This window comes from Rosa rugosa, chromosome 5 (genome assembly GCF_958449725.1).
Source record: "Rosa rugosa chromosome 5, drRosRugo1.1, whole genome shotgun sequence".
NCBI classification, from domain to species: Eukaryota; Viridiplantae; Streptophyta; class Magnoliopsida; order Rosales; family Rosaceae; genus Rosa; species Rosa rugosa.
In genome coordinates this window covers 3,395,278-3,456,225 of record NC_084824.1, presented here as the reverse complement: position 1 = coordinate 3,456,225, position 60,948 = coordinate 3,395,278, and the positions used below count along the sequence as shown (strand labels likewise).

General features: G+C 37.3%; 9 protein-coding genes across 14 annotated transcripts in view; 5 read left to right on the top strand and 4 right to left on the bottom strand.

Moving 5' to 3' along the window:
* The first annotated feature begins 5,605 nt into the window (after window positions 1-5,605).
* On the top strand, window positions 5,606-6,922 carry LOC133712131 (purple acid phosphatase 3-like). Its single transcript, XM_062138223.1, has 6 exons — window positions 5,606-5,762; window positions 5,882-5,977; window positions 6,064-6,191; window positions 6,282-6,410; window positions 6,511-6,578; window positions 6,673-6,922. Exons 1-6 carry the CDS (start codon window positions 5,606-5,608, stop codon window positions 6,920-6,922), a joined length of 828 nt encoding a protein of 275 aa, XP_061994207.1.
* A 23-nt stretch (window positions 6,923-6,945) lies between these two features.
* LOC133712130 (uncharacterized) lies at window positions 6,946-9,415 on the bottom strand. Its single transcript, XM_062138221.1, has 7 exons — window positions 9,066-9,415; window positions 8,889-8,964; window positions 8,568-8,640; window positions 8,367-8,462; window positions 8,103-8,153; window positions 7,453-7,818; window positions 6,946-7,303 (listed from the first exon to the last, which is right to left on the bottom strand). Exons 1-7 carry the CDS (start codon window positions 9,259-9,261, stop codon window positions 6,989-6,991), a joined length of 1,173 nt encoding a protein of 390 aa, XP_061994205.1. The 5' UTR covers window positions 9,262-9,415; the 3' UTR covers window positions 6,946-6,988.
* A 139-nt stretch (window positions 9,416-9,554) lies between these two features.
* On the bottom strand, window positions 9,555-14,994 carry LOC133712129 (RNA demethylase ALKBH10B). 2 transcript variants are annotated; one of them, XM_062138220.1, is made up of 9 exons: window positions 13,807-14,994; window positions 13,128-13,253; window positions 12,912-13,009; window positions 12,699-12,816; window positions 11,512-11,631; window positions 11,281-11,393; window positions 11,046-11,200; window positions 10,086-10,546; window positions 9,555-10,004 (listed from the first exon to the last, which is right to left on the bottom strand). In XM_062138220.1, exons 1-9 carry the CDS (start codon window positions 14,390-14,392, stop codon window positions 9,814-9,816), a joined length of 1,968 nt encoding a protein of 655 aa, XP_061994204.1. In that variant the 5' UTR covers window positions 14,393-14,994; the 3' UTR covers window positions 9,555-9,813. The 2 variants fall into 2 exon arrangements, with proteins under 2 accessions (XP_061994204.1, XP_061994203.1); XM_062138219.1 differs by having other exon boundaries at window positions 9,555-10,546.
* Window positions 14,995-18,914: 3,920 nt separating this feature from the next.
* On the top strand, window positions 18,915-25,755 carry LOC133709159 (anthranilate synthase beta subunit 2, chloroplastic-like). 5 transcript variants are annotated; one of them, XM_062134794.1, is made up of 15 exons: window positions 18,915-19,119; window positions 19,205-19,271; window positions 19,359-19,471; window positions 20,138-20,231; window positions 20,797-20,860; window positions 22,213-22,272; window positions 22,504-22,637; window positions 22,750-22,985; window positions 23,066-23,223; window positions 23,930-24,000; window positions 24,157-24,194; window positions 24,492-24,602; window positions 24,771-24,870; window positions 25,189-25,324; window positions 25,454-25,755. In XM_062134794.1, exons 7-15 carry the CDS (start codon window positions 22,576-22,578, stop codon window positions 25,556-25,558), a joined length of 1,017 nt encoding a protein of 338 aa, XP_061990778.1. In that variant the 5' UTR covers window positions 18,915-19,119; window positions 19,205-19,271; window positions 19,359-19,471; window positions 20,138-20,231; window positions 20,797-20,860; window positions 22,213-22,272; window positions 22,504-22,575; the 3' UTR covers window positions 25,559-25,755. The 5 variants fall into 5 exon arrangements, with proteins under 5 accessions (XP_061990778.1, XP_061990777.1, XP_061990782.1 ...); XM_062134793.1 differs by having other exon boundaries at window positions 18,919-19,077; XM_062134798.1 differs by lacking the exon at window positions 22,504-22,637 and adding an exon at window positions 21,434-21,482 and having other exon boundaries at window positions 18,919-19,077.
* A 1,800-nt stretch (window positions 25,756-27,555) lies between these two features.
* Window positions 27,556-31,047, bottom strand: LOC133708764 (probable xyloglucan endotransglucosylase/hydrolase protein 28). The gene is made up of 4 exons (XM_062134287.1): window positions 30,589-31,047; window positions 30,378-30,478; window positions 29,721-29,929; window positions 27,556-28,361 (listed from the first exon to the last, which is right to left on the bottom strand). The coding sequence occupies exons 1-4, from the start codon at window positions 30,773-30,775 to the stop codon at window positions 27,851-27,853; spliced, it is 1,008 nt and encodes a 335-aa protein (XP_061990271.1). The 5' UTR covers window positions 30,776-31,047; the 3' UTR covers window positions 27,556-27,850.
* Window positions 31,048-45,841: 14,794 nt separating this feature from the next.
* LOC133710790 (probable transmembrane ascorbate ferrireductase 3) lies at window positions 45,842-47,239 on the top strand. Its single transcript, XM_062136919.1, has 4 exons — window positions 45,842-46,127; window positions 46,218-46,266; window positions 46,417-46,619; window positions 46,718-47,239. Exons 1-4 carry the CDS (start codon window positions 45,966-45,968, stop codon window positions 46,979-46,981), a joined length of 678 nt encoding a protein of 225 aa, XP_061992903.1. The 5' UTR covers window positions 45,842-45,965; the 3' UTR covers window positions 46,982-47,239.
* A 9,240-nt stretch (window positions 47,240-56,479) lies between these two features.
* LOC133712953 (probable ascorbate-specific transmembrane electron transporter 1) lies at window positions 56,480-58,025 on the top strand. The gene is made up of 4 exons (XM_062139073.1): window positions 56,480-56,817; window positions 56,928-56,976; window positions 57,076-57,275; window positions 57,429-58,025. Exons 1-4 carry the CDS (start codon window positions 56,659-56,661, stop codon window positions 57,675-57,677), a joined length of 657 nt encoding a protein of 218 aa, XP_061995057.1. The 5' UTR covers window positions 56,480-56,658; the 3' UTR covers window positions 57,678-58,025.
* A 338-nt stretch (window positions 58,026-58,363) lies between these two features.
* Window positions 58,364-60,409, top strand: LOC133708695 (protein PELOTA 1-like). The gene has a single exon (XM_062134187.1). The coding sequence runs from the start codon at window positions 58,768-58,770 to the stop codon at window positions 59,905-59,907; it is 1,140 nt and encodes a 379-aa protein (XP_061990171.1). The 5' UTR covers window positions 58,364-58,767; the 3' UTR covers window positions 59,908-60,409.
* A 185-nt stretch (window positions 60,410-60,594) lies between these two features.
* LOC133708694 (protein OBERON 3) overlaps window positions 60,595-60,948 on the bottom strand; it is a 4,019-nt gene continuing 3,665 nt past the window's right edge. Inside the window, exon 2 of the mRNA XM_062134186.1 lies at window positions 60,595-60,948. This exon is cut by the window's right edge and continues 365 nt beyond it. Within this exon, the coding sequence (XP_061990170.1) occupies window positions 60,724-60,948 (225 nt within the window). The 3' untranslated portion in view covers window positions 60,595-60,723.

The window sequence follows — 60,948 nt, the reverse complement described above, 5'->3', positions numbered from 1 at the left end:
CAAACCACTTTACCTTCCATTCTTCCTCACGTGGACTCTTCAATCAAAAAGGTATCTTCATATCCTCATCTGTCTTCTTCCTCATCTCTCTTCTTCCTCATCTATTTTCTCTCATCTTCTTCTACAGTCCAGTGAGTCCACAAATATAACACGCCCAAGGGCCAAGGTGAATGGTGATTTGGTGAATGCGTTCAAAGAGCTGCTGTCTCTATTTCTCCCGTGAGTCCCAGTAAGATCCGCTCTCCGATTTTGATTCTACCAGAGGAGCAGTTCCTTATTGTTTTTGTCCAGATCCGTTCCTACAGCTGTGCAGCAAGCCAGAAAGAAATAAACCCAGAATGATGGTTGAGACTTTGAGTTCGAATGATGTTTTACCCCATTTGAGTTTGAGAAAAAAAAAAAAAGAAAAAAAAAAGCAGTAGCGCCTAATCGCACAGCACCTAGCGCCCAGGAAGACCCGCCCAGGCCGCCTAGGCTCCGCCTAGCCCGACTAGGCGGCCGACTTTCAGTCCGGCGCCCAGCTCGATCGATTAGCCTAAAATCCGAACAGTATGGAGGCGCCCAGCGCCTAGGCGCCGCCTAGCCCGATTTTTAGAACCTTGCTCCTAGAGCAGGATCATGATGATGAGCTCAAATTGAGTTCTCAAAATTAACCATGTTGACAATTGTTAGTATATAGCAAGTAGGGATCGTTCTATCCAGGGATTGAGGGTGCTCCTGTCATTTAAACGTCAAAGAAAAGAATATTAATTACAAGTATATATGATTTACAAAAATTACAAGAAAATGGGTTTTTGAATTGTTTTTATTTCTAAACTAAATTAAACTAATTACATTGATCAATAAAACCATGAATCATAGATAAGATGGACGGCAGAGATGTATGATGAAGTCAAACCATTAACACGAAAACAAGATCACAAATTACAAATTATGAATCAAAACATGCACTTGGACGAAATCAATCAAGAACAATGATGAAAGCATACAAAGTTCTTTTTACTTTCCGTAGTTAAATTAACTAGATGAACGCACCATAATTAACCATATTAAACATGCCATGCTAGTGAATGATCAATCCAATAACAAAACATATTCAATGCATTAAACACTTAGAAAGTTTGATTGATTTAAGAAAAACATACAAGTTAGAACGTACGTTAATCAAGTATGCAATTCTCTTTGTTGATTTACCTAAATAATCATAGGTTTTCCACTTTAATTACTAAGACCTAGAACGCTAGCATCTTAACATGGATTCAATCATGCAATTCGAAACCTAAGTTGGCCATCAAAGAAATCGAAAATCATGAAAGGTGGGATTGAAGAACAAAATCAACACACATTCAAGTTTATATATTGAAATCGCAATTTTATTATCTGAAAATCCTAAAACATTTTCATGCTTCAAGGTTCAAGAAAACTAAACATCAATACACATACTTTATTCTAACAAATAATCGAAACATGCATTCAAACCAAGAACATAGAACGCTATAGAATCTGATTTTTATGTTACAAAACAAAGAAACTGAAAACAAAATATTAAGGTTTATAGTTACACTTTTAAAGAAGCTTCAAGAACGCAAGAAGATCTTCAAAGGTGGTGGATGGCAAGGAGACTCACGGCAAGGCTTGTGGATGGAGGATGGAACTTTACTTCACGGCTTCAAGTCTTGAACAATGGAGAGGTCGAAACTTTGAGAGAAAAAGGGGAGGAATTTCTACTTTGATCCTGGGTTTTGATGATGATTTTCACGTTTCCAAGCCCCCTCCTTATATAGTGCACGACTAGGCTAGGGTTTCCTAGGAATTCTCCTCTTGTTGCATCATTCCACCAATGAGAAAATTTCATGAGAAGTAGAGAGCAAGTAAACTCCTCATTGCCGAATTCACCAATGAACCTAGACCATATTTCGGCCTCCATGTATGTAGAATGGAATCAGGAATCCGAAATTGATATTTATTCTCTTTATTTTCCTTTCCAAATTCCATACGAAATAGATTTTCTCCCAAACTCTCCCAAATTGGGTTTGCCGAAATCTTCTTGAATATTCTTGTATATATTACGGCAAAAACCAAATATTATTGGTTTAGGATTCTCCCAAGATGTCAGGAAGGGTCTAGAAACTCATGTGCTAGTCACATGCTTCAATCTTTGGGTCAGGCTTCTCAATTGGACAATTTCAAAGCCCATTTTTTAATTGCCAACATTCTTATGCATTCTAGAACTTTCTTGAACAATCTTGAGTCATCTTGAAGCCACAACATCACCTAGCCTCACCAGGTCTCCTAGTAGCATCAAGACTCCTAGTGTGGTCAAGTTTCCTAGTCCAACTGGGACTCTTCCATTTCTCATTTCCGAACATCATTTTTCCGAGTTCATTCCTAGTTGACTTAGAATTCCTACTTCAACTGAGATTCCTTTTCCTGGTCGAACTGGGAAAACTTCATTTCTCCATTTCTGTATCATTTCTGCGCCACATTTCTGCCTTGCCTTCATTTCTTTCCTTTCCAGCTCTTCTTAGCTCATTTCCTGCGTCTGGAGCTCAAATATACCTAAATACAACAAAATGAGTTAGAAATGATATTGTTAAAAGAATAAATAAGTAAAATGTAGAGAGAAATGTACTAAAAACATAGGACATATTAGTCTTGTCAGATCAGCAACCCCTTCTCCGCTTGATGATGGAGCTTGTTGTTGCACGCTATTAAGAAAAAGTCTCTGTATTGCTTCACGCTGCTCCATCGATATAGCATTGGATTCCTGCTGCCTCTTCAATATATCATCTAATTTTTTCTCCAATTCACCTTGTCTTTTCTCCATACCACCTTGTCTGTCTTTGGCCTCCCTTGTCAAAGATACAAGCTCGGTCAAGTTCCTCCGTAGCTCCACCTGTAGTGATTCTTTTGCATAATCAAGCTCTATGCAGTTGGAGCAATTACCCCAAATGCGGATGTTCTGCATGCTAAGCTTGGATAACTTCTCCACAAGCACTTTACCCACAATTATTTTTCTTTCAAGATCTTCTTATTGTGTAAGCCCCCCTTAGGATCCTTTGTGTTTTACTACTTAAGCAAAATCAAAAAATAGATGAACTAAAAACATAAACAACACACGGCAGATTTTAGAGTGGTTCAGCCAAAACTTTAGCCTACGTCAACTTCATGATCTCTCTTGAGATATTCAATGACACTGAAGAATTTAGGTGTTTACAAGTACTTATTGCAGATCCCTCAAACCCCTCAGACTAGTTCTTACATAATTCTTGGCATTGCAGACTACTACTTATTCCCATTACATAATTCTTGGAAAAATAAAAGACTATTTAATCAAAATCTGCGGCATCAACATGGTTGTTTTCCTCGCCAGATTTGAAGTCTGTAATGATGAGATTGACGTCATTGTAATTTCCATCATCTCCTTCAGCTGCGAGATGAGCCTCATGCTCTCTCATATCTTTATACACTTGTATTGTGCAGCTTTGTTTTTCCACTCGCATTCTAGTGCTTAAACCAATGCTTTAAAGATCCACATCTATAGCATTACCTCACCCATTAATTGAGATGCACTTTGTGCATTTGGACATCCTCCATGGACGTTGGTGGCGACACCACCACTACCGGCGACATCTGTTTTGCCTCTCCCACGTTGGCCAATGTTGCCACGTGTCCGCTTATCAATCTCGCGGTTTTCCTTCCTTTGTAGGGAGGTTGTATGAACCCACACATCCATTTCGTTGGCCCCTAACTTTTTAGGGTTCCGCTCCTTGCGCCCTTCTTTAGGTGCGCTATTATAATTCACCTCGTGAACGCTCTTAGTTCCAACGGGCCTTTGAATTATAGTTTTTCACGAGTATGTTGTTAGCTTTCTCAGTAACTGACATAAGTTGATGAAACCTCGTAATCCATCTAGCATTGCACACAAGCCTATTGCTTGGCAATCATTAACGCTGAGACGGGGAAGGTTGAGAGGATTTTTCTCAATTAATCTTTAGTCTGTAAGCTCTTCTCCACAGAATCTCATTAGTAGTGAGGTGATTCTTGACGTCATTCACCCATCGGTGATAACAAATGTCATTTGAATCTGGTTTAGTGAAGTCGAGTTTTTGCACGTTTGCATTCGACATTCAAAGACAAAGGAGAATAGATTAGTTTCGGAGTAAAAACTAACACGACAACTAAGATAAGATTTCCGAGCCTTAATGCATGCTACCAAGAAATCGATTTCCAAGAATATTTGGATTAGACCGAACAATGATGTTTAATATGGTCACAATTTGATGCTTGCGGACGCTCGTAGTCCGAGCATTATGAACACTCTTAGTTCGTTAAGCCTGAATCCCCATAATTCCGCTTTATTAAATACTCAAAATCATGTTCATATATTCCAAAATTGTGCAAAAAATAAAAGGAATTTAAAATACAAGAAAGCAGCAACCTTAATTACAAAACTTACGTGTTGAAATTCGGAGCAGATTCTCTTCTGAACAGCTTTCACTTTGATTGTTGTACCAGTCTCAAAATAACTCCGATAAGGCTGAAATTCGGAGGTCAGATGGAAGAGACAGAGACGAACAACTCTGATTAAGAAAGGATTTTGATCTGAGGTTCCAAACTAGGTGTTTCGGAGCCTGTAAGCAGACGGATGTGCACAGGAAAGGAGAAGGATGCAGTCGGTGTGCGTTGGTGCTGCAGGGGCAGCAGGGATGCGTGCGCAGGGGCGCGTAGGTGCTGCAGGGGCAGGTGCGCAGGTGAGGCTAGCGTGGGCTAGGAGCTGGGGCAGTGAGGCTCGAATGTGGCAGTGGCAGGTTTTGAAGAATTTTCTGGTTTGGTTTTTTTTTACTTGTGGTTAGGGCTCGTGCTGATAACGTGTTGTAGAGAATTGGAAACATTGTATATATCTTGTATTCATCTCACCATGAGGTTTATATAGGGTTACATCATGTATACAAAAGGCAATACATAATAGCTATATTAATCAATCGCACATTACAAGTATGTCAATCGCATACATTACGAGTCTGTCAATCGTTCATTACAAGTATGTCAATCGCACACATTACGAGTCTGTCAATCGCATACATTAAGCAATACCTATTGCATGAAGAGTCATTATCATTTACAAAGATCTAAAAAGGAAAAGGAGATGGTGGTATAATTAATGCAGTTCATGCAAATTAGAATCTAGAAGATCTGATCGGATGTGATTTTCTGTCGCTTTTAATAAATGAAAGTTTACTTATAATTCTGGTAAATGTCTAATACTGCAGAGCTATATATTCAGCAAATTCCATCAACCTCATGGCTTCTTTGTACTCTTCTAATTCCAACAGAACCATGCAGCGTTTCTCATTTCCTCAGTTCTTGATCCTCACGGCTTGCCTCTCACTTTGTTTGGTTGCTAAAGCTGATCTTCAACGTTTTCAACAGCAAGCAAATGCAGATGGGTCTCTGAGTTTCTTGGTCGTTGGAGATTGGGGAAGACGAGGACTCTACAACCAATCTAAAGTCGCTACCCAGGTTCAATATTTTTACTTTCACCAACTTCAATGATATACTATGAAGTCAGTAATTTTGAACTAGCTTGCAAATCTAAGTGTAGATGGGAATAATTGGAGAGAAAGCACAGACAAACTTCGTCATCTCCACCGGCGACAATTTCTACGATGATGGCTTGACAGGGCCGGATGATCCAGCCTTCAATGAGTCATTTTCCAACATATACACTGCCCCAAGCTTACAGATACCTTGGTACCTTGGTAATATATACTAATTAATTTAATTACACCATTTTTAATATTAAAATGCAATCTTAATCTTGTTGTTCAAGTCAGTAAACCATGACTGAACGTACTTGAATGGGGTGCATGGCATGCAGTGTTGGGCAACCATGACTATAGGGGTGATGCTTTAGCACAACTAAAAATTGACCGTAGATGGTTTTGCTCCAGGCCATTGTTCATTATATATTCAGGTAACACTACTCACTATCACTATATATGTATTTCACATTAATCAAATTGTTCTTGACAGTTGATTAGTCTCACTTTTTTTATGCAGCAATCGCAGAGTTTTTCTTCGTGGACACAACCCCATTTGTGGATGACTACTTTACAAATCCAAAGGAGCATGTCTATGACTGGAGAGGTGTGCTTCCTCGAGAGGATTACCTTTCAAAACTCCTGAAGGTCTGCAACACTATTACATTTTTTTTAACCAATTTCCAACGACTACGTTATTGTTCTTTTGGGGTATATATAATCATATATATAACATAGGATCTGGATGTAACACTGAAAAATTCCCGTGCAAAATGGAAAATTGTGGTCGGTCACCATACAATTAGAAGTGCAGGACATCATGGTAACACCACTGATCTTGTAACACGCCTTCTCCCAGTCCTTAAGGTAATCCCTTAATTGATCAAAACAAATGTTCCATTACTTAAAAGAATCTTGCAGTTTAGGTCTTACTATTAATGTTCGCTTCTTCTTTCACTCTGTTTAGGCAAACAAAATAGATTTTTATATAAACGGGCATGACCATTGCTTGCAGCACATCAGTGATCCTGACAGGTAAATCTGTGCATAGAATTCTCATATCAAACTATATATGATTATATTCTTCAGTAAATTACACGAATTGATGTGGGTTTGGTTGTTACTGCAGTAAAATTGAGTTTTTTACCAGTGGAGGTGGCTCCAAGGCATGGAGAGGTGATATCAAGTGGTGGGATCCAAAAGAATTGAAACTGTACTATGACGGCCAAGGTTTTATGTCGGTACAAATGACTAAAACCCGTGCTGACATACAATTCTATGATGTCTTTGGCAATGTTTTGCACAAATGGAGCAAAACCAAAGAGCTCAACTCAGTCGGGCATAGGAAAGCTCTGATGTATGAAGGAAGAGTTGTATAACTCATATCTAGTTGGAATGGATATCATAAAACTACTGAATAATTGGGGTTCTCCAGTATAAATGTATTAATTGTCATCAAATGATACATGAAATATAGATTGATGTGTTTTCCAGTGAGGTAAGCACATTACCAGTTCTTTATGTAACCTGTGAGCATAATGTTCCCACATAGCAACTGCAACTGTAAGATGGGCCCAATTGGGATGTTTTGCACTCTCAGCAGAAAATACAGACTCCGCTAGATGAAGATCCTTCAGAAATAAAGACTTGAGGCAGAGAGATTTCTCCCGCTGTGATTGCAATAAGAGTACCACCTTATTGCTATCTTCTACTTTAGTAGATTTCAGATCAGAAGCTTTGCAACAGTAGAATTGCACTACCTGTTGCATATGAAGAGCAAAGCAGGTCAAATAACACGGCGAAAGGTCCCTATTGCTAGAGTTTTAAAACATACTACGCATTATTTCCATTCATCTTTTTATCCTAAACATCGACAGAAAATGTAGTTAGTTGGCATTGGTTACACTACCTGAAGTGCGTGCAAGATGTTGACAAACTCATAGTCAAACAACTCATCTCCCCTTGCTAATCGCAACTTCTCCATCTGTAACTCAGAAATATTCGAACAGGAGATCTTGTCTTCAGAGAATACTACATCATATCCAAGAACATGCAGTCTTGCACAGCATATATCAAATCCCAACTGATCATGAGACGAAGCTTGTTCTGGTGAAAACCAGTACATATTACTCGATGCTGGCAAAGGTAGCCATAATTCAGGACCATTATCTCGTAATGAAGTCTGAGAGAGAAGCGAAATAAGTTTAGCATCTTCATCATGGGCTGCATCACGACTGAACCATAATGCCATTGTGAGCCTTTCCCCATCAGTTATCTGTGTAGTGATAAGAGCATCAGAAACAAAGCATTCACGGACCCTGATACTATCAAAGAAAATATAGTTATGGTCATCCCAGACCGCAAGTTTTGCATGTCAGGACCTCAAAAGACGACAGAACAGAATGAGTTCATCCCAACTTTTCACCAAACATGATGGAAGGCCACCAGGTTTAGTTCAATCAACATACAAAAAGATCAAATTGTTCACTTCATAATGGGAGAATCACATTCTTTGCCCCACTAAAGACACATAAGAAAGAGAGTGAGACCTGAATCTACCTCATCAACAGAATGAGTGTTGCGGCTGTCAGCTGTGTATATCACAACATCCTGATAAACATCCAGTAGTTCATGAGTTCTCATCCAAAGTTGAAATTAACAGGACAGTAAGCCAATTGATAATACACGCCACCCAAATAGTTTTTCTTTCCAAATACATATTTAAACCGGTAGTTAATTTTGCACCTTAGTGAATCTCAATGTTGTTGATTCCAATGCATGCATAAAGAAACTGGAAAACCTTCTTCTAAAAGTTTCACTTACCCCACTTGATGGAACAATAGTTGTTAGATCCCCATCCTGGAAGTGAAAAAGTCCACCTTTGAAATCATCCCCATAATTGTTCAAATAACAAACTGCCTTTTACAACATAGAACGAAAAGTATCAGCTGAAAAACTAGAAAAAACATTACGAACAGATGCAATTGCAACAAAAGGAATATTTTCACAAAATTGTATACACACCGCAAAGTCACGCTGTTTGAGATAGGGCCTGTTGTCATCACTATGCCACCCAATGCTTGATCCTCTACTCCAGCTGATATACGACGAAAATTGAAAAGTATCATCACATAGTGTAGTCGGAACGACACCATTTTGAAGAGACAGTTAAGATGTATTGGCAGCCCAGAAAGTAAGCAATTCATGGAGAAGCTTCATAGTATTGAAAACTACTTTCTTTAACATCAACAATTCAATTAGAAACATAAAACACAAACAATCTGCTTTTCAAGTTCAATTCTTTTCTTAAGATTCTTGATCGCAATTCAATCAGAGAGAGGTTACCTGATCAAACCGGTGAATTCAACAAAGAGTTCATACTCGCAGCCAAAGAATTCCTCTACCTTCTCCTTCAACCTCTCTGTCAGTCAATCGCACACCCATGATCAAAAACCATAAACAATCAGAAAGAAACCCCAAACTTTACAAAGCAGTGGCCTAGTGGGTCTGTTTCAGTTTTACCTCTGATGGGGACGAAGGGCATGATGAGATGGGCACAGTTGGTGGCTATGAGATGTGAAAGAGTAGTTGAGAAGACATTGGGTCTGTAACCCACAGTGCAATTGCTTTTGTGTATATATTCCAGTTCCTTGCATTCCTGGACAGAAAGGAAGTTGTGGAGAAGAAGCCGAGGATGTTCTTCTTCTGGGTATGCCATTAAGGTCAGACAGTGACACAGACTCGAAGTGTGGGTTTACATTTTGCTCTGCTGAGACTCGAGTTTGAAGTGTATACGATTACCATCTTATTTTGAGACTACAATTTATAGGCGGCATGGGCCATTCTCGAACCTGTTGAGTGTTATAGTGGAAAGCTCACACGTACAGTTGAAACTTGGAGCCTTCTATAGTCATCTTGTACGATTGTATTCACAGTGTTCAAGGGTAAGTTCAAGATAGAAATATGTGTTGAATCGAAAGCAAAGAAACATCAAAATTTCCGAACAAGATAGAAGAGCCAAAAGATGGTGATTTAAGAATGTGCTTTTGCACCTAGAGTAAGAGTTTGATATAACAAGACAAGAAAAAAGAAAGAAAAGAGGACAAGGGAATCCAAAGAGAACTCAAAAGTTCCTTTTTCCGCCTGTTCCTCTTGCTAGTATGATCTTTAGGTCTTGAATCTTGCCGCTCTTTACATTTGCTCCCAACTCATTGCAGTTTGCAGCCTACCCTCTCTGTCTCTCTCTCTCTCTGTTTCTCTCACTCTGGTCCTAAACTGCTCCAGCTTGATTGTTTGCTGCCGGATTGTTAGAGTTCTGCTGTTGCTCTTGCTTCACTGTTCCTCTTCCACTGCCAGTTGCATCCACAGTTCCATTGCAGTCTTGCCTTTGAGGTTTCCCATCCAACTTTGCTTTAGGAGAAGCACTTGCATGATTGGATTTTCCAGTCCCATTGTCTTTCTCTGTTGAAGAAGCAGTCTCAACAGTGAGGTTCATTTCTGTTGCAGAACTTGGAAACTGTTGAGGAGGAGCTGATGAACTACCTGACCCTGGGGGAGGAAGGAAAACTCCAGTGCCGGGGAGAGGCATCCGAGGTGGAGGGTGCCTAGGAGCTGCTACCCATCCAGGCGAACCAGGTGGGATGACAACTGGAGCAGGGAAAGGCATGGCTGGTCCAACAGGGGCAGCCACAAACAAAGGCTGGATGCCATTTGGAGGTGGAAGTTGGGGACGATTAGGTGGTGCAGGCAATACACCAGTTGTTGAAACTGCTGCATAGTGCTTGGGACCAACAGGATGGCGGATGTGATTTGGAGATCTACTTGGTGGTGGACTCCAGTAGGGCGACTGGCTGGGACCAGATGAAGGAAGACGCTGACTATCAGTTGGAAAGGATTTCCTTGGTTGAGACTTTGTGAAAGTGACAAGTATACGTTGCTTCCGGATGGAAGGAATTGCATGTTTTGCATAGTCTGCTGATTTTCCTTGCAGCAAAAGGAGGGATCTGCAGTGTCATGAATAAAATGAAGAATTAATTACAGTTGATCTAAAACAAAACTGAGAAGTCTACAAGACAGGATAACGTAATGTGTATAGCCATGTAAATTTTTTATGTTATATTCACTACAATTAACATGTTACTCCAGCTTTTATGGAGGAGAACTCCTTTGAACCCACCATTCACAGATTAAATAACAAAAGAATTCAGGCTTAACTATGTCATGATCTTGAATTATGCAACTCTAAAACTTACAGAAAGCAGAAGCAACAAGGTAAAATACGCTCTGCTGGAATAACTACTGTAATCATTACTAATGTATGTGGTCCCAAACTTCAGAAGAACTCCAAGGGTTATCAAGTGATTTAAAAAGTAACCCTAACATGATACCACTGTTTTTCTAAAACCATAAGAGTATTGCATAAAACGGTGATCCTGGATTTTTTTTTTTTTTTTTGTGTTTTGGGGGGGGTAATTATCAGAAGATAGCAGTCAGAAAAAGTACCCAGGTGTAAGAGAAAGTCTGAGAGAGCCTCGATAATCCCCAGGATGTTCTATTCCTAATACTCTCCCAAAAGTCATGTCACATTCGGTGAGAAACAGGACGCAAACAGGCCTTCCAAACCACGATGGCCACATGTGAGGATGTGAATGATCACCCTACAAACAATCATCACAAAATTTTGATTTCTAAACAAATGGAGCTCTTAATATATCAAAGGGAAATGTACAATATTAACCTCATTAAAGAAATCAATGATACAGGAGTCTGGCTTCACAGTCAAAACTTGCATCCCAACTAGGCGATCGATAACATCCTGCAGCAAGGGGGGGATGGCTTCCATCCTCCGATCTACAGATTTCATTTAAAAAGGAAAAAAAAAATTAGACATGGAACTTATATAGAATGTGAGTTTGTAAAATAGAAGTCCAATTTTTCCATCAAATGATAATTGCAAATTGGAACATGCCTTTGGAGATTCCTGCAGATATTTCATCTTCTTGTGGTGCATCTGCAATAGGGATTCCCAATTGAATCATCTCTCTTCCATGTCCCTTCATGGGCCTCTTTGAGACCACATATGTTTGACCTGCTTCTCATACAAGAAAAAAAGGGCCAACATTATTGAAAATCTTTCACATGTAACAATAAAATTTTCTCAAATGTATTGAAGGGTTCAAATGCCAGAAATAATACTCTTCTAAGAGTTAAAGAATACAAAAATTACCAAACTTTGTTAGACGTTAACACCATACCCTAGCTTGATGTGCCGCATATAGATAACAGAGACCAAAAGTGCCAAAAAAGAAATGTAATGCAAAAAAAGATAAAAGTTATGATGGCATCATTGCTAGTACACTTATTTTCCTCTTTCTTTTTCTTTGCTTAAAAAGTTTCAACGGGAAAAGAACCAAAAATCTTCTAGATCGCATTGAAAAAGGTATATGGAATTTCTAAGAAATAATATAATTTAGGAAACAAGTGCATTAAATTATACAGTACGCGGTTAAATTTGAAAGGCAGATACATCCTCGTAGCCACTACATAAAACTTGGACAAGAAAACTAATGGCCATAATCAAACAGCCAAATATTCAGTCTTGTAAGGATAAAAGGAAATCATAATATATGGAAGTATGAAGTTTTAACTAATTAGAGTGAGATTTAGGTTGCATGAAGTATGAATACATACATGATAAACTACTGGATACACCTATAACCGAAGACTACTTATATTAAAAGGTAAATGACTAAGATACAGACAGAAACTAGCACTAAAAGAAAGACGAAAAGTTTAAAAAACGTACAATTGAATAGCATGTAATGATGATGGTGACGTTAGTAAGATAAAAGAAAATGATATGTTTCCCACAAAAAATCCAGTGACTCTGAACCAACTTCAAGTTAGAAAGATCTTATCCTATGAAGTAACTACCATTTTTTCATCAGATATCTTGTTGCCTACAACAGTTTTTGGAATGAGACAAAGTTTGTGCTTGTCATTCTGAAAGTCGATGGAGTGAGAATCAGGGTCTTTTAAGACAGTAAGTTTCATGACATTTACACAGCTGATTATGTTGAGTACCAGCATCGACCGCTAAATACCATTTCTCCCATCTGTGGTGTATTTATAAACAAAATGGATATGTAAACTTGCCTTGAAATTGTCCTCTTTTTCCCGCAGCCCTCAAATCATTTACCAAAGAAACTAGTTTTGTGACTTCAGTGTCACCAAGCAACTCTTCGTACAATTTCAGTCCATCAACCACATTAACCTAATCAAAAGAAAATTATTAGGATCCCCCAAAAAAGTTCTACTGATTCTGAACCAACTTGAAGTCAGAAAGATGGTATACGATGAAGTAACTACCGTTTTTCCATCAAATGTCTCGTTACCAACAAAAGATTTTGGAATGAGGGAAAGGTTCTGCTTCTCATTCTGAATTTGGGTAGAATGTGATTCATTCTCTGAAAAAATAAAAATAAAATCACATAACCCAGATATTGAATTGAAATCCAAATCATGATAGATGATGTAAAGCACATACTATGACAACAATATGAAGAAAATGGCAAGGTGTATAACCTTTAGAGCTTGAAGTGCATCCTTCATTTACCACCACGTCTTCAGATTCTGAATTGCCAGATATCGTCCCTTGAGAATTCCCTGAACTCCTTGAGCTGATATATTCATGAGGTTTTGTAGGAGCACCTGTCACAGGAACCATAAAGAAGAATATAACAGTAACGCATTAAATAAACATCTTTCTTAATTTCTACAACTCAGAATCAATGATACAGTGCACAACATACATGCATATAATATGAATATGCACGTGTATGCATACATGAAACAGGAAGGTAATAATAGTTCTTTATAGTAGGTTAACCTCCATTAGACTTCTTATCATAATCTAATTTTCAAGTAAAGACCAGGACACATTGAGATACCAAGAAACTGGCTACTACACTAGTACAACTTTCAAGACAGCACATTTACCCTCTGTGAATGCAGACTTCATTCAGAATGGTGGATTATTCTCATCACTTTCCTAGTCCCAAATGAGCCATTTTCAGGTGGCATTACTCTTCCCTTATCAGGGCACACGTTATGAATTTTAAATGTTAAAAACTTCTTAACCTAGTAACCTAGCACATTACCATTTTTATTAAGCTCTAATCTTGACTTCATTACCATCAAACAAGCATACAGTAAACATATAAATGAGCATAACAAGTCACAAATCATAAACCCAAAAGACTACCTTTCTTCTCTGCAGCCGGCGGCACCCCCTTATCATCCACTTTCCCCGCCTCTCCACCAGGTTTAACTTCCTCCCGTATCTCGCTCCCCACTTTCTCCAAACCACTCCCCTCATAACTACGATACTCTACACTAGCATTATGCCATTCCTTGACAGGCTCACTTCTCGGCTTAAACCCCACACCAGAATTCGACCTCTTATACTCCTTGTTCCCCATTTTCACGGGCTCATGGTGGTACCTCTGCTGCTTCCTCCACGCAACCTGCTGCAGCGCATATATCACCTCCGCCACCGAAAAGTACTGCTGCATATGAAGCACCGGGGTCCAATTGCACCTCCTCTGCTGAATACTCCCGATCACCATGTCATACTCACTCGGCTCACTCACTGCACGCAAATGGTGGCAGAGCGAGTCTATTATCGCATTGGCCGCCGCAAACTCACCCCGCAGCCACGAGATGAACCCGTCACGTTCATCCGGGAACCACTGCCGAGGCTGCTGGTGGATCTCGCCGCCGGCGATGGCGGCGCCACTAGGATACTGCATTTTGTCCGATAAAACCACATTCCCCGATGGCATTGTCATTAGAACCCACTACACAAGATTCAGTACTAGCAAATATAAAGCATTCCTCACTATCTTCTACACCCAAAAAACCCAACAACGGCTACGTTATAAATTCAAGCAGATCCCACCAAATAAAACCCAGAATCTAGCAGGAACCGGCTTAAAGACTCAAACTTTCTTCGATTTTACCACATTTACGACAACAAAGAGTGCGAATTTCTAAGAAACGATGCAAAACCTGAAATGGGTTTCTCTTATATTGTTCAAATTCCGCAGCGATCGTGCAAAATTGTGGAAATTTGAAGCTGAATTGGGGTGAAAGCTCGGAGCTTTGGTGGGTTTAGGTCTCAAGTCAGATCTGGAAAAAAAGGGGTTTGTGGGGAATTGAAGAAAGTGAGATCAAAAAAGGGTGAGTCTGCGTTTGAATTCATGTATCCATTTGTTGTTGTTGGGGTTTGAAAGTCTCAGTGGCGTAGAGACTGGGGTGGGTTTTCTTTTCTATATAAGAGAAGAGTGTAAGATCTAGGGTTTGGCAAGAAAATAGTGCTGGGCGCGCGTGTGGAGTGATTTTGTTCTTGTGTAAGGTGAAGAATTGGCTTATTGAGCACGCATTTGGTATTTTGTTTATAGGGGTCTTAAATGGTGGCTGTGAAACCCTTTCTCTCTCTCTCTCTCTCTACTTTCTCTCTCTAACTTAAGGTGAGGGATAGGGGACCAAGATAGCATATTCTTGAATGTGGGGGCGTTTGTGTCTTTTTTGTAATTTAGGGTTTTTTGAGTCAGGGTTTTTGTTGCTGATTTAAAAACCTGAGGAGTTTAGGCCCCGTGGATGAGGGTTTTGGATTTTACACTCATTTGGAAAAAAAGTTACCATAAAGGCATAAACTAGCTTAATTTCCGTCACCCATGCAGAGTCATTAGTGGGAGTCTGCTCTAGGCTTTTCATCACTTTCGTTACGTCCCAACATATTTTTATTTGTAGTCTTGTTTGTGGTTTATGGTTGCAATCAAGGCCAATTCTTAGGTGCGGGTAGCCGCACCACGTGTACGGTGCGGCTGCCCAATCAAATTTAAGAAATTTTTGTCTTTGTTCTGAAATTGTCCCTGATTTTTAAATGTGAAATACCCAAAATACCCCCCTGCTAGGGGAATGATTGGCCTGCCGCACCACGTGGCGGTGCGGCTGCCCCACGCAAGAATCAATACGCATATTAAATCATTATGGACGTAATTAAAGCCTTAGTGGCAAATATACGACCATTTTGTTTTTTTAACTTGAATTGTAGCATGTGCAACAGGCAAAGAAATAAGAGTGGTCGGAAATTGAGCCCCTCAATATAAGGACCATGATGGTAGGGTTAAGTGTTGGAGGTTTATAGGGGTAGGGTACCACTAGGGCTTTGTTGTTCATTAATTTTGGGTTCCCATTTAGTCGAGGATTTGTTTCGAAATTGATTGAAATTGATACATTGATGCTGATTGCATACAAAATATCGAATAAAGAAAATTTTTGTTTTCTCTTTTTGACCACAAGAAAAGAAAATTCATTGATAAAAAATTATAATACATTTAGTAATCAAATTCATTGATAGAGAATTTAGAAACTTGAAAATAGAAGGGAAATAATTTAAAGCTTAAATTTCTACTACTACTATAAAAGGATGCTTAATTTGGGCTAGTTTAAGATTGCTGTGACTTACAGTGAGGAAATGAAAATACCTAGCACTCTGCTAGGGTTGGGAGAGCGTCGTTCTTGGCCTCTCTGTACCTTACTCCATCATCGATAAAGTACCCTTCCGGCACCATGTTCGGCGTCGATACCTTGGCGCACAGCTTCTACCGTGCTTCCTTATCAGTCACAGCAAGCATGCTTCCTGGCGACGACTTTGTGTCCCCAGTCTTGATTTGATTGTGGTTGGTGGGGAGAAGAGAGGGTTGCGCTGCCGAGTGGGATTGGAACGGTGCAGGCTGGTCACCGCCTTCGACCGAGCCGGGCACTTCTGAAATTGGATCTGTTGGTTAGAGTTGGCCTGATGGAGGGGTTGATGGGTTGTTGCTTGACCATGTTCTCAGGTGAAGGGAAAAGGCCAAATTGGTGGCTGAAGAGGCTTGGCTTTGGCGTTCGGTTCCCCGCATTTTTGACCATATGGGGTATGGTCTGGAGTAGAATCTCTTCGGGTCTACGTCGGAACCGCCCCAACACTGGTGGGGAAGGTGGCTACGCCTTGATTCAAGCAGACGTGTCCGGGATGGGCTTTCTCCGGCAAGGATTGGCAGAGCAGCAGCTAGGGTCGAAGGCAAGGCAGGACTAGGTGCCCAGAGTGTTTATTGGTGTCCAACTATGGGCATGGGCTTCTCTATGTTTGGGTTACTCAAGAAGGGCCTTTGCTTGGGCCTTGTCTTCTGTTTGGATTCGTATCTGGGATCCTGGAGATTTTTTATGGATTCTTCTTTCTGCTACAAAATGGAATTGGAATTTCGGTTACTTAGGTAGAAGATTGCTCTCTACTCGACGTATTACTTTGCGTGGAGTGGTCAAAGTCGGTCACACTACTACCGGTTACCTTGATAGAACGTTACCCTATATTTGACACATTTTTTTGCATGGGAGTATGGTTGGCCATATTATTTGTACCGTTTTACATAGCCCGGGGTATGCCCGGTGCCTCATCAAATGCTTTTTAGCATCCCTCAGTATCTTCGTTAGGTTTTATTTCCGATGCCTTGTTGCATCTAGTATTGTTTATGCTATTTTTCATTTTGATGTGATCTCTAGATCTATAAGTTGTAGTATTTCTTCTTATTATTCTCAGTAAAATGGTTGACTATTATTCTAAAAAAAAAAAAAAAAATTGTTGTGACTTAAAAAAAAAACTACTGCTGCTGTGTTGTGAGAATAATCGGTTGTGAATTAAAACAGTTTCGTGTTTGGTAAATAATATTTTTAGAAGTGCTGTCAGTACATAAAACAAATGCAGAACGTGTTTTGATCCACAACAGCTTCTAAAAGCAACATCTGTGCTGCTTCTAAAATTTGATGTCAGTGACCATAACTTTCAATTAAAGTTGTTTTTTATTTATTTACCAAACACAATAAAATCTAAAATTTTAAACATAAGCTGATTTTTTTTAAGAGTGTGTTTGGATGAGAGAAAAAATGATGGAATTTAATTGAAAGTGAGGATTTCATAATTCCTAAAAGCCAATTCACTCGTTTGGCATTATCATATTGGAAATTTTAAATTTCTCTGTGGAAAAAAACGAAGGAATTCGTTATTTAAATTCCTCACTTCAATTTCCATCAAAATAGGTGTCATTTACGAATTTCTTTGCAGTATTCAATTTTTATTTTCAAAACAAGACTTTTTTCTATTTTATCTTTTTATTTGTTTTAAACTTTCTTAATTTATTACACATTTCAAATCCTAAATAGATGCAACCAAACAATAGAAATTGCAATTAATGGAATTTTAGATTGATGGAGTTAAAGATTCCATCATTTATAAATTCCTACAGATTTTATAATTTTCTCATCCAAACGCACCGTAAAAGCGAAACAATTCCAAACAAGGCCTTTGAGTCAAAAGATTTTCGGTGGTTTCATCAAAATTAACTTAGTCAAAGTCATCGCAGGTGTGGTGTAAATTATATCTTATATAATTAAGCCAATTCTTAAGAGAATGGTTAAATTTTTGAACTACCATATATGCCCTCACATAATATAGATATTAATAAATAAATTATTTCTATATGATGATAAGATAGTCAATTGACTATATCATATTTCAAAAGATTGCAATACCTCTCATGAAAAAAGGAGAAACTTCCTCAAAACGAGGAGAGAAACTGCTGTAACTTTTTTTAATTTAAAAAAATAAAATGCATGGCCAAGCTATTTGAACGACTAAATATAAAGGATCAACGCATTAAGCGAAGGTTACATGGGCAGATTCAAGCCAAGCCTACCTTGATAAGTAATGCAATAATCGATATATATACATACTAAGGAACGGATTTATATATTTTGACTATTTTTTTATCACATATTCACATCTTAACCGTTTAGTTTTTAGGTCCTAATGTATAGATCATTTCTGCAAATTTTCAGCCAAATTGATGTATCGAACTCGATGAAATCAATGAACGAACTGAATTTGTCCAACCTGAACCGTTCGTGTTCATAATTGTAAATTGCAGTTTTGAATGCCTTAATGATCATTAATTTGGCAGAAAATTTGCAAATATGATCTAGACATTAGGACCTAAAAACTGAACGGTTAAGATGTGAATAAGTGATTGAAATATGGAAATCCGTTCCTTAGCTAACGAACGGACCTCCTTAACAGAGCAAATCCGCATACGGAATTTTTTTTGTCAATTTCACAATTGCCTATTTTATTATTACATATACTAAATCTCCTACACTGTTCATTTAACGGAGCAAAATAGTGATTTGACTATTTTGCCCTCGCCTCAGATTCTTTTTCCGGCTCTACCCTATCTTTGCGTCGTTTTGCTCTTTCTTCTACACTCTTCTGACCATCTTTTATCAATTGTTGAGAGAGTGTGTGTTTGCTTCGCACGAGGAGGTAGAGAGATAGATCGGAGGGAAAGTTTGAAACCTCAATCCGGGTTGGGAGATAAAGAGAGTTAGAGAGATCGGTTGTTCTAGAAGCCTAAATCGAGTGCGGCGTGAAACGGAGGTATCAAGCGTATTGATCCAAGATTTTCGGAAGAAGATTTGGGTTTGTTTTGTGAATTTGGATTTGGTCTCTTCCTGTGGGCTGGAAAGAAATAGATTCGATGTAATGTTTTCGATTTTGATTGTAGGTCGTTCCGGTAGCAAAAAGAAGGGGAGGGATCGAGGATTCTGGTCGACTTCCGGAGGAAGCTTTGGGTTTGTTTTATGAATTTGAATTTGAATTTGAATTTGAATTTGGTTTCTTCTTATCTGATTGTAGCTTTTTTCATGGTTGGGTTATAGGGAGTGGGAGCGTTTCTCAGTTCGTGTATAGGTGAGGAAATCCAAATTCAAAGCACAGCCTGGATTCCAAACAAACGAAAGCATCAGTTAAGAATATTGGTCCAACTTCTAAGGTATCCATTACTGCATCTTGGTTTCTCAATAAAAGTTACTATTTACTCCAAATAATTGTTGATTAGTTGAATAAACTGTTAACAGGTAATGCATCTAAGATTCATATGCTGATGTTTTTATCTTTTACAATATTTTTTTTTTCAATGTTCTGATCTTCTATATTTTCAATTGAATTATTCTGGGTTTGTAGCACATTGTTCAAATCTTTCAACCTTCAAATTAATTATAAACTTTGTAGGAAACTTATGGCAAACATCTTTTTGTCATAAAAAGCTTTTCCAGGACATTCATTTTTCTACCTTAAAGATAGCAACCAAAACAAATGTATTAGCCTGACGCAGCACAAGTGTTTCGTTGTGTGCCTTTTCAGAAGCTTTTACTTGCAGCTACAGTTAACACAGAAACTTAAGAAAAACAAATGCTACCAGAAGGAAAAAGATGTTTCATTTGATTTTGTTGACATGGTGCTTTTAACTTATTGAATTTCAGTAGATAAGCATTACTAGGTAAAAAGGGCAATGATCATAAAATCATGCTCACTGTTTTGGAACACAATATGTAAAATTGGATGACATTTCTTTAAAACAATGTATTTTCATTTTGAATGCTTTATTTTAAGTATTTCCATTTTGAATGCTTTATATAATCAATTCTACGCTTTGCAGGAAGTTCATAATAAAATATACTGATACAAAGCTCCTACAACTGGTGGATTATAAAAATCTGCCCAACTCCTTGCTGTTTTACTGTTTATGTGAGGTAATTTTCTCTCTCTCTCTCCAATTACGTATGAACTATCAAAATCACATCAAGTTTTGCTATTATGTACAAATCATGAATAGATAAATCAAAAGCTAAAGCTATAAAAAAAAAATTGAATCAGTTTTCGTAGCTTATGATAACTTAGCAGGTCTGACCATATCTTATGATAAGTCAGCAGGTCTTTAGCTACTTCAGATTTGTTTGTTACTCTTTTGTTAATTTATCTTGGTTTTGTCAATTCATAGATTGTAAACCAATATGATAGATGGTATTGGAAATAATAAATTTAGTACTGCTCATGAGCTCTTTTTGTTCTCTCTTTAACAAACTACTCATGATCTAAAAACAGAAACCAAAGATTGTGTGTAAATAACAAAATACTACTAAACTGTTTATCTCTACTGGCTTACTTGCATCTTCCTGCATAACATTACAATAAACAGAGATTCATTTTTAAAATGTTCAAACAATTCTTTCTACTGTTAAAGAAGTGCCCATCAACTCTTGGTTTTCATTCTGATAATTTCAGTGTTTTGTATCTGCTTGCATTTTCAACAAACAGAGAACTTCACTTAAGAATACTGGTCTGGTTTCTGAGCTCTCGATTACCGCCTTTTGCCTACTTGGTAAGTATCACCATTAACCTCACTAATTCTCATTAGCTGAATGACCTATTGACAAGTAGTCCAAACTTTAATTATTTCATTTCAATGGTCTGATTTTCAATATAAATTTGGAATTTTGATTTGTCACGTTTGCTTTTGGTCTTGGTTTCCAACCTTGAAATAAATTACACTGTAGAAAGTTTATAATTTCATTTAGCACAAGCTCATGTCCGTGGTTAATTTGAAGGTAACTGTTCTTGCTAGCATCTAATAGATTAAATATGAAAACTGAAAAATTATTAATGCACCTAACATTGTATATCTCTACAATTTGGAATATAAGTTAGATATTCTCTGCTAAAAATATAATTCCTTTTGTTGGATTATTGTATGGAATTGATCAAAGGTCTTTTGCTGTTATTACCCGAGTTGATTGAATGAGTTGCGAGGAAAAGATTGGTAGAATAAGATTAGTGTTTCTCTCTTATTTCGATGAGGACGTCAACTTAGATATTCTCTGCTAAAAAGATAATTCCTTTTGTTTTTCTTTATTTTGGGTTATGGTTACAGGTCCTAAGAATTTTTTTTCTGCAGATATAGTTGGTTAAAGTGGCTACTGTGGGATTGGTATTGTGGGAAGTGGGTACGCAGGGTCTTCTTTGTTTATTAGAAGAACTGGCACAATACTTGGGAGTTCTTTGTTTATTAGATTGGTCCTTTAATTTGAGTAGTTGGATGTTTGATAGACTTTGGATCTTTTATTTTAACTGAAGTCAAGTTTAAATAAGCTTAGTAAATCAATAAACAAATACTTTGAATGGGAAAAAAATGAGGGATTGTTCTGTATACAGCTTGAAATTAATTATCAAATTTTCTTACCCAAATTTGATCTTTTTGTGTGATAATATTGCATTCTTCGAAATGTTTTTTTAAATTGAATTAACCTTTGTTACGAAAATCAGCGATCACATTTGATTGTTTTATTGTTTTGAGAAATTGTTAACGGTTTCAATAAGGTAAAATTTATAATAAGCCTTAATTTCATTGATTTTCTGAGTTATCTTCAAAATGAAAGAATTAACTCATTTTTCTTTTAAATATTGTTTACTGTATTCAGCGTCATCGCTGATTAGGAACTTACAGTGCATATAAGAGTTCATATTTTGGTTGCAAAAAGTTTATTGTTTTCAAGAACAAATCATAAGTCAAATTGTATAAAAATAAGTTTGAAAGTGGATAATCTGTTTACTGACACTTTTTAATGTAAGTACACAGTATCTCATACACAGAATAATTCATATTCCAGTTGATTGTTTTTTTTTCTTTTCGATTTTTGGTGAGTGGTTTCTTATATATGTTTTCTTATGTTTTAGGTTCCAGGATCAGTGACACTTGAAAGAAGTTAGAGAGAAGTTCGTTATATTCGATTTTTGGTGAGTGGTTTTTTATATATGTTTTCTTATGTTTTAGGTTCCAGGATCAGTGACACTTGAAAGAAGTTAGAGAGAAGTTCGTTATATGCTTTCTTAAATTGTATTCATTTGTCTGCAATATTTTATTTGTTATTTTGGAATCTTTGTTGCTACAAGTTTTCTGTAGGCAGTTATTCATTTAACCATTGATGGTAATTATCTACTGTTTTATTGAACGTGTTGAATTACCAGGTAATTGGAACAATTAGTTGATATATGTAAGATTGCAAAATCCTAAAAACATAAGGGAAATGATCTCCTTGGATGGATTTTCAAGCATTCAAATCTTTCAAAGGAGCAAATCAAATCCTTGACTGGATATTGAGGTTGCTCTTCTCTGGTCCCGAAACTTCATCAGTATCCATAGCTTTAGTCATATACTTCTTGCCTGACTGTCTTAATGCAATTGAACAATAACATATAACGATTCTTCCGCAGCAAAGCGCGGACACATTTTCTAGTAAATCCTATAAATCAAACGTCGCCGTCTTCCACCTCTCCAGTCCAAGTAGGATTAACTGGTAATTACAGAGACCCCACACTCTGTGCTTCAATGGCTGCCGCAGTGATATCTCAGGCCTCTCTGAAACAACCAAAGCTGCTCCCTTTCTCACCCAAAACCCCGCAAAACCCTCGCCCCACTTTAATCTATGTGCCCTCTTTCACTAACTCAAGTAAGTCTCCCAAACTTATCTGGGTTTTGAATTTGATTTTGATTTTGATTTTGACTCAAAGATCTTATCTTTATGTGCAGAACTGAAATCTGGTCTCAAATTGGGAAATGGGTTCGCTGCAAAAGCTTCAATGGTTGTCAATGAGACCAATTCGAAGTCTTCAGTTTCTGAAAAGAGGGCCAACAGCCCCATCATTGTAATTGACAATTATGATAGCTTCACCTACAATCTCTGCCAGGTTTGTTTCTGTTTTCCTTTTTTTGAATATGTTGGATTTGATAGGCCATGGTTCGTTTGATGTTTGGTGCTAGTAAAATGCATGTGTACAGTGATAAAGATTTGATCTTTCATGGAATTGTGTTCTTCATTTGTCATTTATGTTGTGAATAATAAAAATGTAAGGAATACCATGGAGTTTTGTATTAGATCTGTGACTACAACATTAGATAGGTTAAAGAAAATGAAATGAAACACCTGGGTTAGACCTCTCTGTTTCCTTGTTCTTGTTTTGGACTGAGGGATGTTTTAGTGAAAAGTTGATGTATTTCATTCAAGGAATGGTGAAAGCTGGACAGAGGTGAAGAATGAGAGTAGTGATTAGAACTTTCTTGTAGTTGGATATTTTTGAGTTGATGACACATGCAAAATGAAGATGAAATGTGGGAATGAGGAGTGATACTTGTCAAAGTATCGAGCTTTCGATGAGATTTTATATAACAACTCAAAATTTCTCCCGAATATGTATGCGTTTTAAGTATTTTTCTGTAACGCTTTTATATAATTATTTTCTGTCGTTATATTAATTAATGATTCCTACAAGTAAAGAAGGCGTAGTACTGATTTCTGTAACGATCCTATAGGATTGTTTTCTGTCGTTATATATTTATTGATTGTTCCAACAAGTCAAGAAGGCGTGGTACTAATATCTTACTTATGATATGAAGTATATGGGAGAGCTCGGATGTCACTTTGAAGTTTATCGCAATGATGAATTAACGGTGGATGAACTAAAAAGGTAAGAAGCTATACTTTACGTCTTTACCTGATCGTTGTTTGCCAATCCATAAACATTATTTAATGTGGGTGCAACCAAATATGAACGGGCATGTATCCTTCTTAAAATGTCTGATTTTATAAAATGTCTCATCATAACATCTTTCCATTCTTATAGGAAAAATCCCAGAGGAGTCTTGATCTCCCCAGGGCCAGGTTAGTTCTGCTGATATTTCCCTTTGATAGATGCTTGAAAACCGAAACAAAGGAGAAACATGTAACCAATTGTACTTATAAGGCCTGCTCACCTAAAGGACAATTTTTAAGGGACTGTGAGAGACAAGTGAATCTGATGACTGAAAATAAATTCACAGTTTTAAATTGTTATAATTTCTACTTTTATATTTAATACATGTGGTTGAGATGCATTTGTCCCTCACAGTCCCTTAAAACTGTCTCTTAGGTGAGCAAGCCTGTTGTACTTATTAACACATAGTATCCTCCCTTTTGTAGGGGCACCCCAAGATTCTGGAATATCATTGCAAACTGTGTTGGAGTTAGGACCCATTGTCCCCTTATTTGGTGTGTGTATGGGTCTGCAGTGCATTGGGGAGGCTTTTGGAGGCAAGTCTTCTAAGACGGAATATTTGATTTATGAATTTGATCATGTTATTGCCTAGATCTTCTATGATTTTTTTTTCATGTCTTGTAAAATTAGCAAATTAAATCATAAAATATCAGTGGAATTATTGGTTCTATTTTGCCTTGTAAGTGATCTTTGTGGTGTTGCAGGGAATGTTGTTCGTTCTCCTTATGGTGTCGTGCATGGGAAGAGCTCTCCCGTATATTATAATGAGAAGGAGGAAGACAGCTTGTTTGCTGGACTATCAAAGTGAGTTGGTGGATTTACTTCTGTTTTAAACAATCTGGGGTCTTACTTTTTTTCTATAAACTTATCTATGCTTTTGACAGTAGCATATTGGGGGTTTGGTTTGTTGCTAAAAAAATGATGTATGCAAGTGTGGTGGAATTAAATGTCCAAAGTATTTTCCTGTCAAACACACCCAACTTTGTTTGGTATTTTATTGAAAAAAATGAACGGTTTCACCGATTTGCAATTATTTGAAGTTGTACAAATACATATTAACACCCTGGGCATTACATGGGCTCTGAATTAATGTTATTAACAGATTTGTTTTTTTCTTTTCAGCCCTTTCACTGCTGGCAGATATCACAGTCTTGTAATTGAAAAGGACAGTTTTCCTAGTGAAGAACTTGAGATTACAGCATGGACCGAGGATGGACTGATAATGGCTGCTCGTCACAAGAAATATAGGTATCTTCAGGTAAGACATTGGCGTCCTTTTTCCATTCTATTTTGTAGAGCGAGACTATTGTGATGTTTGTTTTGTAGAATCTGCACTATAAGCTTAATGTAGTGTTCTTGTTATAACCCATTGAATTCAAAATTGCAGGGTGTCCAGTTCCATCCTGAAAGTATCATCACTTCCGAAGGCAGGACAATCGTTCGCAACTTTGTAAAACTGATCGAGAAAAGTGAGTCGGAATCTGAGAATTAGTTAGAGGTTTGGTTTGTCTACACAGTGTAATGTATCGGATCAATATATATTTATGGGCCTTTAAGTCAGCTCGCTAGTGAGTCAGAAGCTGATCATGTTTCTCGTCGACTCTTTCAATGTACTTCATCACATGTAGACATGTAGTATTTCAACTCTATTATAGTATTATCAATCCTTCCATAACTTCCTGAAGATAATCCTTGTTTTTCAATGCCTACTTTATAGTTTTTCCTTCCAAACCAAACCATACAGCATAATTTCATAAATACTATGATCCATCCTTGTCTGGGGAAGGGAGTCTGGGTTGTGGAATGAGTTAACCTTCTCTCTCAGGCAAGCCTAAATGTCAATGCTCAATAATAACATGCTCAAAAGTCCACAAGGCATTCTATAATGTAATTATCAAAATTTGCTGCGGCAGCCTATCCCATTAAGAACCTAGGCTAGAACAATTGGTTGTTAACAGCTGCATTAGGGCTGACTTAGCTGTGCTATTAATAAAAGCTGGAAACGAGCAACATTATGAAACTGTAACATCTCTGAATAATGAAATGTACAAAAATTGCAGCAACTCGTATTATTAAAACAAAGTTGGGTAAGATTCTATAATTGATTCTTAATGTATTCCTAGTGCATGATGCTACAGACAAGATTAGCTGTGCCAGATGCAAACATGCACCAACAGGAGTCAGCCAAAATGGTCGATTCTTAAGGTTTTTGGGTCGGTTCTGAAGGTTTATTTGTCTCAGAATCTTGACCATTATCTGTTTTCTTCATATTAATCTAACATATTTTCTGATGGGAGTGAAAAGAGGACAGTAAAATTGCATGATACTCTTAGTGTGACTCTGGCTGAAGAGTTCTTACAGTTCTAACTTCCCCATGCCAGATTTAACCCTTTAGGAGTCACTTTGAACTCGGTCTTGGATGATATGAATGCCAAAAGCAGAGCCTACCTCACTACATTTTAATTGGGCCAAGGTGACTGAGACACTAAGGATGTGTTGTTTACATGTCAAAGATATATCGGTCGTAAAGAACATTTTGTTGGCAATATGTGAAATATCTTTCCTAGTAAAAAAGACAAAATATCTGCAGATATATCAAAATTTGGGCGAAGGGTCCTCCAAGGTTGCACAGAAAAAAGGGTTTTCTTCTCTGTGCAGTTAGGCTGTTAATCATGAGTTGAATGGAGGATAAAGAAAATGTAAGGTTTAGGAGGTTAAACAACTGAACTTATCTTGCTGAGTTGAGTGGTGGCAAGGTGTGGTCTTTCTTTTCCATGGACTATGGAGTATCTCAAAGTTTGGAAAAAGAAGAAACGCACCTTTCATTATTGACACACTTTCTCATCACCTCACTAACTTTGGATTTGTTTTAGAGTTTTCCTAGTGCGAGTGTTTTACGGAAAGGGTTAGTTAACCACTTACCACATGATGATTACATGAGAGTGATGAGACACTACAAATATATTGGCAGCAGCTCATTTCTCTTGTGGTCCAAAACACTTCCATGGGATCTTCATATGGAAAATATGATATATGTGACAGATAATTCAAATTTGTTTATTCCACCAGAAATGAGACTCAGAAAAAGTATTGCAATCGGGTTAAGAACTCCTAGTCTCTTGTTCAAAGTCACGGATGCAAAGTTTGAAAGCCTTTAATGAACGAATGAATCCAACCTAACCTAACCTAACCTGCTTCTTCTGCATTCACTGTAAAACTGTGCAAGTGTGAAAGGAAAGTAAGTCCAGTCCAACATAAAAACACTGCCATTTGCTGAACCATTTCCATCACTTGTCACATCTTAAATTGTCATTGGATTCCAATTAGCCATTGACAAAGTATATGACACCAGTCTGACTTTATTTATAACGCTGCAAACAGACAATGAATGAATGAATGATAAGGTTTATTAAATACTAGGCACAAGTTAAAATGAAAGATGCTCCATGATAATAATTTAGTAGAATAATAATGCAAAGAGACAGTACAGAATCCAAGCCTGGTAAACTTCCATATGCTAAAATTTATTGAACCCATGAGGTTGTGTCGAAGTACATAAACCCACCACTAAATTCAATTTATAAACCAAAAGGACAAGCATGAATGATAAACTGGGAACTAATAAAGGTATGAACTATATACATACCCTCCAACCATATAAAAACTCTATTCACCCACAATAAAATTTATGCTTTTTTTCTCCCCTCCCTCTCTATACACAAAAGTTGATGAATGCCAATGGTGCTCATATGAGAAATTGAATCTGCAACCCTCCCTCTCATTCTCAAACAGAAGTGGTATCCGCTAGGCTTGCTCTGCTGCTGCTCCTGCGGTGATGTTTTCGTTGACGGTGGTGCCCGTGCCCGAATGTAACGGGGTCAAACACGCGGAGTCTTTCAGCTTCTTGGGGATTGATCACACACTCTGGTGGAGCAACCTTGTATCGTATTCTGTCGTAGCAATAGGAGTATGTCATCTGCCTCTTCCTGAAACTCTCCATCCTCATTCTTTGTAGGCGCGTAACACCGGTAGGGATATATTCAGAACCTTGGGTTTTATCACATTTCTTTGATACCTGTTCAATTGGATCAACTGCACAGCCAAGTAGAACAAGGTCAGAGAACTCGGCCTTGAATGGAGCATACTTGTAGTTGACTCTGTATTTGCCTCCATTGGTAGCCCAATCGGATCCATCCCATATTGTAGCATACAATGACATTGGCTTCGAGGGATAGTCACCACCCATCGCCTCTGATTTCTTAACCACTCTAATGGGAATATTGTCAACATAGAATCTGCAGTTAAGAGACACAATTGAAACAAGTACACAGTTAAAATATAAAATTACAGAATAGATAAAGAACTGATGGAGAGCTTCAACAAAGAAAAGAGAGAACTTTTCATGGAAAGAATGCAATCAATTCCATTTATTTAGTTACTCATAGAAGTCAAGAAATGACTAAGAACAAGAACTGATGGAGAACTTCAACAAAGAAAAGAGAGAACTTTTCATGGAAAGAATGCAATCAATTCCATTTATTTAGTTACTCGTTGAAGTCAAGAAATGACTAGGAACAAGAACTGATGGAGAACTTCAACAAAGAAAAGAGAGAACTTTTCATGGAAAGAATGCAATTCCATTTATTTAGTTACTCGTTGAAGTCAAGAAATGACTAGGAACAAGAACTGATGGAGAACTTCAACAAAGAAAAGAGAGAACTTTTCATGGAAAGAATGCAATTCCATTTATTTAGTTACTCGTAGAAGTCAAAAAATGACTAAAAACAAGACTATGAATTGAATTGCAGATAATTCTAGTGCTAGTAAGATTTTAGTGTTTCTTGCTTGCATCAACATTCTTGAGTTTTTTTTTTTTTTCGAAAGGAAATTCTGGAGTCTTAATCACACCAAGATCATGTTTTATCTGTCGTTAAACCTAAGAATCTACCATTCGAACTAGAGTTCTCAACCTCTGGTTTTCTTTACTTGCATACCAAACAGGAAACACACTATTCTAGACACACTATTCTAGAAGTCAAAAAATGACTAAAAACAAGACTATGAATTGAATTGCAGATAATTCTAGTGCTAGTAAGATTTTAGTGTTTCTTGCTTGCATCAACATTCTTGAGTTTTTTTTTTTTTTTTCGAAAGGAAATTCTGGAGTCTTAATCACACCAAGATCATGTTTTATCTGTCGTTAAACTTAAGAATCTACCATTCGAACTAGAGTTCTCAACCTCTGGTTTTCTTTACTTGCATACCAAACAGGAAACACACTATTCTAGACATGCGAACAGAGAACTGCTGGTTTTGATGAAACCGGGGTCTCGTATAAAGGGAAAAAAAAACAGGGCAAGCTCTGTTCTGTATTCTCCCTAGAGAAGAAGACATAGCCTCTACCCTACAACAGAGCCATCACATCCCAAAAACAGTAAACTCCAGACTTCACAATTTAACATCACTAATCAAAACGAGAAATCTATCTTCTGAAAAAAGCCAACTTCAAACCCCGAAAACAGTAATCTTCAGACTCTAGAATCTTACATTATTAGTGAGAATTGGGAAACAAAATTTGCTTTGACAAAAAGCTGATGCATCAAATTTAACAGAGTAAACCAAATATGGAGTGGTGGGTTTCCATTGATGCTTACATGATATGAGAGTCAGTCCAGAGAATACTGTACTGGTGGTAATCCTCAGAAGGATCAAACCAGAGATTGTATCTCTCTTCTCTCCCCGTATCAGTGCTTCCATTGCCATAAACGTTGGTCTGAACCCTCCATTCTTTGCCTCTTATATTCCCCAGAAACTCGAAATCGATTTCGTCATGGTTCTTGGGGAACATGTCAGCATTCGACATCTGTTTAACACAAAACACAATAAAACGGATGAGCATCTTATCTTTTAAAGTCCGGATTAATGAACACGTAACAGAGTAATTTGGGTGTGATGGGTTTGTTTGAAGATTTGAACTTTGGGCCATAAAACGAAGTTTACATTCAAGAAACTAAAGAGTAAACTTCTGGGTATCACAGAAACTGAGACTATGAAAAAAAATACAAGTACTAAACTCGCATTGCCAAATTGAAAGGTGAGATCCAAAGTGTTGAAAACCCACTCCAGAAACAAATTTACAACTGAAATCATCTGGTTCTTATAGTTGGATTACTCAACAGAGCTTAAAAGTGCAATCTTTACATGCAAATGAGAAGTAAAAAAAAAAAAATCACCTCCGCCTTCGATACGACCAAGAATAGAATAGAGCAAGTGAGTAAAAATCAAGTTAGGATGAAAAGGTGATTACTCACATAAAAGGCGACCACAATTCCGGCAGTATAATCAGTTGGCAACTTAATGGAGGCACTGAAGAACCCATGAATGTAAAGGTCTTGGGAAACAAATCCAGACCCTGCAATATTAAAGAGGAGAAAGACCCACCAAACAAAGACAAAACCGTGGTAAAAAAAACCAGCAAGCAAGAACAATAAACCCAAAAAAAAAAAAAAACACGAAACGGACCTGTCCGTTCGTTTAACGTAAGATGAACGGATTTCCCGTCCCTGAGAATCATCAGATTGTCGTCCCCAAAGAGCTTGTTATATCCATCATCAAAGGATATAATTGGTAAATTTTTGGCTGAGGTAGAGACAACGGCTACAAGAACAACCAGAGCAAACAACCGCAGATGAGAGTAGTAGTAACCCATCTTCTTCCTTAATCCTTAAAAACAAAAATGGTTTTTGGTTTTTGGTTCTGCTGTTTCTGATTGAGTATTTTATTTCTCTCTGTCTCCGTGGGTTATGGATATATAGAGAGAGATGGGGGGAGAGAGAGAGAGAAGGGGAGGGAGGAGTATCTCTCTGAATTAATTTTCTACAGCTATGGGAGATAGAGAGAGCCCAAAAGGCTAATGGAAATGAGAGAGAGATAGACAATGCCAAGGGGAACTCATTTTATTGCTGTGTGTGAGAGAGAGAGTGCGCCCAGTGGGAGAGAGAGAGAGAGAGCTGTTGAGCTGTGTCCTCTTCATATGCACATTTGCACCACCTTTTTCTTTTTCGTTTTTTTCCCTTGGCAAAAATTATTTAATTTTCAATTACCAATTTTTTTTTATACCAATTCTTTTAGAGGTTAATTTTTTTTATCTACTGTTTTCTTCTCAGCAAATATTATTTAATTTTGAAGGAAATTTTCAAGTACTATTTCTTTACAAGGCAAGTTTTTCTTCTTTTTTTTTGAGAATTTTTCAAATTTGCATTAATGCAGAAGATTTTGTGATGCATGCTGTATTAACAATGCACTGTCACCGCGTAGGAATTAGTTTGAGGTGATTTTGTGTAATCCATTGTTATTAAGAAAGTGATATTGTTCTTCCTTTTCTTCAATTAACGTGATCTCCTTCCTTCCTTCTATGATGATTTGTTTTCTTCGAATGTGCATTTGGAATTAATAGAGTGTAATCATATGATGTACTTAATTGCTAATACAATGGCAATAATTTTGCGTTTCTGGCAAGATATTGAGTAGAATGCGAGTGAGTGTGAATTTACTTACTATCAAATATCACACTATTTGTATATTAAAGTGAGTGCGTGTTAGCTATTTAAGCAGCCATTTATATGGTCATTTTCAGATTCATATCACCTTTATTGAGTTTCTTTTTTTCCCATCTAGATTTTATTTTGGTAGTTTAGAAAAGAGAAGAGATAAATTACAACAAATTGGTGTCTAATACATCAAGAGATATTGGATAGGGTAGAAAAAAGAACACGAGAATCATGCCAAGTGGATCAATTAACAATTCTAACAGATAAATAATTTATGTCACGTGAACCAATCAGATTAGCTATAATCAGGCACCCATGAAGATTTGAGATCATATGATCATAATTTCTTTATTTATCGTATCATTCATTAATTAAATTTCCTTCTACATATAAAGTATCATATATAGTCTTTATAACCCAACGTTGATTTTTTACTTTTTCATTTCCTCTTACATACGAGGATTGATTTTTCTGTTTGAATTAAACATTATAAACGTCAACAGCCCCAAAACTAACATATGAGGATTAGAACTTAGGATCCCATCGAGCATTATGACAAAAACACAATTATTCCACATTTTTGGCCTAATCTCTTGTCCACATTCTCGGAATAAAAAAAATACAAAGTTAAAGGTCAACATACCAACATATAGACATTGTTCTTCTTAAACCCATTATTCAATATACAATGATTCCCAACACTTTATCCCTCCTCCAAGAATCGAGACTTCCACATAAAATACTCATAGCTTCAAAATTAAACTTTGAAGTCTTCATTCTTCAAAGAGGTATAAAGTGCCAAAACTATAATTGTATTGAAAAGTAAGAGTAGAAAAATAAAAGCAGTGGAGAAATACAGTGAATACTGAACAGTGGAGATGAGAATCATTTGGGGGTTAAAACAATGATTATCAAGACTTTTAGGGCTAAAAGAGGTTTACCTTTGAAGAATTTATTTTTAAAATAAAAAGAGGGTCAAAAAAGGATAAAATAAATAAATAAAAAGGGAGATATAGTTGCATTCTAAATTGGGTAACCGTAACCCCGCCCAAGGCGCCGTCCCTTTTCAACCTTATTGGCTTGGCACCCCAACAAGAACCCATGATGTTTCACAGATTTACGGATTTGCCATAATTGGATGGACTTGTTGTAAATAAAATGCACTATCTTGGGGCATTTACTGATGCGTGGACACGTAGCCAAAAGCACTAAATTTCGGCTCGTGTCGGATGTACACGCTTTCGGTGAGTGCCGAGAAGACCCTCAACCTGACTCACTATTTACGGATTTGCCACAAACAAACACGGCGTGATGGCAACCTGGTAATTAAGGTCGAACTACCTAGGGTATTAATGAGACAATAACGGCTCAGACCCCCCGCGTCTAATTTCGGCGCCCTAAGTGGACACGCGTCAAGATTAGTTGACTCGGACGGCCGATATACGCGCCTTCACAGGTCAGTCACTGCCACAAATTCCGAATTTTTTTTTCTTGGGAAAAGGAGATTGTAAAGGAAATTTGACTAATTTCAATATATATTCGGATTCTTTTTTTGGAATATATATTTTCTTTTTTGAAACGTGGAATATATATTTTCTTTTTAGAAAAGATTTGGAATATAATTGGGAATTGAGGAAACATTGTGCATATTTCTACTCTATATCTTGTTACCCAAAAAAAAAAAAAAAAAAACTCATTACTTTGAAATGTTGATATTTCTAAATTTATAGTATATGTTTAAGGTCAAACTAATTTGGCTGATAAAAAGCTAAATTTCTTAAAAATGTCAAGATGAGTGGTATAGTAATACTCTGGTATAAATTAGAATTATCGTAACTAATCACGTTGGACAATTTCATGGCTCTTAAATTGATGATGACAAACATGCAAAAAACCAATTGTAGCCATTGGGGGCGGACAATGGTCCATTCGTTCCGGATCTTCGCCTCACATTAATTTGCCGCTTCTTCTGAATTAATGGTCGCTTGAGTACAAGTGTCTCAATTTTTGGATATGAGAATGTTCGATCCTCATGATTAATATGTCAGCTTTTATCTTCCCTAACATTTATTGAGAGACTAATCAAGCGACTCATTTGTTGTCTGTTAGGCTCTTTGTAATTCTTTTATTATTTATCAATTTGACATGTAATTTCTAATTTACTCCTCAAAGATATTTTTTTTAAGATAGTATTTTAGTTAAGGAAAAATCAGAATCCATTTTTGGGTCAAAAACAGAAATTTGTTCCAAGAATTTAGCCCCTTGAATTAGTTTCCATTTCTTTAGGTTTTCCATTTCAACACCCAGATGAAAAAGTAATTTTCCAAACCCCTATAAATTAGCAAATGGCCCTCAACAGCAGCTGACGTGACAACCCGTCTCTCTCAACTAGCCGTTACTGGCCCCCACCCAGAATCCATTCCATTACGCAAAAAAAAAAAAAAAAAAGAGAGAGAGAGAGATTTTGGACCGTGATTCATGGCGCCTAAAAAGAAAGAGATTTTGGCCGCCTCCCTCCGAACCTAACGCCGTTAATCACGGGGCCAATCTCGTCAAACCGAATCAAACCCCGTGACTCCTCCCTTAAGCTTCGTTAACGTCCGTGTCCATCGAAAACGGCGTCGCTTCTCCCCCATTGGGCCCCGCATTTTAATGGGAATGCCGCCTGCATTGCATGGGAAACGGTTGGGCAGGAGCACGTTAGATAACACCACATGCTTTATACTAATCTGCGCCCGTGGTGTATGAAATATGAATATGTTGCATGGTGGCGGTTGAGACATTGGTGTGGATTTTCAATGCCTGGGGAACATGTAAGGGGTCTCATATGATGATCCCAATGTGCATTGAGGATGATGCTCATGCTTAGTTGAGAGTATTGGTAGGTGCCAAGCAAGCACCATTAGCCGTACGTTTGATCTTTTATGTCGAGAATGTGACGAGCTGCCCTTAACGGTTAGGATTCATCGTTGATGGTACAATTAACAGTTATTTATCGGCGAAACCAAACTCATGATCTAACACTTACGAATATAAGATTTATGGTGTTGATCGAACCAAGTGATCACGGCAATAGAGCACTAGTTCGATTTTTGCAGATGTTAAAAGAAATCTCCTTTTTCAAAGGAGGACGACTACCTTTAGTTTTGAGGAGAAGGATAAAGACCTTAACCGGCATGGTTTGGTTCGAGATGACTAAACTCGAAAATGATTTAAAGCACAGACGTCGTGTACTTATATTACTAGAAACGGATTACTGGATAATACTAAGTGTAATTTTTGATAATTCTAATAATAAATTGATCATAAATATAAAAGACTGAGATCGCTTATTAAGTGTTATTTAACGTGTACTTCCGATGCATAGAATAATATTCAGACTAATGCTTGCTTAAAAGTTAAAACTAAGAGCAAGTGCAGTGGTTGCACTTTGACTGGGCAAAGGGTGGGATTTGCTGATGTGTTGACCGGGTAAGTGAATTTTTTGCTTCCATCGGTCTTGCTTTGCCCAGCCAATTGTTGGCTTTTCTTGACTGAGGCAAAAAAAAAAAGGCAACCAAATGACTAAATTCTTGACTGGGGGTAAGGGGCTGCCAGCTCGGCCCAATGCATAACGTGGCTGACGTCATGCCTTTCCCATGAAGCATGACGCGCTGAAGGCAGAAATTGGCTCACACAAGGCTGACGCGTGGCGCCGCAAAGGAAGGTGGAGTGAGGCCAGTCGCTTGTCGTGTAGCGGCTGTGCATGGGCCGGACAACTTCCACGTGCAACAAAGCCGTTGGCTCATTTTGAAAAAGGTTCCTAACGGTCATGAAATCCCAGCCATCCGTTTCAATTAAGAAGAAGATCCAACGGCAAACAATTAATAACCACTAAAAATGAACAGTAAAAACGACTGGGTGACTAGTCAAAATGAACAGTGGAAAGTAAACAGTATTGACCGGGCAAGAAAAAACGGGTGGAAACCCATGTCCAGTGGCAGTGAACAGTAACTTGACTGGTCGAATTTTTGACTTTTCGATCTTGACATTTCTTGACTACGGGTGAACTTGCTCTGGAAGAAGAATTTAAGGAGCATTAAACGTTGTGATTGACCAGGTTTCAGTTGCTTAATTGCCTCCCCAGAGCTAAAAAGCCAAAGCAAAGCCATGCAGAGCCAAAGACCAAGACTAATTGATTAGTAATTCTAGGTGGGATGTTTGCCTGCCGTCAAGAAATCGTGCCCGCGCTTTTCCGTCACTCTCACTTAATCGTTAAGACCTGTAGGGTTGGATGGAGCCTCCACCACGTGTCACGAGCATGGATGATCTGGAAACCCCCCGACTCTTATTCGCGTAGATTTATATTATCTCAAAACCACGTCATCGACGACGACGGCGACTCTGCTTTTTTGTTTTCTTTCTTTCAGCGCCGATTTTAGGTTTATCCTTTTCTGGAGTGCAAAACAAACCCCACCACCATGACGAACTTGGAATCTTCCCAGCTTCATCAAAATTTCGACAACTAATACTCTAATATGCCAACTATTTTTTCTGTTTTATTAATTATTAGAGTGATTAGATTCATGAAAATTGAGGATCTTTGTGAACCTTGAAGGCTCCAAAATTCAGATTACCAGAACCGTGAACCCTAGTCGATCACATGCACGTAATAATTAGGGTTGGCAAGCTTTTAGTTTTTCCTTCCTGTGATATTTGGTTTCCTGTTAACTTTCACTCATTTTCTATGGTCCTTAACTACTTATTATAATTGAATTAATGGTAGTCAGAAACTATTGCATATGACCGAAAGTCTGTTTAAGCAAGTTATCATGTGAGTATGAGATTACAGAAAATCTCAAAAATGAAAGTTGTATCCTATTCCCCCAACAAGTTGATTCTGGGTCGACGGTAACGTCATAAGTAGGTACATCTTAATTTTGCATAGCTTACATAAATTATATTAACCATTTCATCACTCAGCTAATTGGTGTCTTGCCTCAAGTTGTAGTATTATAGAGTTAATTAGTCGTATAAAAGAACAAATCATTCTTGGCAAGTAATTATAAGTATACATGTCTTTTAGCTAGATTTATTTTAACAGAGTACGTACCCATCTTTAAATTTGTTTTGATTGAACGATATATGTAAGTCAATTAACAATTGTTTATGATGTCCTTTTTGTTTTGTCACTTATGAACCTTGCCAACAGACAATATCAGCTAAATTGATTTGAGGTTTAACCGTGCATGTGTAATTTGTCTAGTAAAATAAAATATAAAACTTTTGTATCCATCTTTATTTTTTTTTTGATTGTTCAATCACACAGTGTCCTCAAATGCTTCCTAGGTCTAAAGACTAATCCGTGCTCGGGTGATCTTGTCAAAACGCTTCCTCCCCCCTGGCCACAAAGAATATATTGGGATTTAACTCCAATAAGCGTCGACGGGATTCGAACCCGGGTATAGGGGTTCCACACTTGGAGACTCTTACCAACTCGACCACCTGTGGTGGTTTTTGTATCCATCTATATGATCTTGCAGTTGGTACCCCTATATTTCGGAAACAGAAAAGAAAGAAACACATATATCTAGCTAATTACGAAGAGAAGTTTTATTTATATACACACTCCTAGTTATTTAATGCACACGCCTATATTTTTTTGTCATCAAACTTCAATCTTTACCCCTCCTCATTAATAAATAAATAAAAATAAAAACAAACAAGAATCCACAAAAATAAAATAAGAATTAAATGCTTTATATATCTAAATATTAGTTAGATATTTTCTTATAGGTTAAATTTTCTTCTCATCTTCGATTGTGATATAATTATCAATCTCTCTTCAAGATCATATGTGAATGTTAATGGCAGATGAAATAATTGTAGTCCATATAAAGAATTAGCAAGCAACCAAATTGGTTGATACATATTGAATTATGCAGCATTCAATTTGAGTGTGCGTCTTGTAGACTCCTGTTTTTCCGGAGCGATATCGAAACCTTCTAGGTTTCCCGTAGCAGCGCGGCGGCACCCCAATCCCGTCTGTAGTAGGGCGTTCCGGCGCTGCAAGTGATTGAAGGACGAGGCTTCACCTCCTTCGTGTGTTTACGGGGGTGGTTTGGCCGGAAGAGAAAGCCAAAGTTTCAGATTGCGTCGGAATTGTAAACGCACCCGGTTTTGTTATGGGGTGGCTTCAGGGTCGACAAGGAGGAGGCAGCGACATGGTCGGGGTATTGAGGAGGAGCGTGGTCGGAGACGTCTGCTAGAGTCTAGTTTTCGGGCTGCCGGATTACCAAACAATTGCAGCGTGCAGTTTTGGTAGGCGGTGAGATGGTTGCTATGGCCCCTTGCCTGGGGAGGCCACCAGATTGACGAGGTGGTGGTGGACAGCTTCTTGGTGGCTCTAGATTCGGCTGACAGGGGTTGGGAACGTAGGGTTTCTGCAGTGGGTCTTGGGCCTCTGCCTGCATGGGTTGCAGATGCAGTCTTTGTGATTTGGGCCTAATTTACCCAATTCCCCTATTTTCTCACTCTGAGTCGGGTTTGGGCTTCTTGGGGGTGGTCTGTCCTGCTCTTTGTCCTTCACTTATTCCTAACATGTTGTCGTGGGTGTGTTGAATGTTGCGACGTACACCAAGAGGGTCTTAGGCGTCAAGATTTTCAGGACATCGGTTCCATGTTAAGGCAGTGTAGGATTAGGGGTTTTTTTAATTTTGCATTTTTTTCAGAAGTTACTTTAGGATTTTAGTCTTTTGGACTTTAGTTTTTTATTTCTTTTGGATTTAGTACTCTTCGTGAGCTTGCGTTGTAATATGAAGGGTGTTCTGTACCCTTCATGCTTGACCGAGTGAGGTCGTATGATTTATCATCAATGGATTAGTCTTTCGTTGCCCTCAAAAAATTGGTTGATACATATTGAAAGAGGTTATAAAACCATCAAATATATCTTCGATACATGAATACATCATCATCAATCACTTCGTTTGCAAAACAACCACCATGGCTCATTCTTTACCGATTTTACTATTGATCATGATCCATATAGATATTGACATATATTAACTCTTTAAAAATCTTAGAGGCATGAAAATTTTCAACTTGGAGAACAACAAAGGTAAGAAAATTAAGTTATTCAATATTCTAGCGATATACCAACCTTATTAATGTGAGCAAGAAGAAATAGAATTAATAATTACCATATTGATATGTGCCGGAATTAATTAGCAATTAATTCCACAATAAATCAAAAAATTATGGTAAGAATGTATTAGATAAAAATTTGTGATACATAGCTGACCACATTTTTTAAAAAGTTTTTCTCATTTATTTATTTAAGGATTAATTACAGTTTACCCCCCTGAGGTTTGAGGGTGTCATCATTTCACCCCCAAACTCTCAATTTCACTTTTTTACCCCCTGAACTTTCCAATTTCAATCAGTCGTGTCCAATTTCTACTATTCCGTCCAAATTGGACTTTGACTCTGACTTTTGAGGGGTAAAATGGTCATTTCAAGACAAAAAAATTAAAAATTTAAAAAATAAAATAAAATAATTCGTTTTTTTTTTTTTTTTCATTTTTTTTATTTTAATTTTATTTTGTCTTCAACCTATACACCACAAGTTATAATAGGTTTATAAAAATAAAAAAATACTCTAGGTGGTTAAAAGCCGCTCGCTGGTCTACGATATTTGTTATATATCTCCGATAAAGTGAAGAATTTTAGGATATATCCCCAATAAAGTGAAGAAATATCTGTAAAAAATAATTTTACACTTTATCTGTAAATAAATATCTGTAAAAAATGATTTTACACACTCGTTGGTCTACGATATTTGTGATATATCTCTGATAAAGTGAAGAATTTTAGGATATATCCCCAATAAAGTGAAGAAATATTTATAAAAAATAATTTTACACTTTATCTGTAAATAAATATCTGTAAAAAATGATTTTAAACAGATATTTCTTCACTTTATTGGGGATATACAGATATTTACAGATAAAGTGTAAAATCATTTTTTACAGATATTTCTTCACTTTATTGGGGATATATCCTAAAATTATTCACTTTATTGGAGATATATCACAAATATCGTAGACCAAAAATGATTTTACACAGATATTTCTTCACCTTATTGGGGATATACAGATATTTATTTACAGATAAAGTGTAAAATTATTTTTTACAGAAATTTCTTCACTTTATTAGGGATATATCCTAAAATTATTCACTTTATCGGAGATATATAACAAATATCGTAGACCAGCGAGCGACTTTTAACCACCTAGAGTATTTTTTTATTTTTATAAACATATTATAACTTGTGGTGTATAGGTTGAAGACAAAATAAAATATATAAAAAAAACCAAATATCTGTAAAAAAAAAAAAAAAAAAACAAAAAAACGAAAAAACAGAAAAAAAAAAAAAAACGAATTATTATTATTATTTTTTAATTTTTTTATTGTTTTAATTTTTTTGTCTTGAAATGACCATTTTACCCCTCAAAAGTCAGAGTCAAAGTCCAATTTGGACGGAATAGTAGAAATTGGACACGACTGATTGAAATTGGAAAGTTCAGGGGGTAAAAAAGTGAAATTGAGAGTTTGAGGGGTGAAATGATGACACCCCCAAACCTCAGAGGGGTAAACTGAAATTAATCCTTTATTTAATGAAGAAGGGCATATATAGATGGAAGTTTGATGAAAAAATGAGACGAAAAAATATAAGAGATGTGTATTAAGTAATTGAGGGAGTGTATTTAAAATTTCTCAATTACGAATTGAAAAAAAAAAAAAAGGATTGGAGTAGCCTTTCTCTCTAGGTTAAAATTTTGTGTCCGGTGAAGGGTGGTCCAGTTGGAGTAGAGGTTGCGGAGCGCTGGCGTTGCACACAGGAGAGCCTATATGGTTTGACGGAGAAGGGCGGAGGTGGGAAGATGGCAGGATGGCGGAGCCGTTGTCGTCTTGGCCTTGGGAGGAGCACGGAGGATCTGCTCGGTGGTTCGAGGAGTTGACACGAGCTCGGAGGTCGCCGGATGGTGACAATCGTCTGGGAGCAGTGCCGAGATCCACTGGGTTGAGATCGGATCGGTTGATCCCGATCTGGTTTGGGTGCTTTGATTCCGACATGAGGAAGGGCGGTGTGGCGAGTCGTCGAGCGGTAGGGGACGGCAACATGGCAAGTCGGCGAGCGGTAGGGGACGACGACGTGGCTGGTGGTGGTACGGCGCCGGTAGGATGGGTGCGATGTGTTGGGCTCTGCAACCGTTTTCTCAAGCTTGGGCCTAATGATCTTTGGGTTTGGGCTTTGACCCTTGACCCAGCTTTTTTGGTCTGGGCTTTCACCCTTGACCTAATTGTTTTTACTGCTTTGGTTTTATGTTATTTACTTTTAGTACGACGTGGCTTTATGTCAGCAATAAGTCCCTCTCACTTTTGGGTAGGGCGACGTGGGCTTTGTCCCGGTATGCACACTCAGTGTGCCTTGTCTGGCCTAGCGAGGCGGCGAACTATTTGCTTGATCAAATGGGCGCAACCTCCTAGTGGCAGGATGAAATTGAGTGTCGCCGGATTTATTTCCGTGCGGCAACATAGTGGGAAAGCTGTGCTAAAGCAGGTAATTATGCTTCTTCGTAATAGAGTTCTCTTTCCGGTATGTCACCGCTATGTCAAAGCAAATAGAGTAGTCCTTCGTGCACTCTTTGCTAATTGGTGCTTGTTAGAATACATAGATTTTGTGGAGAATCCGGGTTTTATTCTAGGATGTTCTCTCTATGCTTATTGTAATTTGGGGTTCAGGCTCTACGTCCCCCCCTTGTATTCTGCAATTTCTTTAATCAAGGCTTGAGGGCAGCCGCACCAGGCCCACTTCAAAAAAAAAAAAAAAAAATTATTCAGTAACGTGACAAAGGCAAAGCTGACCAACCAAAAAGTATAACGGTCGCCCTAAGGATAGTAGGATAAAGTAGTTTAGGAACAAATAGCAAAATGAAGGACTAAGTCACTAGAGAGTAGCGGTTGAATATCTGATCGATACTAGTTCTCAAGAGGATTTAAAAAATTTTAAGGTTATTTGGTTTGATTTTTTTGTATCATAAATAAAATAGAGTGATTTATAAGTAGATATTCACTTATTGCGCACTCAATGATGAATGTCTATGTTGATAAATCCATAAATCTTAAAGTTCATCAAACTTGGTAAACCATTAAGTATTAACTAGTAAAGTAGTAATCCCAATTAATAGGGTGGATTTGTTCAAGGGAAATGCCGAAGTAGTACTTTAATGGGAGGTAGTTATACACTTGCTTTTTATAAACTTATATATACATACTTTTCAGTGGGTTCATTCAGATTCATACAGAAAAACCCAGTATATTGCAACAATATATTAATTAAAGAACGTAAAAGATACATATTTCTTACGATTGCACCAGACAGATCGACAGCATTTAAGTAGGGTCTGTAAACAAATACACGAGAAGATAAAGAAATGGCTTTTTGGTATATAGCCGTTGGCCAGAATAAGATGAAAACCACGGTGAATGGCAGGAAAACGATGAGTTAGCTTCGTATTGCAAATACTACTATTTCTTTACAGAAATAGAAATATACAGTATAAAAACTCATCAGATTCCACCGAACCCAGCAGCAGCAGCCGCATGAGGCCAAAAAAAATGCATTATAATCTTTCTAGATTTTACAATTTTGTGGATTTGTGCCTTTGTGGTGGGCAGTGGGCACCAGCGGCCTTACTCAACAACTTCAGCTTTAGGGTTTTAGCATTTTTTTTTATAAGATCTGCCGCTTTAATTAGATTTTGTATCTGCAAAATATTTTTGGTCGCATATATAATACTGTAGGCCCATTTTCACATCATTTATTCCCGACATGTTAAACCACGAAACTATTCTAAAATGCCAAGCCTCTCTCTCCTTCTCTCTCTCTCTCTCTCTCTCATGAGCATGACACATCAGGCGGCTAAATATAAGTGTGGAATTGCTTATATTACAAGAAAAGGATATTTAACATCACAATTCATTGTCATGATGAACGATCTTATATATTTAGTTTCATCAATTGCCTGAATTACCTGGTTCGATTTGGCTATTTCTTTCCGTTTGATGATGAAACTAATCCTTTTTCAACTTTGCTTTACCTTATTTTTTTTTTTTTCTTTCAGAAATAACGTTTTGCAATGTGTACAAATAAAACCCTAACATACAAGCAAAAGAAGAAAAAAGTGTTTTTTTTTTCGACAAAGAAAGAAGAAAAAAGTGTTGCAATGGTCGTTTTAATTAGAAAATATAATGTAGGTGGTGTCCACACGCAAAATAGTGGTAGAAAGATGATTGATATATAGGGTTTGTTGGAGCCCAAAGCATGAGTGCAATTGATGGAGTTGGAAATGGAGGAGGGCATTGGTGATTGGTCTCATCCATCCATTTCATGATTTTGCATTTTAGCCCCGCTTGACACATTGCCACAAATTTCAACTTTCTATCACTTCCATTATATACAGTTTTCATCTTGTTGTTGTAAGTTGTAACATCTTTTCATTCGTTACTGACATCCATCATATGATTGAGCATCTGAATTAGGTCTTTTCAAAATTGGAATCAACACCACATTTTTCTGGGGAAGGTTGTTACACATGATCATGCATGATCCTAGCTTACATTATTTCTTTGGAAACGTCATTTTTTAAATTGACTCTGAAATAGAAAATTTCAAGACATGAATTAATTTTCGATCACACATATTGTTATAGCACTGCCTAACACATTAACGCTAACAAAAACCCTAAACTCTAAATGCTAAAGCTAGTTGGGTCACGAATCTAAACTCTTAACACTAAATTCCAAAAGTTAACGATATCATAAACCATCCAAGCAAATATATCCATACGTACAGTGCAAATTAGATAAAAAAAAAGCTGTATATATTGTTTCTAGCTGCAGGTTCCTCTCTTGTAGTCACTTGACTTGAACAATAGGATTTGATGTTGACAAAATACGAATTTTAATTATCTGATCACATTATCATCTTACGAAGAAAATTTAAAGTTCATACAATATTTTTGTGTACGTAATAACGAGTTAATATACTCGATCTCTCTTGATTAGCCAGTCTTTTTCCTGGACAACTGTAAGATGGAATATTTAGTGCTCAAAATCAGCCATCCCTAGCTAGCTAACCTTTGGCGTGGCTTAGCAAACTGATGTTTGATCGATGGGTCTGTTATTGTCGTCCATATATTGCAAAATGCAAATCCAAGCTATTTAAGCTAAATACATCTACATCTTCAGGGCATCTTTTCATTTTCCTCATAATACAGATAGGTTGGACCTGAGGGTCCATAGAATTTTATTGATATTCCGAAGATATATATTTGCATAAATATATGTACAATATCGAATTTCAATTTCATTACGCATTGACGTGCATGTGGATTTCATTTATACAAGTATTTTAATTAAATCGTAGCCGGCCAAGACAATGTGAGTGACATTGGATACAGCTTCGTTTTCTTTGGGTGCACTCACATGCTTCACACCAAACTAAATTCTTCGGATCGAAATAGAGTATTTCCATGAAGTTTTTCCTAAGCTTGAAAACCCCAAAAGGAGTTAAGAATCAATATGATATTAACACATTTACGTGCAGAACAAGTTTGTGTATCATGCTGGGGCTAAAACCTGCTAAAAATGATTAACTTAACTAGTAAAGAACACTAAAATTTTCAGTTAGCATATTTCAAGGAGGGAAGAAGATTATAAAAGTTGAAAAAAAAAAAAAGAAGCGAAAAACTAAGGTGATGGAAGGAAGAACGAGTCTCTATCAACTTATCAAGTAGAAAAGAATGCTTATCTGACAACCACTAGACTCGGTGATGATTATATATCAATGTGCTAGCTAGCTAAGTTGCTAATCTCATAGATAAATATACAGTACCAAAAATATATGATCACGAAACAATGGAAAACATTAAATGGATGCACATATCAATGATAGCAAATCGATTCCATTATCTTTTTCCCATTCCTCGAATTCTTTCGTCCATGCCCTAGCTACGAGTTTTGGGGTTTCATCATATCTACTAGAGTGGTGAGGATAGAAACAATGAAGAGCTAGGTATAGAAGCAATGTGTAAAAGTCTATGCAAGTATGAGTAGTTCTATAGCTAGCAAATTGTATATTATGCAACTGGGTTTGGAAAGGTAGGACTCGTGGTCCAAGCAAAGCAAAGCAAGTGCATGCAAGCTCATGAACATAATGACAGATGGTTTTCCCTTTTGTAGCTTAAGGGTCCAAGAAGGAATTGGTGGAGTCGTCTCGGAACCTTTTTCTCTTGTATTTTGTGGCCAATTTAGCACAGACAAGTTCAGTTGCTACCGCCGCCTAGATAGCTACTCGTCCAACGAATTGAGCTTGTTTTGGTTAAAGTTTCTGCATATTGGTCACAATCATATTCCCAGCACGTCTTGTTTAGGAATGTGTTTATCAGCTTCATCTGTACGTCGACCTTCCAGTCCAGGAGTACAAAAACAAATTACGTATAAGGAAGGCCCCTGTGTAGTCCTAATCTTGTTAGAAACATGGATGGGCCAGATTGACCCAGTTACGGCCCTATTATAGATGTCTTGGCTGACCAAAGTTGGGCCTCAGTTTCACCTCATGGGCCTTGTCCTTTGTAGAACACAACAATGGGAGATGGACTATTTTGTCATCTATTAACATGCAAGATGTAACTGTCAAGATGCTTTAGTCTACATTATACATTCATGGTAGATTAGCTCCCTGCAGTGGTAGACACTCCGAGCTTATCTATCAATGCATGAAGCCAGACTACCTATATAAAGAACTGATCTACATAATGTAATCCTTATCTTTACTCTTGGATTAGTTTCTTTATATTGGAACATGCTTTTGCGGCTGTTGTATAATATATGGTTTCTTTACATTACATTATCTTTAAGTAATCACTTAATCGGGTATCTCCCTTTGTCACTCCACTTCTCTCATTTCCCTCTGTATATTATTCACATATGGGACATCAATTTTCTTTTGACTAGGCTACATATAAGCTTTCTGCTGTCCGATTGCTAATTTGTAAGAACGAATAAATACCCTATAGTACAAGCAGAGCTGGCTTCTGATGCTTTGCTAAAGTTCAAAGTTTTGCTCAGAATTCCAAAACCAACAGAGCAAGCAATCCAAAACAACGTTTACGTGTGTTTTCACAAATTATTTCAAACAGGAAATGTGCATATATAAGAACTCATTGGGGATAACTATCAAATCAAAAGGAACCAATTTTGAGATTAAATTCGATAGCCTCTATCTTTCCCATCTAAATAGTTGCAATGTATACTAATACAAACTATAGGTACCAGCGTTCAGCCTCTAGATTAACAATAGGTGCACACTTGTTTGGCATCTTAGCCCTCATACTCTTGCTTGTTTGGTTGTTGCATTATCGCGGGGGTCTCGATTATGATTCTGACAATGCAGAGCAAGTTTTCAATGTAAGATATTTAGTGTCTGGTTCATGTTCATGGGTTAGAACGTTGAACAACTTAGGACTTTACTAAAGTTTTATTTGTGTAATTTGGCAGGTTCATCCATTTCTTATGTTCTTCGGATTCATTTTCTTTGCTGGTGAAGGTATTGAATAGCCTTTCATAATTAATTTAGGAATTCCCATTTACCTTTTATATTTGAGTAGAACCATACATAAGAAGGTATAAAATGAAGTAATTTTCTCGTAAGCATATGTTGTTCGGTTTAGTAAGTGTGCGTGTTGATCATGAGCAGCAATGATGGCATACAAGACTGTAAAGTCGCAACACAACGTGCAGAAGTACGTTCACGGCTTCTTTCACCTGGTAGCTCTTTGTTCCGGAATATTCGGAATATGTGCTGTTTTCAGGTTCCACGATATGGCGGGAAATCTAGAGGACATGTATAGCCTCCATTCATGGATTGGCTTGACCACAATTATCTTGTTCGGCTTGCAGGTATATCATTAAACAGCCAGCTTAATTAATTATATCTATAGGCCACTTAACTAACTAATTAGCTAGCTAAGTACTGTCATTTAATTACGTATTTGCAGTGGTTGTTTGGATTTGCTACATTCTTGTTTCCAAGAGCGTCAGAACAGTCGAGGCTCCAAATTGCTCCTTGGCATATGAGTTTCGGCAGGGTGCTCCTATACATGTCAATATGTGCCGCCATGTCCGGCTTGATGGAGAAATCCACATTCCTCCGGGATAAGATAAGTGAAAGAGAATTACATCTCATCAACTTCACTGGACTCTCAATCCTCCTCTTTGGCATCTTCGTTGATCTTTCAGTTGCTCTGGCGCGTTACGTGTGATTTATATCTTCATCGATCAACGGCTAGCTTCAGGAATTAATTATTTGAGCACTGGTTTGGTGCGAACTGCATGTTACTTTAATTTCCTCAATTTGGTGTGAATAATTATTTGAGAGATGAGGGTGATCATATATATAATGTGGTTTTGATATTTGTGGATTTATTATTTTGTGAGTACGTACTGAGTAGTTTGTATCAATTACCCGAACCAGCATTAATAAATCGTATTTAGCTGGGTCTAAATCTGGCTTCTCGAGACATGAAGTAGTAGTTGCAGCTACATGCATGTTTCTTGCTTGGAAGATAAAGTTTTCATTTGTGGATTTGAATTGTTGTATTAACTCTAAACGTGAAAAGAAAAAAGAATGGTAGCATCTAAATTTAAAATTTACTGTAGCATCTAAATTTAAAATGGACAAAGTTCATTTCTTGCACCTTGTTTCAGAATATATTAGCTTGTGCCCAATAACATTTAGTCTAATGGTAGAAGTCTCTCATTTATAAATGAGAGATCGTGAGTTCTACTAACAATAGATTAGTACGATGTTGTATATGAATTGTTTATTTGATAAAAAAAGAAGAAGAATATATTAGCTTGTATTACGACGTTGGACTTGTTAATTTACATATATTAACTTAGCAAATGAACCAAAAGACATTAACTAAGCATTTTCCATGCAAATTAAAAAGAAGAAGAACCTTCTCCATTCCACTTTATTCCTTTCCCTTTCCACTTATAATATTGATCTGTTTCTTCTTTCATAATTCACTAGTACGTTTTATATTATCAATTTGCCTTTTGGATGGGGTCTAGGGTAGGGCTGGGCACCTGAAACCGAAAATCCGAACCCGAACCGGTCCCGTATCGAAAACCGGCGGGACGGGACGGTTTGAAATCCTGAAAATCAATTATTTGGGCCCGTCCCGAACCGTCCCGTTTTAACGGGACGGGCTTCGGTTTGGAAAGTTTGAATCCCGCATAGGCCCGGCCCGTCCCGTTTTATTTTCATTTATTCTATTTTTTTACTTTTCTATTTATATGACATTTGATTGGTTGATTTTCGAGTCTATAGTCTTAACATGAACTCGAGCACACTGGATAGGCCGATCCAAACGGTAAAATAATCCCCAATTCTGATCCCTTCATTCATTCACGCGATCCCCAATTCATCATTCATCATTCATCACACACCGTTCCAAGCTTAGAACCCTAGATCCCCAATTCATCATTCATCAATTCGTCCTCTTGCTTTGTTGTTCCGATCGGATCTGAAGCAAGACTGCTCTGCTCTCTGATCAGGTACCACTCTTTCAGCTTCTTTGATTATTATTCGTCTGCTTTTTTGTGAAATCGAGCTGGGTTTTTGTAAAGAATCGAAATTGGAAACTGGGTTTTGGGCTGTGATAACTGATAAGTGAGGGTTTTGGGTTTTCTTGGGTCCCAAACGAAAGTTGAAAATGGCGTTTGTTTTGGGGGAAATTGTTGCTTCTGGCCTTGGATTGTGAAAGATATGTTCTTTGAGTAATTGAATTCGATTCAGAAATTGGGTTTGATTTTGATTGTGAATTAAGGTTGTAGATATATTGGATTTTCGTTTCTTGAATCAAGGTTGTGAAATTTTTTTTCCCCTGGATGTAATTATCTTTGTTTGTGCAGATGTTTTGTTCCGAGTCATCAACATCTTGATTCTTGCGGCTTGAGGAAGCTGATGGCTAGAGGGAAGAAAATAGCTCGACCTCGATCAGATGCTTCTGGTCTTGAGGATTCTTCGACAGCCACATCACCGTCTTTTCCTGCACTGCTCGAAGCTGCAAGAGAACCTGAAGGTGCAGATCCAACTCTTGAACAAGCTGCAAGTCAACATTCTGGAAGTGAAGCTGCTGCATCTGTAGGTGAGGCTCCCTCTGAAAAATCAGGTATAAAACGTAGCTTTGTTTGGGAGCATTTTAAAGAGTATGATAAGATTGAACATGCTAAAGATGCTGATGGAAAAGACATTCAGATAGTTCATAAGAGAGCTCATTGCATCTACTGTCCTAGGGGAAAGGTTGGTGATTTTGCTGTTGAAAGTTCTAAGAATGGCACTTCTGGAATGATTAGGCACATTAACTTGACTTGTAGATATTATCCTCCTAATATGGAAAAGTCGCAGAAAAATCTTGTTGGTGATAAATTTAAGGGCAATAGACTGACCACAGTAACTTATAATCAAGATGATTATTTAGAAGCTTGTGTAGAGATGATTGTTATTGATGAGCTTCCTTTTAGTTTTGTGGAGAAGAAAGGCTTTAACAGATTTTGTGTTAAAGTGTGTCCTCTTTTTGATGTTCCCTCTAGAAGGAAATTGTGTAGGACATTTCTAAGTATGTATGATACTTCAAAGAAGGATTTGAAGAAGACTTTGAGGAAGTATAGGTTGAGTCTAACCACCGATACTTGGACTAGTGTTCAAAATGTCAATTACATGGTGCTTACTGCCCATTTCATTGACGTAGATTGGAAGATGCACAAGAGGGTTATTAATTTCTGTGTGATTCACAATCATCAAGGGTCAACAATAGGGAAACTTATTGAGTCATGTTTAGTGCAGTGGGGAATTGAGAAAGTCATGTGCATTACAGTTGATAATGCCTCTGCAAACAAGTCTGCTCTAGAGTGGCTTGTGTCTAGAATGAACAAGTCTGCATCTTATCAACAGATTTTGAGTGGCAAATACATGCATGTGAGATGCACTTCTCACATCACTAACTTAATACTTCTCACATCACTATCTTAATAGTGGGGCATGGCTTAAAAAGGTTGCAAAAGTCTGTGTTAGCAATTAGGAATGCAGTGAAGTTTGTGAGATCTTCTGCAAACAGATTGGATATTTTTAAGAAGACTGTGGAGAGAGAGAAGCTTCCCTGTAAGGGACTTGTGTGTTTTGATGTCCCAACTAGGTGGAACAGCACCTATCTAATGTTGGAAGCAGCTTTGAAGTTTAAGAAAGCATTTACAGTGATGGCTGAAGATGAAGATAGCAATTTTGCAAACTACTTCAAGGAACCAGATGAAGAGTATGATGAAGATGGAAATCTTGTACCAAGCAGGAATAATAGAAATAGGGTTGGACCTCCAGAAGTGGGAGATTGGGAAAGGCTGAGGTCTTTGTGGAGTTTCTAAGAGTGTTCTATGATGTCACATTAAGGGTTAGTGCATCATTGCACCCTACTGTGCACACAACTTTCCATGATGTGATTACCATGGAAAAAAACATAGACAACATGTTTTTGGAACCTGAGATAGCTACTGGATCATAAACTGAGAAAGTTTTGATGGATATGGCAGCCAACATGAGATCTAGATGGTTCAAGTACTATGGTTCATTTCATGAAATCAATCACATGATCATCATTGGCCTTGTATTAGATGCAAGGTTCAAGTTGAAGAATGTGACTCACATCTTTCAAACTGAAGGTTTAAATGATGATGAGGTGCAGAGAAGAGCCTTGGAAATTAAAACCCTTCTATTTGCTCTATATGATCAGGTATTACACTAGTTCCATTGTTTGAATTTCAGTTGCTTAGTTGGTTTCAAATATATATTAATTTCTGTCTTTTTTGTCTTAGTATGTCGTGGTTGTAGATGGAGGTAGACACCTGCAACGGCAGCCATCTCCCGGCTCTTCATCTAGCACACTTACAAGTAGAAGCAACAGATGAGGAGTTAGAGGCCAGCTGCTCAATAATTGGAAGAAGGTTGTTGAAGAAAGCAGTGAGGCAGTTGTCGCACATGAAGTGGATCAATACCTGGATTCTCCATTGGACCCAACTGATGATGAAGATTGCTTTGATATCTTGTGTTGGTGGAAGATAAATGGCTGCAAGTTTCCAGTCTTGGCAGCAATAGCAAGGGATATTCTTGGGATTCAGACCTCCACAGTGGCCTCAGAGTCTTGTTTTTCAACAGGAGGCAGAGTGATTGGCTGTTTTAGGAGCTCATTAACTCCTAAAACAGTGGAGGGACTGATTTGCATGCAGAACTGGTTGCTAGGTGATGATATTGCAGAGGTTGTTGATGATTGCTCAATTGAAAACCTTGAGTTTTATGAAGAAGTTGAGAAAGGTATCCACTTTTTAGTTTTTACATGTCTTTTGACTGTTTTCAGTATTTTCAGTGCAGAGGCATTTACATTTTACATCACTCTTTTTTTTTTTTTTTTTGCAGACCATGAAAGCACTGCATCTAGCAAAATCAATGTGCGTCCAGCTCCAATTCCAAGAGCAAAAGGCAAGGGAAAGCTTGGGGCAGCTGGTAATGTGATAGATGTTTGAACTTTGAAGTTTGAAGATTTCATTTGGTTGTGTGTACATTATCAGTAATGGCTTAAGTGTTTAAGAACTTAATTTTTTACAATTGGAATTGAAGTGTTTAGTTGTGTGGAGTTGTGGACTGTAATGGATATTGGATTATGCAAATTTGGTCTTGTTTGAATGTTTGGTATGCACTTATGCAGGTTTGGTAATTTGCCCATTTAGTATGCAATATTGCAATATGTAGATTTGGACATTTGGTGATTTGGTCATTTCTTCTTCTTGTTTAGCACTTTAGCTTTTAGCTGCAGCCTCGCAGGTTTTGTACATTGGTCTTTTTTTTCATCACTTTTAGAAAAGGCTTTTAGCTTTTATTGAATAAGTCAATAAGATGATTAAGATCAGCTTGTTGGATTATGGAATGATGAAGTGTTGTAGGGAATTGCAATGTTACTTGTTCTCTTTGAAATGATCATTTGAATGTAGTGTTGAAATAATGGAAAATAGAAATGCAAACTGGGAAATTTTACCAGATTGCAAACTCAGGTAACTTGTCTTTTTTTTTTTTTTTTTTTTTTTTTTTTTTTTTTTTTTTTTTTTTTTCGGGCCTGTCCCGGATTGGGCCCGATACCGATCGGGTTCGGGCCTGTCGGGATTACTTCTCAAAATAGCCTTAGCCGTCCCGGCCCGTCCCGACTAATAATTCCGGGCCCGGGATCGGGATTACCAAGATTTCGGCCCGTGCCGGCCCGTGCCCAGCCCTAGTCTAGGGGCTTGGCTTTATCATTGTAAAACACTAAAACATGTATCACGGTTCATTATATATAGTGCAAAGAAATGACCTCTGCAATATATACAAACAATCTCAAAAATGCTATAACATATGGAACTGAGACTCATAGAGCTGACCATATATCTTCCTCAACAATAGATCATATATATATATATATATATATATCCATTTGAAGGCTTCCTAGCTAATAATTTTGTTAGAGACATTATGATCTATTGCAACATATATAGAAACTGGACATAAGTCAAGCATAACTAATGCATTGAATTAACTTGATCGCTCGATCGATCTCTCTTTATTATTAGATCAGAATGGCACTGGTTACAGCTCGTAGCTACCAACTGTCAGTTACAATATTGGGCTCAACTGTTGGGGATTGGAGGATTGCAGTGACAGTCCTTGTGCTTGTTGGGCTCTTACAGTTTGGAAAAGGCCTCTCTTTCGAATCCAACAACAAGCGCAAAATGCTTTAACGTAAATATTTCCTTTCCTTGTTTCATTTTGTGGTATTCGATCATCATTAAAATCAAGTTACTAGTCTCTCAATTTTGGCTCATCGATCTTGTTTATAGATGCATGTACTTTTAATGGTACTTGGACCTGTTCTACATGGAAGAGAAGGTGATTAAGTATTCATTTGCACAACGATACTTCATTAAGAATTAGTTGAATTAATTATTGTCCAACTCCCATTTATACACACACATATTTGAATTAAGCAGCTATCATGGCATACCAAACAATAATTCCAGAAGAACATCCCAGAAAGCTTTCCATGCGACAATTCATTAATTTCACAGTTCTCATGCTTGGAATTTTGGGGATTTATATACTTTTCAAGCATCAGGATGGTAGGAAGGAAAGAATGGCACTTGTACACTTTACATTCCTGGTTGGGCATCATAACGATCTGTACATTTGGTTTGCTGGTATATAACAACAATATATATATATACACACACACACACACAGATTTTATCCAGAATGAAGTTCCGCTTTGAAATTAAAGTGAGGATTTAGAGTTTAGGGTTACTTTTCTGTCGCATACCCACATCTCGACCGTTCAGTTTTTAGGTACTAATGTATGGATCATCTCTGCAAATTTTCAGCCAAGTTGATGATCGTTAAGACATTGATAACTGCCTTAAAGCTAGTACGGTTCAGATTGGACAGATTCAGTTCGTCCATTGGTTTAAGCGTGTTAGATACCTTAAAGATTATCAATTTGGCTGAAAATTTGTAGAGATGATCTATATATTAGTAGCTAAAAACTGAACGGTCGAGATGTGGATATGCGACTGAAAAATGACCCTAAACTCTAAATCCGCACTTTAATTTCAAAGCGGAGCTCCACTCTGGATAAAAACTGTACACACACACAATGTAATTAAGTTGTAGGCAAATGATAAATTATTTAAAGCTAAAATCTTGATTCAGTGTTCAGTTTCTGTTTGGTTTCTCGACATATTGCTTCCTGGGTGCAGAGAAGCCAAAGAAAGCGCAGCTAGCACTTGTACCATGACACACATTCATTGGTATGGTCATCTTCATCTTGATAATATGCACATCTGAGACAGGGTTTAACCAAAGTTTGAGAATTCTTAGGCTTAGACTACTTATAGCACCAGCAAGAGGCAGTTTTAGTAAACTTCACAAGTCTTTTGATTTTTCTGTTTGCAGTCAGTGTTATCCTCAGCGTAGTCAACCTTCCATGCATGAGTTCGTACATAATATAATTAAGGGTCTGTAATTAAACATATAATATTGCTGAGGTCTAAGGTCTTGTGCCTTGTATGTTTATTGCTTAATAAGTATTAAGCTTAAATATGCCGTATCAAAACTCAAAATCAGTTAATTGTATTAATTTGAGACGAAAAGCGACATAAAGCCATTGTTTCACCTTGAATTTTCAAAGACGAAGATATAATGTTTTGAACTAGAAAACAATTATCGAATACTACCTGATTTACTCAGTTACTGTAACATTGCTAATATAACTCTAGTAAATTAAACTTTTCATTACAACAAGTTGTCATCATGCTCCCTAATACACGCACAGTTAGGCCTCGTTTGGTTCACGGAAAGGAAAGTAATTCATTTGTCTTTCTCATGGGAAGGGAAATGCAATTTCCCAACAACTTTCTATTCCGATGTTTGGTAACGTAAGGAAATTTATCAGGAAAGTTGTTAAAAAGTTGGTAAATAATGTAATAAAAAAATATGTTGTCAGTAATAAATGCAAGGAAAGAATGGAGGAAAGTGATTCCTTTGGGGTTTGGTTCCAATTTCCCCCTTATTTTCCATTCCTTCATAAAATGATTTTATCTCTTTTTGCATCCCAAACGCAGGACTTGTTCCTTTCCTGATGCTTACTTTCCGCGAACCAAACGTGACCTTAGTGTTACATTTGTTTAACTTGTTTCATCGGATTTTCACAACGGATATGAAATTATTACTAATTGTAGAGACTTGATTACAATGAAATTATTACACAGACTTGTATAGAATCAAAGATAACTAACTTGCTTAAACCCTAATCACATTCTGTTAAGCCTAACTAATCGCTGTAGTGACAGTTTCTTGCTGACTAGTCTTATCAAGACACGTGTCACGCGTAGAAATTGATTTTGCTGACTTTTCTCATATCTATGTTGACTTGTTGACTTGTTGACTTGGGCCTTCTTCATACACTCATACAGTCTACAAACCTAGGTACAACCTGATTGGTTGTGTTTACAAAATTGCATTATAATGGATTAATGGAGCAATAACTTCTTCTTTTTTGGTCAAAGAGAAACCTCAATCAACTTTTAAAAATTTATCCTTACAACTATCATGTATATATATGGACCAAGGTCAGAATACCTTCATCCATAACAAAGAAAAACAGAAAAGAGAGAAGATTTGGTGCCTGAAGATGATAAAATATGTCATGAGATATATTCTACTAATTACTCAAGAAATACATGATAATGGCCTCAAAATTCATAAGAAGAACATGACAATGACCTCAAAATTAATTCACAATAAAATGCATTTCATAGCTCATTAGGTTTGTGAGCTTTGAATAAGTTAATCATAATAAAATTTTCAGCCTTGTTTGTATCCACTACTGATAAGTACGTATGCGATGATATCTGACCCTATGTTGTATTCATTTGCGTACGTATTTTAGCTTTTTCAATGTATAACGGGATCTATTTTGGCCATCATCCAATTGGTAAAAGGAAGTTGAATGATGTAAAGGAGCATTTGTGAAATACAAAGAGTTTACATGTCAGTGGCAGGGTCAGTCCTGACTCCTGAGGTTCTTCATGCCCATGGCGAAATGTTTTTTTAGTGCCCAGGGCGGGTTCGGAGTTTTTTTTATGACGATTTTGAGATAAATTTAGCTCTATAAAGTTACGAATTAACAAGTTTATCAGAACCACAAAAAAAATAAACAAAAATTCTAATATTCATAATTTTTCAAAATAAAATAACACTCAATACCTATTTTGATATATACCTCAACCTATACCTCAACCTGCATCATGGAATGTCAACAAATTTGTCTAATCACCATAGAAGAACTGAAAAAACAGAGAGGAGAGAGATTGGGAGATGAAAAACATATAGGAGAAAGATTGGAGGGACATATGATGAAAATGAATTGAGGGATTGAATAACCATTGAAACCCCAAATTTAAAGAGAAATTTGTTTGATTTCAATGTTTTGGAGGGAGTGAGAGACTCTGCTATAATGATGCTTGACTTTTTGCACTTTTCGATGGCTTGAAGCCTTGAAGAGTCAAAGAAGGAGAAGAAGAAGAAAACACGAAGCTAGTGGGTCTAGAATTTTGGAATAAAAAATTAATTAATTTGTTTTCTTTTTTACATTCCGCAGTTAAACCCTGAGCTGTCGCCAAGGCTGCCCACAAGGCCGGGCCTGGTTAGTGGTTGGCGTGTTAATTACATGTTGATTTTATTGAAAATTTCACATTTTTCAGCGGCACCCAATTCAAATCGTCTAAAACGCAACCTGCTTACTCTAGCTTACCAAGGAAGATCGCTCGTCTCTCATCGTTCAAACTCTCCGCATATAGACCAAATTTATGGACGTCTTTTTGATTCAATGTGAAAATTCGATATAAGGTTGTTAACATTGGGCAATATATTGGTGAGTTGTAATTTATTGGTTTAGCCGTACGTGACTTGTATAAGTGATTCCACAAGTGCAAATTAACACACAAACATATAATATATAGCAAGGAAGAAAAATGCCAAATTAAGTGGCGTCATCAACTCTTGGACTTGCCACCTTCGGATTTGCCGGTCAGACAAGTTTACCAAATTTAATCCCATATATTTGGACTAGGTGAGTTGGTGCTAATATGCTTATTCTCATTCGAACAAGTTAACTAACATTGTCCACTGTCGGCTTTGCCTTAGTTGTGCACATTGATAGTATCACTATTTGCATCCTTAATTTTCTTGTCAACACTGTTTCGCTTTCTGCATTTTATAAGCTTTATAAATAGCTCTCTAGCTCTAGCAGTGTACCTTCTTTATTACAATTCTGTTAGAGAAGCACCTTAGTTACAGATTACAATGGCGCCCAAGAGTCGTAGCTACCAAGTTTCAGCAACCCCAGTTACCATAATTGCTCAGTTGTTACTTATAGCTATCACAACCCTTCTCCTTGTTTGGCTCGTACACTTGCGCGAAGGCTTTGCTTTCAACTCTTCCACGAAAGCAAAAATTTTCAATGTAAGTAATTACCAGGTTGTTTTGATTTTGTCAGAAAATCTTCCATACATATACAGACATTCATGCAGTACTGTGACTACTATCTCACTATTTCTCCATCATTTCCACAGCTTCATCCGTTTTTTATGGTAATCGGGTTTATTTTGATCGGAGGAGAAGGTAATTTTCCTTTTTTTCGTATGTGAACCTTGTAATTAGATGAGCATATATATGGTAGCTAGAGATCAAGGACTGATTAGGTACTAATTACTACTGCAGCTATCATGGCATACAAGACAATCCCAGGAAAAAGGGATACACAAAAAGTGGTGCACATGATTTTGCATCTATTAGCTCTGGTATCTGTATCTTTGGGGCTTTTTGTAATCATCAAATACAAAAATGAAGTGGGAGAGACAGATTTTATTTCATTACACTCCTGGTTGGGCATAATCACCATCTCTTTGTTTGGTCTTCAGGTAAAATAAAACATTCTCATTTAGTCCTAGTTAACCGTTATGAAAATTTAAATTTAATGGTGAAAAATTTCAAGTATGGCGTAATCTGGAATAGTGTGGACACAGTGTAAAAAAAAAAAAAAAAAAAAACTGATTGTCTTTGTTTTATTTCAGTGGCTGTTTGGTTTCGTTGCTTACATCTTTCCTGGTTCAGAAATGTCAACGAGGGCATCATTTAAGCCATGGCACACTTTCTTTGGGATGGTCATTTTTCTTCTAGCAGTATGCACTGCTGAGATAGGGCTGAATTACTTCGTCTTAGGGATCAACCAAGAAGGACTTATAGTCAACTTCACTGGCCTTCTGATCTTCTTGTTTGCAGCTGCAGTCTCCCTCACTGTCCTCCTCCCTCGACTATATTAGTACCGGCCAGTTCTCCGGCTGGAGCGTGTCACGTACATCCCATATATGGTTTGCAAATCTAAATAAGCTAGATACAGTCCCTTTTCTTTTTTAATTTATTCTTTCTTATCAATGTTGTTTTGACACACAGATTGATTAGAACTATAAACGATTGATTAAATTTCAATTTGAATTTGTTTCATGCTCATACGTACACATAATCAATAAACGCGTTGATCGAGCTTTACCTTACTTAGCATAGCTATGAAAACTTAGTTCTTATTGCTTATGATGGAATTATAGAGGTTATTGTGACAATTGCAAAAATCATCCGACAATATACCAGTATATATATATTTTACATTGTAATATTCACTTCTTACTCCATTTTTTTTTTTATGATTGGGGGTGAGGTAGAAAGCCATCTTGGTTATTTTAGCAAGTTAGTAACACACCTACCAAAGCCAGAATAATCCCCCGCTGCAGGCGCACGAACCCGAAGATCCATCAGACCTGCCAGCCACAAATTTGTGGGAGTTTGGACTTGCACGCTAGACATAGAGTTTCTATGCTAAGCCGCTCGACCAACCTTACCACACCAGGTGGTTACTCCATTATTCATTTTGATATACTAGTCAAATTTTTAAATAAAATAAAAAATATGCTTGTCCAACATTTTTGAGGGAAAGTAAATCACTTGTTCTTCATTCACATGCCAACCCAGTCGCAGGCTAAGCCCAAGAATAGGAGCCCGGACTTTGGCCTTGTATCATAATAGCCTATTTGGATATAGGATCATGGACACTTTTGGGCTAAGGCTTACATTCTTCCACTTCATCAACACATCAAGTTAAGGAAACCGTTGTCAAAAAAAAAAAAAAAAAAAAAAAAGTTAAGGAAACCGACAAACTATAAGGAAAATATACAAAATCCAATTGTATTCTAATTCCGACCGTAAGTAGGAATATCGATTCCAACACAATCACGGAAAAGTTTTCCCCACTGCTCTCGGAAAGATTAAGCTTTATAAAGAAGCCTTTCCTCTTTTACCCAAAAATGATCAATTCGCTTTCTTGATTTGAACTGAAGAAGTAGTTTCATAGAGAGAAACATGAAGGTTTCAAAGCACAGGATTGTTGCAGGCCAAGCCGGCAGCGTTGAGATGAAACCGGTTGATTCAGATGATCTATGGTACGTTTACAATTTGATTTCTCCAGGAGACACGGTTAGGGCTACTACTGTGAGGAAAGTGATAAGAGAATCAACTGGAAGAGACTCTACTGCAGAGCGTGTTAAGCTCAAGCTGGAAATCAAAGTTGAGGAGGTTGCTGATTATGACAAGGTCGGATCTGTTCTTCGGATTCGAGGAAAGAATATCAGTCCCAATGAACATGTAAGGTTAGGAGCATATCATACTTTGGAGCTTGAACTTGAACGACCTTTTGTGTTGACAAAGGATGTTTGGGACTCATTGGCCTTGGAGGAGCTCAAACAAGCCTCCGACCCCGGGGGTAGTGCTGATCTAGTTGTGGTGTTAATGCAAGAAGGACTAGCATATATTCTGAAAGTTGGTAAAAGCGTGACAGTTACTTGTGCACGAATTGAGACTTCAATTCCTCGCAAGCATGGACCTTCGGTTAAGGGTTATGAGTCGGCTTTGAGTAGGTTTTTCGAGAGGGTCTTGAAGGCTTTCTTGCAGCATGTCGATTTCAGCGTTGTCGGATGTGCTGTGATTGCTAGTCCAGGTTTCACCAAGGATCAGTTTCATAAACACTTGCTGTTGGAAGCAGAAAGAAAGCAGCTGAGACCTATTATCGAGAACAAGTCCAAGATAATTCTTGTGCATTCTAGCTCGGGTTACAAGCATAGTTTGAGGGAGGTTCTTGACGATGAGAAAATTATGAGTTTGATAAAAGATACTAAAGCAGCACAAGAGGTCCGAGCTCTCCAAGATTTCTTCAGTATGATGTCGAATGTACCAGAACGCGCCTGCTATGGACCAAAGCATGTTGAGGTTGCACATGAAAAGATAGCCGTGCAAACCCTACTGATAACAGATGAACTCTTCAGGAATGCTGATGTATTAGAGAGGCAAAAATATGTTGATTTGGTGAACTCAGTCAAGGATTCAGGGGGCATTGTTCATATATTTTCTTCCTTACACGTTTCAGGAGAACAACTAGCACAAATTACAGGCATTGCTGCAATCCTTCGTTTCCCTCTACCCGAATTGGATGATATAGAGATGTAATATAATGACTGCAGTAGCATGTAGGAGACTATTGTTTACTTTTGTGATTCTGTGGCTGTTTGATTTTGAATGGCATTATCCTTCTACTTTCTTAACTCAACTGTCAGTATGATTGACACCAAAAAAAAAAAAAAAACTCTCAGTATGATTTGCTTTAGCATAATGTTTTTTTTCTTGGACACTATCTGCCATTTGGACACTAGAGTTGGTGGCGCATTACCTGTTAACAAACTTAAAGATAATAAGAATGCAAATCTTCTAGTGCAAGAAATTGTGTATATAATATAATAGTAGAAAAGGAGGATACTGGATGTGTTATGCAGACGCATTACCTGTTAACAAACTTAAAGATAATAAGAATGAAAATCTTCTGGTGCAAGAAATGAAGAAATTGTGTATATGTAGAAAAGGAATATAATAGTAGAAAAGGAGGATACTGGATGTGTCGTGCAGAAAGCACAAAAGCATATATGATTGCATATGCAGAAAGAATGATGCCAGCTATGCCACCGAGCTCTAAGGCCGAAAAGTAAGACCAGCTTGCTCTCTTTGAACCGTTCATCATCATGCTTGATGTAAACGAATCAATTCATCACCTTATACTTATAGTACATCACCTTATAAATCTCGATAGTCGATACCGAAAAAGGTACATTTTAATATAAGAACAATCGATCTTCTGCAAAATTCTACAAAAAGAGCTAACAACCATTCACTTTCATTTGAGATAACAAGCAGAATCCAAAATCGCAATAAAATCAATGAACTACACAATTAATTAGAGCAATTGATGTTAAAAGGAAGACAAAAGAGAAGCTACACCCGTTGTTGCTGCTTTGTCGCTTCCATTTTTGCCAACAAGCCAGCAATTTCGGCTTGCATCCTAGTCTTCATGTTGTAATAATCACAATGTGAACCTTCCAAAACTTTGAGCTCCTCCAGTTTCTTCCTTCGCTTTTCCTCCGTCTCTTGCAGACACAATTCGGAAAACTTTCCAGCATACTCTTCCTCCACCTTCTCTGAATTTTCCCGAATCATCTG

What these genes read in the sequence shown, in the direction of transcription:
- LOC133709159 (XM_062134794.1), top strand. Translation starts at nt 22,576, where the DNA reads ATGGATTTTCAAGCATTCAAATCTTTCAAAGGAGCAAATCAAATCCTT. An exon ending in ATCCTTGACTGGATATTGAG is followed by an intron (nt 22,638 to 22,749) that starts GTTGCTCTTCTC and finishes ATTCTTCCGCAG; the next exon opens with CAAAGCGCGGACACATTTTC. An exon ending in AGAAATATAGGTATCTTCAG is followed by an intron (nt 25,325 to 25,453) that starts GTAAGACATTGG and finishes TCAAAATTGCAG; the next exon opens with GGTGTCCAGTTCCATCCTGA.
- LOC133712129 (XM_062138219.1), bottom strand. Translation starts at nt 14,392, where the DNA reads ATGACAATGCCATCGGGGAATGTGGTTTTATCGGACAAAATGCAGTAT. An exon ending in GCCGGCTGCAGAGAAGAAAG is followed by an intron (nt 13,254 to 13,806) that starts GTAGTCTTTTGG and finishes TTCCTGTGACAG; the next exon opens with GTGCTCCTACAAAACCTCAT. An exon ending in ATGCACTTCAAGCTCTAAAG is followed by an intron (nt 13,010 to 13,127) that starts GTTATACACCTT and finishes TTATTTTTTCAG; the next exon opens with AGAATGAATCACATTCTACC.
- LOC133712953 (XM_062139073.1), top strand. Translation starts at nt 56,659, where the DNA reads ATGGCGCCCAAGAGTCGTAGCTACCAAGTTTCAGCAACCCCAGTTACC. An exon ending in CGAAAGCAAAAATTTTCAAT is followed by an intron (nt 56,818 to 56,927) that starts GTAAGTAATTAC and finishes TCATTTCCACAG; the next exon opens with CTTCATCCGTTTTTTATGGT. An exon ending in TCTCTTTGTTTGGTCTTCAG is followed by an intron (nt 57,276 to 57,428) that starts GTAAAATAAAAC and finishes GTTTTATTTCAG; the next exon opens with TGGCTGTTTGGTTTCGTTGC.
- LOC133708764 (XM_062134287.1), bottom strand. Translation starts at nt 30,775, where the DNA reads ATGGGTTACTACTACTCTCATCTGCGGTTGTTTGCTCTGGTTGTTCTT. An exon ending in TACGTTAAACGAACGGACAG is followed by an intron (nt 30,479 to 30,588) that starts GTCCGTTTCGTG and finishes TTAATATTGCAG; the next exon opens with GGTCTGGATTTGTTTCCCAA. An exon ending in TGGACTGACTCTCATATCAT is followed by an intron (nt 28,362 to 29,720) that starts GTAAGCATCAAT and finishes TCTTAACTGCAG; the next exon opens with ATTCTATGTTGACAATATTC.
- LOC133708695 (XM_062134187.1), top strand. Translation starts at nt 58,768, where the DNA reads ATGAAGGTTTCAAAGCACAGGATTGTTGCAGGCCAAGCCGGCAGCGTT.
- LOC133712131 (XM_062138223.1), top strand. Translation starts at nt 5,606, where the DNA reads ATGGGAATAATTGGAGAGAAAGCACAGACAAACTTCGTCATCTCCACC. An exon ending in ACAGATACCTTGGTACCTTG is followed by an intron (nt 5,763 to 5,881) that starts GTAATATATACT and finishes CATGGCATGCAG; the next exon opens with TGTTGGGCAACCATGACTAT. An exon ending in GCCTTCTCCCAGTCCTTAAG is followed by an intron (nt 6,411 to 6,510) that starts GTAATCCCTTAA and finishes CACTCTGTTTAG; the next exon opens with GCAAACAAAATAGATTTTTA.
- LOC133710790 (XM_062136919.1), top strand. Translation starts at nt 45,966, where the DNA reads ATGTATACTAATACAAACTATAGGTACCAGCGTTCAGCCTCTAGATTA. An exon ending in ATGCAGAGCAAGTTTTCAAT is followed by an intron (nt 46,128 to 46,217) that starts GTAAGATATTTA and finishes GTAATTTGGCAG; the next exon opens with GTTCATCCATTTCTTATGTT. An exon ending in TTATCTTGTTCGGCTTGCAG is followed by an intron (nt 46,620 to 46,717) that starts GTATATCATTAA and finishes ACGTATTTGCAG; the next exon opens with TGGTTGTTTGGATTTGCTAC.
- LOC133712130 (XM_062138221.1), bottom strand. Translation starts at nt 9,261, where the DNA reads ATGGCATACCCAGAAGAAGAACATCCTCGGCTTCTTCTCCACAACTTC. An exon ending in GAATTCACCGGTTTGATCAG is followed by an intron (nt 8,641 to 8,888) that starts GTAACCTCTCTC and finishes GTCGTATATCAG; the next exon opens with CTGGAGTAGAGGATCAAGCA. An exon ending in ACACTCATTCTGTTGATGAG is followed by an intron (nt 7,819 to 8,102) that starts GTAGATTCAGGT and finishes ATCACTACACAG; the next exon opens with ATAACTGATGGGGAAAGGCT.